The 72,089-nt window shown below is 36.0% G+C and overlaps 3 pseudogenes; all 3 read right to left on the reverse strand.

Moving 5' to 3' along the window:
- Nucleotides 1-15,791: 15,791 nt before the first annotated feature.
- LOC118709813 lies at nt 15,792-16,457 on the reverse strand (annotated as a pseudogene).
- On the reverse strand, nt 16,456-17,044 carry LOC123651032 (annotated as a pseudogene).
- A 22,714-nt stretch (nt 17,045-39,758) lies between these two features.
- LOC118710076 lies at nt 39,759-39,841 on the reverse strand (annotated as a pseudogene).
- Nucleotides 39,842-72,089: the final 32,248 nt, after the last annotated feature.

A 72,089-nucleotide genomic window follows, 5' to 3' on the forward strand; every position in this document is an offset into this window, starting at 1 on the left:
ATTAAATGTGGAAGAAGCCAAGTCTCTCAGAACATAAAGCAAGCACCATCATTATAAGCAGTTATCACTCAAGGAAGCATGTGCTTGAATTATGAATATGGTATTTCAAATTATTATGAGGGGCACTGAAGAGGCCAAGAATATTCATTTTTTATCTTACCCTTTCCTCAGGGGTTATACAAAATTAAGGCGATTTTCTCTACCAAGTATGATGTATCTGTCACTTGAACTATAATGAAATTTTAGGAAATGCCCTAGAAAAGGCAGTAAATTACTTTATGTACCATGTCTATACATTTTCATGTTTAATTAAGATAATAGAATCTGGAAATTGATTATTTAAAGTCATACATGTACTGATCCAAAATTTATTTTTTTCTATAAAATACAATTATTATTTCATTTAGGAAGTTACTAGGCACTGTGTAGAAGCAGGTTTACTATGAAAGATAAGACACAAAATCTGATTTCAAGAAGCTTATGATTTACTGTGAATGTACCCATACATTTATAATATATTTAAAATACAAACATAAAGCAGTCTATTGGTGAGTATTTTAGTTACTTGGGTCAAATCTCTGACCCTATTTTATCTGGCATTTTTATGATGGACTATGGTATGTCAGAACAAAAAAAATGCCCACTCTGCCGTACAATGCATTTTTCTTGGGGCTTTTTTTTTTTTTTTTTTTTGCATTTATATTATTGTAATAACTAAGAAGACAATTGACTCAAAAATAATATTTTAAAATATATGTTATATAAAGTTGAAGTTCATTGCTAACTAATTTTATAATTAAGAATGTGATTATTTCTCAGAAGTGGAAATAATACTTTCACTAAGGAAAATGTGCAAAGAGAAGCTGTGTGGAAAAGTGCTTTGGGAGTGTGTGAGACCGGATAAGACATTTTTCAGTGTGCTACCTCATCAGGTAATTTTGTTCAACTAAAGAGCAAGAGAGAGAATTTGAATTGTCAGATTAAGGAATTGATTCATCATATTAACAGAAAAGAGTTGCCCTTGAAAATCAGCTTGAGTATGCAAGTTTACCAGAAATCAAAACCGCTCATAAGCCTGATTTCAAATGACATAACTCACATCAGAATTTCTCTATAGACATAATTTTCTCCCAGTTTTGCATTGCTTGAGGTCACTTTTAACATTTTTAAAAAACAGTTTGTTTTCTGATTATATTCAAATATTAAAAGATAAATAACGAATACATTAGAGTTGCTTCTTCTCCCTTCCCCTCTTCCTCCCCCCTCCCTCCCCACTAGCTCTTTTTCCTGCCTATCTTTTTCAGTCAATGAAATTGTCTTTACAGGACAACTAGAAACACATTTTTTTTCATAATGTCTTCTATATTTTAAAATAAACAACTTGAAAATTCGAGCATAATGAAACTTCCCCCAGAAGTCTTCTTTTTACATTATCATATTGATGTGTTTTTACTTCCTTTTTTAGTGAATAAAGTTATTTTTATACGACAACTAAAAACACATTATTCAGGACATCTCCTAAAGTTAAAAATCACAAATTTGAAAACTCCAGCCAAATGTCACCTGTCCAACATGTTTGACACAATTTTAGTTGCTGGCCAAAAGAGTGAATTATTTCTAGAGCAGCAAAGAAAATACCAGAAATTGATATAACTTCACAACAGAAGAGCTAACATGAATAAAACTGTGTGACTATAAATATATATTGATTATAAGGATCACTGCTCCTTTTTTTCCCCCACTAGCTCTTGCATGAGCTAGCATGCTTGCATTTATAACCTCTCTTTCTTGCTAGGAAATAGAAAATTGATATAAATGATGCAATTGCCAATGTATCCCCAAGTAATCTTCCCAGTTTATAATAATTGACATGAGCTTCCTATGATTCTTCTCCAAATCCTAAATTCATAAAAAAATGCTGCTATTATTTACTGAAACCACATGCAGAATATAGACATATCCTGTTTGCCAGTTTCATTTGTAGTTTGGTGGCTTGAAAATGCCACTATTAAACCTAACACTAGGCTTAAAACCAAGATAGAGAAAAACAAAGACCCTAATTTGTCAGTCCAATGTTCCTACTAAATTGTGTGGTCTCTTTTTATGGTTGATGCTTCTACTTTAAATAGTTGAATCATGTATACCAGAACTGCTATCTTTCTCAACCTTATATGTGTATTTGATTTCTGTTTAGTTTGTTTGTTAATATACGACACATTCTGATTTCCTGCTATTTGTTTCTTTATATTAATACAACGTCAGTCTTTCTCTTCTTCTAGCATGCATGTCCTCTTCCTCTTCCAGGTCAAAATTATGACAATTTTGGCAATTTCTCTCAAGTATAGAAATTGTTGGTATAGTTTTCCAGGCACTGTACTAGGAATCATGGTCAATTTGGTAGTTATTTACTTAAGTTGTTTTGCTCATTGGATATTTTCTAACTTTTAAAATGGGAGAGACAGGCAATCTCAGGTTGAAAAACTGGTGAAGGTTTAGGGCAAATTCTACCTGCAGACATTTGATATGTTTGTGTTCCTTGTATATTTGTTCTCCGTGAGAATTCACTGCTTTAAAAGGGAAATGTTTTTCTTTAGGTTATTATAGAACCCAACATACTCTGTTCTCTTACCTCAAGTTTAGTTCACACATTTATAGCACTGTAAATGTTTGCAATTCTGACCTAGAAGAAGTCTAAAGTTTCTTAGAGCCATAGGAAAGTAATAAGCTGAAGGATTTTTATTTTACAGTACATTCAATTCTATTACTGATTTGTTATTAAACATTAAACCATGAAACTGAGATATTAGGATATTAAATGTGGACAAATATTATAAGTTCCATTAGCCTATAGAAGCAATGAACACTCTCATTTAATTTGTGGAAAGTTGGATAGCAGAAACTCTGCAAAAGAAATTAAGTTCTATGCCTCATTGAATGAGTTCAGAACTCTCCACGGGGAGATCTGAGTTCCAGCATATAGCAAATGACAGGCAGTGTCTCTAATTTAGCTGTAATTTTGAGATGGTTAGTTGGCAAACGATACTGAGAAGACGGGTGTAAATACTCTAACTCTGCAGGAAGCCAAAAAGAATCCATGTCAATGAAGTATTCAAGGTTTTAAACTGAAATAAAAAGATGCTATTTTTTTGTTGTTGTTGTTGTTGTTGTTGTTATTGTCCATGGATCAAATAATTTCCAATTTTTACACACATTCCCATATCCCCACAAAAGCTGCATCTAAATTTTGGTGAGGTTCTTAACCAGAACTGTCCTTTCAACAGTTTCCATGACCATATTTTACAACCACTTTAATCATTGTTTGATATATTCTACTCTACCATCACTTTGGCACATGTGCTGACTTCTGTGAATCATAAATCCTGGGACACAACAAAGTACCTGCTACTTTCATTATCTTAGAATCTATCTTAAAGCTGTATGCTGGTGAAAGGAAGGTTATGATGTAGAGGTTGGAAGTGGAACAAAGTGAAAGCAGCTCATAGCTCTGCAGGTGATACTTGTAGTACACATCACACATCCTTTGGCATAATTACTCCCTGTCTAATACAACCATTCTCTACAGCAGATGTTCAAACACTTTTATTTTGTATAGACATTTTGTTAAAACCATCCTAAATTTAAAAATATATATTTTTTATTAGTCTAAAATGTAAGACATGGCAACCATCTCAACCCTATAGCAGCCAAGATTTTCTCATTTCTCTTCTTTTATAAATTTGTCAAGAAATCACCTTGTTTTCATCCACCATTCAGATCTGGTGTATTGGATGAAGCACTAACCTTGGAAACAGAAGATTTTATTTTAAATCTTTATATATATATTTAAATATATATTTATGTTGATTTATATATTTATTTATATATATGTTGATTTCAGAGACAGGAAAGGGGAGGGAGAGATAGAAACATCAATAATGAAAGAGAGACATTGACTGGCTGCCTCCTGCATGCCCCTACTGCGGATCAAGCCTGCAACCCAGGCATGTGCCATGACCAGGAGTTAAACCATCACCTCCTGGTTCATAGGTCTATGGTCAACCACTGAGTCATGCCACTGGACCTGATTTTGAATCTTGACTTTGATACTTTTCTAAGACAATGGGACGATACCATCCCATTGTCTTAGAAAAGTCCTTTAACCTGAATGATTGCCCATTTTCACATCAGGTCAGTGGAGATAAAAGGAATTATCCCATCAAGTTGTTAAGATCACTAAATAAAGTAGCAAGTGTGAACTAATTTATAAATGGTTGCCATGATCGATATTGATACTAATAATTTCTGCTAGAAATTAAATTAAGATTTAGCACATGTTTAAATGGCAATTTATTCCATATTAATCGGACTCATTCATATATGTGCTCAAATGTCCTAATTAATTACATAAAGCAGTAAATAAAGTTATTGTGGTAGTTTCAAATAATTACAAGATAAGCTGTCTAGACAGGCTGGTTATGAGACCATTTAAAGCTCATCTAGTGATTTCATTGTGTCTAGCTTCCAAAGAAATGGCTAATGGTCCTCAAGTACACTATTTAAACAAATTGAAGTTTGACAATATTGTGATAAGACTTTCCTGTGTATAATTTTGCAGTAAGCTTTTTAAAAAGATTTATAAAATAACATGTCAACAATATATCATTCAGCCCTCCTAGAAATCCCTAACAGCATCATGTTTTTAGTTAAAATATAATTTGTATCTTGTGTAAGATTTCAATTAGATTTCTTTGGTTTGTTTTGTTTTTGTTAATCCTCATCAGAGGATATTTTTCCATTGATTTCTAGAGAGAGTAGAAGAGAAAGAGGGAGTCAGGGGAGAGGGGACAGACACAGAGAGAAACAATAAATTGGTTGCCTCTCCTACATGCACTGTCCAGGACGGGGATCAAACCTGCAACCCAGGTACATGCCTTTGACCAGGAATCAAAACCACAGCTCTTCAGTCCTTGGCCCAGTGCTCTAATCACTGAGCAACACTGGCCAGGGCCCATTTAAAATTCTTTTCTATAATAAGTGAAGCAGAAGCCATGTTAACACACATACACATACACACACACACACACACGCACACACACACACAAATGGTGCACCTTACTCTAGTCATTCTGAGAAGTATAAATTACAACCATCTACTAAATATTTATTTATATAAAATTTAGGTAAATTATCATATCCTACAATAGCTTAAAATTTAAATTTTTCTCTGATTCTAAATATAGGCAATAGTTACCCTTTTGACAGATAACAAGACACTTAATAATTAATATTGGCCAAACTGTACTTTTTCTCAGAATCATCAAATTATCCCTTTAAGATAAGTGTTACTATCTGTCTTATAAAAAAGAAATTAAAGTCTAGAGTATTTAAGTAACTTAGCGAAAATCACAATGCTAATAAGTGCCAAGTTCAAGAAGTGTTATGTTACACATGATTTAATGAGGTTTCCAAGGCACATTTTGTAGGGCAAATTTTTCCTAACCACATCACCCTCCCAGACCAGGTTGCAATTCCTTATTATGGATCCTCTTATAACTCTGCACGTCTTCAATGCCTCATCACAGTAGTAATACATTGCTTGTCATTGTCTCCCTTTCTCACTGTACTGTACATTTCATGAGAGCAGAACTGTGTATATTTTGCTGCTGCTATATTTCAGCTTGCAGAAAAGTGCATGGCATACTGTAAATTCTCAATATATTTGTTAAATTAAAGCATTGAATAATTATGCAGCAAGTTTCTAATAAGTGGGAAGGTATCCTGTGATGTATCACACTTTTCACAGTTCAAATAATGCTAGGTTACAATTGTACAAACTGAATCTTGCAAAGAAGCATGTATGTGATCACAATAAACCCTCAGTGTATGATTGCACTGTTTCATTGTCACTAACATTTCATCTGAACTTCTTGGGAGATGATGACAGTTGTTATTTACTGCTTAGTGTTTGTAGAACTGAGATGAATGCCTTTAATCGGCACGTTATCACAGGAAATAGTTCTTTAGGTAATTCAAACATGAATAGCCAAATGTTATGTGCCATTATGATGATGTAATAATTACATTACCTAAATGTATGTTATGCCTCTGGTGTGTCTGAAACTTTGCTCAGCATATCTCACTTAATCCAGCAAATGCCAGACTTTTATGATATGTTTTATTATTTCCTCCATTTTTCAGATAAAGACACTATAGCTTTCAGAGGATATGAAAATGATGGTGACTGACAGGCTGTTCTTTAAGTGCAGGCAGCCTGCCTCTAGGGAAGGCTCCTCGCTAACACTGTACCATTATCAACTAGCATAGCATTCCATAGTGCGTTCGATTCTGCAAATTATTTCTCAAGGGTAATGTTGAAAGAAATGGATTGCTTCAAAAGAGAAAAATAATAGTAATAAAATAAAGTGAGAAGAGTAAAAATTTCCCCTTTAGCATACAGAAAGAGACTGGGCTTATGCTGTCTTTCTCTACAAGGTAATGTGAATTATTGCAATAAATAACTTACACATTTTATGTTCTTTGACCTCTAAAGGATCAGAGAGCATTGCTGGCATCTTAGTGATATACAATGAGGAATTACACTGAGAAATAGTGCTGCAAGAAAAGCTCCTTATTTTTAAACTGTAGCTTCCTTTTGAACTTTCCCTGGAGTGATCAATTCCTTTTCTCCACAGAACTCTAAACGTAGCGGTGATGTGATGGATTCATTATTCAGCTTCTCCAATTTCCCAATTTTTAGCATCTGGTGTTAGTGTAGTATATGTGTTATAATTAATGAGTCAATATTAATGGATTATTGTTAATTAATGACCATGGTTTACATTATTGGTCACTCATTGTATTGTACATTCTGTGGTTTTTGACAAATGTATAATAATACACTTCCACCATTATAATATTTTCACTGCCCTAAAAAATTCTCTGTTCTCTACCTTTCCATCTCTTTTTAATGGATTCTTAAAAGAAAAATTGATAGAGAAATATTACAGATAAAAAGATATGATATCCTCTCCCTAGAGGAGAAACAAGAGGTAAACAGGAAACTGGCAGAGGTCAAAGAAACTGAATCAAAGTATTTCCAGTTACCGTTCTTCACTGAGAGAAATGTAAAATGAAAAAACAAACAAACAAACAAACCATTAATGTCTCTTTTTCCCCTTTCATAAGAGAATGGAAAAGTAAGGGTCAAATTACTGAACATCATGCACACTATACTGACTAGGTCAGACTCAAGCAAACAATTTGTTATTCCTTCTAAAGGCTATACTGAGACACAGAAAAGATTTTTAAATGAACAATCAACATTTTAAAAGCCTATTTTCATCAGAGTGTATTGCTGAAATATACTAATATTTTACAAAAACATAAATTAATTAAAATGGTCTTTATTTATTCTGCTGCCTGCTATTTACTCTCTAAAATGCTAGCACAGGTAATTTTCAAAGAGTAGGATATGGGACCAAATAGAATCAGATTTGAATGTGTTAGTTATGGCTTCATAGGATGTTGTGAGAGATGCTAGAACGTCTGTTCCTCTAATTATTTCCTTCCTTGGCTTGTCACACTGTTCTCATACAATCTGAGAGCTGAATTGCTTGGAGTTAACTTGCAAATGTTTAGAGTAAGGTGCTTCTTTATGTGCACTTTAGTACCACTGTTAGTGCCATTGTTTCTTAGCTGAAGACACCGATAGAAGAGGAGAATGGAGAAGAGGGAAGAAAGCATGAAACAGCATACTTTTATTACACTGGGAATGTTTAAGATGTTCAGATTGCTAGAAATATCTTTATGGAAACCTGAACACAGTGGGAAGATGTTAGGTATGCAAGAATAAGGTAAATAGGGTCTTCAGCAGCAGAAAAAAGCCTAAAGGAAGATGACAAAGCAGTAAACCACACCCTGCATCTGTTAGGGGACTGCAGAGATTCTGTCCCAGGTGTATGACTCATATTAGATGCAGTTTTAATTTGCCAAGAAGGAAGACAAAAAAGGTAAGATGGGAACATTTGTCAACAATCTTCCAATGCATGTGATTGTTATTACTCATCTCTTTTCCACCCAACAATTTCTCTTTCCAAATGCATCACATATTTCCAGAAAAATAAGAAAAAGTATGAAGAGCTGATAGAATAGGCTATAATTAAAATGTATTGACAGCAAAGATTTACCATGCCTTGCCCATAACCCTCAGATCTTTCAAGTTGATTGACAACTGTAAGGATCTTAATTTGTCCCCGTGTGTTGTTTTGTTTTTTTGTCCTGAAACTGCAAATATCAAGGAATTAATACTCCTTTCTCTACTCCCTAACACTTTACAACCAATGACTTCCTGGCTCCTTGGATGGGATAATTTTGAGGCAAGTGTTTAGCATATTTCCCAGGATTTTCCCATGGACTTAAGCTCAGGTACACCACTGTAGGCTTAAGCTCAGGTGGCCCAATAGAGTATTTTTATGGACTGCCTTCCCTTCTCAGGACCACAGCCATACCTCCCTCCTAATTAGTTTATTGTTCACTCAAATACATGTCTCCAATTAGCTTACTGTTCATTCAAATACATGTCTTCAATTCTGTTCCTAGAACAGAAGTCAGAGAGTGAACAAGGAAGAAATGATTGAATTGCTAATATGTGGAGATAATTATAGGTTACCTAAAGGTAACCTATAATAAATTTTTCTTGATATCTATTTATTAGGGATCACAGAACCTAAACTTCTTTATCACAGAACCTAAACTTTAATTAGATTCAACAGACATTTAATGAGTGGTTATTACTATAATGGCAGATATTTTACTAGATCTATCAGCACGTTACTTTCTTCTTATAGTTGAATTTCATTAACATCTATAATTTTTAAACATTCAATTTATAATCTTTGTTTCTCTAGGTTTCAACAGTCATAAGAGAAATCACATCACAGCAGCAAATAGACCTTTGTTGTAGTTATGCCTAGATTATTGGGTAGACTTCCAAATCTCTCTTTTGAAAATCCCTACACCAAAGCAAAAGTATCAGGAGAGGGGGTGCCTTCATTGGTTTTATAAATAGAGTCCTCTACTTTACCATGTAGCATCTTCATTTTATATCCCCCGGTACTCTAGCTTTGCTTCCTGAAACACCTACTTGAAACATCTGTTGTCTAGGTTACTGACTGGCTATGAAGCCACTTCAAGGTGATCATTTCTGCAACCATGTATCAGTTAGTAATGCTTTGACTGAAAGAAGTAGAATACTTGGCTCATAATGACTGTAACAATAAAGGCGTTGCTATATCTGATATAACAAGAAATTTGAAAGTGAGTTATTGCAGAATTGGTGCACTAGCTCAATGCTCTCTTTCATTTTATTTATTATTTTCTGCTCTGCCCAACTCAATGTGTTGAAAATATTGCTTCTCATAGTTACAGAATGGCTGCCAGAACATCTCATAGTACCACATTCTAAGTGGTAAGGAAAGGCAGGAGGCACTCAAACAATAAGGAATGTCTCCTTATATTATTAAAGATAATTTTTTGCATAAATCCAAGCAGAGTTCTCTTTACATTACAAGGACTAGAACTGGATCATGTAGTCACATTATTAGAATACTTGCTAACAAAGAAGATGACTGATTGAGGCCAATCCTGATTTGGGCAAATCCCAGCTTGGGCATAGTTCCAAAAAAAAATGCACAGGTGGGCTGCTGACAAGTACAGGGAGGGGTGATAGTTGTAGATGTGAGGAATGGTGCTCGCCATCCTGCAGTGCCTGTTGCTACCCACAAAAGTGCTTCTCTGCAGAAATCCTGCTCTGTTATCTTGGTTAAGGACAATTTCTCTTTCTTTACTTTTAAAAACAATACTTTATTGAGGTCTGATTTACATACAAAATGCTGTACATATGTAATATATACAATTTGATGAACATGGAGATAAGTATACCAATACCATCAATACTCTATGTCATAAACATCCATTACCTACCTCCAAAAATTTGGTCCTGTTTATTATTATTATTATTATTATTATTATTATTATATTGTAATAAAAACATGTAGTATATTTGATTGCCTCTCCTTAAACTCCTACTTTTGGCCAATGAATAGTAGTCCTATCAATATTAATTCCTAATTATGTGTTGGTTCCATATGCCATAAAACTTCAAAGTTTTACTCTAGTTAAAAGTCCCATGCCCCTTCATTTTGAAATTGCTATATCATCTTAAGAGTAATATTTTATATACCAATAAGATCTAATTGCATATCTGCCAACCTATGTTCCATAATACAATCAGAGAGTATTCTAATAAAATGATATCCAGCTTGTTTAAAATTATCAATTCATCCCATTTACTCAATGTTTGGTATACTAACAAGGTCCCTTATTACTTGGCCCTGACAATACTTTACTCTTTTCTTACTTCACACCTTACTCTGATTCTCCAGAAGTCCAAAATACTCAAGATGTTATGAGTTGTCCATGACTTAGTTCCTTTTGCAGGTGTTTTGGCAATAAGACATTCTGTAATTTCTTTTTTCTTTTTCCTCTACCTTCACATTCCCCTTTAATATTAGGTCTAGTAATAATTAATGTCGTTTTCTAATACTTTTTTAAATCGGATTTATTTAAACAATACAACAAAATTTAATCAACAATATAGTTGCCGTTGTTTTCTACTACTTGTGCCCAACGCTCAGGAAGCATTTTAATCCCTCTGTTGTAAAATTCTTGTGATTTTGATGCAAAAAATTCGGTCAATGCATTTTTGAGGCATTCTTCATTATTAAATTTTTTTCCAAGAAGAAAGTTTTGCAAAGAACGAAATAAATGGTAATCGGGAAGGGGCAATATCAGGAGAATATGCAGGTTGAGGGAGAACTTCCCATTCCAACTGGCACAGTTTTCAGCAGTGATTCTTGCAGTATGTGGTCGTGCATTATCGTGATGAAGAATTACGCCCTTCCAATTAATCAGTGCGGGTTTTCTCTTAAAGCTTGGGCTAACCTTTCCAATTGGGCACTATACACTGCACTTGTAATGGTTTGGTTAGATGGTAAAAGTTCATAATGAAGAATTCCTTTAAAATTCCACCAAACACACAACATCACTTTTTTTGCATGCAAGTCAGGTTTTGGCGTGGGCTGCGGAGCCTCATTTTTGTCCAACCATTGAGGCCGCCTTTTCAAATTAACATACAGTACCCATTTTTTATCTCCGGTAACAATTTGCTCTAAAAACGGCAAATGGTCTTGACGAGAGAGGAGCGAACTGCAAATTGTGACTCTGATTACGGTTGTTGTCAGTCAACTCATGAGGAACCCATTTTCCAAACTTTTGGACTTTGCCAAGTGCACGCAATTGATTGGAAATTGTTTTTTTGTGAACAATTTAAAGTTGTCACAAGCTCTTGTTGGGTAATTTGAGGATTTTGCACCAAAAGAGCTTGAAGAGCTTCTTGATCAAAATTGGACACACGGCCTCGACCACTCTTGTCATCTAACGAAAAAATTTCCCTCGCGAAATTTCTCAAACCAACGCTGGCATTTTCTGGCGCTAACTGCATCTTGACCAAGAGCACTACAGATGTTTTTTGCAGCCTCACTTGCTTTTCTTCCTAATTGGAACTCGTAAAGCATGCAGTGCCGAATATGCTCTTCATCCGCCATCTTCTTAGCCCTAGTTTTGCAACAAAAACCAAACCAAACACAAACTTTTTCAAGCAAAACTTGTTAATTGCACTTCACACATTCTGTAGATACCACGTGTTTGAAGGTTATGTCAATACAAGTCAACGCCAAGCAAGATTTTAAACGAATGTTTAAAAATGATATTAATTATTACTAGACCCGATATCTACCATGAGACCTCTAATAAGACTATCTTTCCCTGATCCACCTAAGAAAATTTCATCTCTCCTCATTCCCATCACTGTAATAAGTGCATCCCTTTTTACAGACCTTGATTATATGAGTCTTCTTTCCTTTCAGTCTACCTATTCCCTGGAATAACACACAATGTATTATTTATCTAGGGATGCTCAGGGCTCTAGGCAAAGTCTAGCACAATTGGGACCTCAATAAAATTATTGAATGGATGAATACATATGGGTTTTATTCCCCCCCCCCACCTACCTTTTGTTTCCTGGTTTTGTTCCCAATCATTAAGAATAAGTTTCTACCTCTTCCCAGTTTTATATGATTCAATGTTCATGTTTATCCCAAACAGATTTTGGGGGAAATAACCTTCAAAACAAACCTATAATCTATTTCAAGAAGAAAAAAACAGAAAGAAAAGACAAAAAAATGTGAATGGACAGAAACTTTCTTGGCCCTCTCATATGGTGTTCTTTCCATTCCTATGAAGAAATTAAGCCCATGAGAGAACAGTGACAGTGTGGGTATTTTCTCCCTCAGGTTCATTATCCTGCTTTGTCTCTCTCCTTCTGGAGCCATATTCATTTCATGTGGTCTCTTGGGTGTCTCCTTTCACTTTTCTGAGCACTTCACCACTACCTATAAACTCTTCTATTCGTTTATGAATCCCCATATGTCTTTTTCTGCAGTATTTACTGATATTGCTTTATTCTAAAATAGATAACTTTCCAGGAAATGGAAGGTGTAAATCTGGGTTCATAAACTTGATTCCAAAATGATTATAATCTTTGTGTAAATGACTCCCATAAACATGTTATGTCTCTGTAATGTATGTGCTACTTGAATGTACAACAAACTAGAAAATATGTAACTTGAAGGATATTTAGTAAATTGCTGAGTTTTTCAAACCTCCATCCAGATAATTATAGGCATGATTATGAGCATCTTGATGTTGGGGATGACTGGTGCTGGTGAAGCTGAGATGACAGAGGTGTAGTAGTTTCTGAGAAAATCACCAAACCTCTTCTTAAGGAGCCACTAAAACAACCAATCTTGCTACTTAAAAATGAAATTTCTCTCATAAGTTTTTAAGGTTCAAAATCAGAATTATATATATAAAAAAAGGAGAGCTGAATGGTAATACTTTTTATTAATAAAAAGGTGAATTCAAACTAACTGCCAAAATCGAAAGCCTCAAACAGTTACAGAGAACCAGGATACAAAGCAGAAATATTAAAATCAGGAGGAACAAGATCAAGAACAACTGGGGTCAAGTTAGTCTTAATTTAGGCTAATTGCCTGTAAATAGTTTGTGTCTACAGGTACCAAGAGCATGTCAGTTGTGATATTATATGTGCATAAAACATTCACTCTTAAAAGCCAGATATATGATAAACAGGGATTTGTAATATCTAATTCTTTATTTCTCTTTAGGCCTGGGTCATTGTTAGCACATAGTGCAAAAATATAGCCAGGCCTGGGAGGATAAGTCTCTGTTTGGCCATAATAAAATACAGATGCCTTCCTGCCCAGAGTAGCTCTGAGAAACAAAATGCCAGGATAGTTCATTCTTTTTTTAATTTTTTTTTATTTCTTCTTTTACTTTTATTTATTTGTCATTGTTAATCCTCACCTAAGGATATTTTTTAAGTTGATTTTTAGATAGAGTGGAAGGGAAAGGGGAGGAGAGAAACATTGATGTGAGAGAGAAACATTGATAGGTTGCCTCCCACAAGCACCCTGACCTGGGGATGAGGGCAGGGATTGATCCTGCAACCAAGTTACATACTCTTTGCCAGGAATCAACCCTGAGACCTGTCAGTCTGTGGGTTAATGCTCTAATCATTTCGCTAAACTGGCCAGGGGTAGCTAATACTTTTACCTGGAAACTGTGAGGGTGATTTAAACAAAAAACTTTGCTGGGATACCATTCCAGAATGCCCAGGGCCTTCAGGTAATGTTGAGGAGTGCATGCCATGCTACATGATGTTCAAATCTACACTAGTAAAAGAGAAAATGCTAATTGACCGTATCTTCGTTACGCCCACAGCCAGAGTATGCAAATTAACCCAATAAAGTTGGCGGTTAATTTTCATACACTGAGGGCGGGATGAGTGAAGACTGAAGACAGCATAGAAGAAAGAGAGAGGAAAAGCAGAAAGCAAGGCTGCTGCCAGAGGGAAAGTGCAGGCGGGGCCGGGTGGGCAGCAGGCAGCGCATGGCAGCTTGCAGGAATCTTCCTGCAATGGGCACCTAGTCTATATATTAAATATAAAGAAGGCAAATCCTCCATACAGGCTTCTTTGATTAAAGATGATGCTTTGGACATTCTTCTGGAGCATTCAGTTACAAATATCTGTGTGGTCTTTTGGCTTCTCTACACCTTTATTGTAGCCATTATACCAAGGAGTCGCCACAACCTTCAATGCACATCAGCTGATGACAAAGCATCTGAGGTGGAGTGCTGACAGGAGGACAGGATGAAGGATTCATGGAAGAATTTTTACAATAAAGGCATCTGGTGCACTGATCAGACTTGGAAAGTAGTGTCACTACAAATGATAAATGAAATAGGAAAGAAATACTTCCTGAAATTTTTTGCCAGCATTAAAGGTTTTGAGAAGGTGATGATTCAAAGCAAAGTCTTTCATTTTCCTAAGGAGCCTGGAGTAAGCAAAGTGAACAGTAAAAATGTGGAAGAACTACTAGCATCACTGATGAAGAGCCAAGAACTTACTAAAAAGCTCTTTCAAACTGATGGTCGTTATGGGTCTGAGGCAGGGGAGCTCCATTATTTGAATGCCAAACCTTAAAAATACAACTATAGGCAGAATCTTAGGCTGTCAGGGTCTCTAAGATCATGCATCAAGGGGATGCAAACAAGGGTTTTTGTTTTTTTGTTTTTTGTCTCTGCTTCTTAATCATCTACTCTGGAGCATTTAGTGCCAATGAGGGACTGTCCGCCAGTGTCTCAAATTTGGATAGTGGATGGGTCTCAGACCATTGTTCCCTCACTCCTACACTGGCTCCCTCCTGCTCAGTCTTCCCACCCCTATGCTCTCTGTCCACTTCCCTCCTCTCGCCTCCATATGCCACTCCTCAGGCAACTCTTCACTGGTATGTAACCAATTAAAAAAAGGCTTTGTTTACTGTGTTTACTAAATGTCAGCTGCACTCATGTATCTTCCTTCACACATTATTTCACCACCTATTTTTATTTCAAAGAAGTTAACTGAAGCAAGGTGCAATTTTTATCAATACCGCATAATGTTGTGTATTCTACACAAGTGTGCCTACCAATTAGTTCACTGACAAATAATTAGGTAATTGATGTTTTAAATGCTTTCTATGATATGAAAATCCTTGTTAAATATGAAATGGACTGTTATGTGCTTCAGTAATTGGTTGAAGTTTTTGGACAAGCAGAGGCATGTGATTTTTTCCATTTAGAGTAATGGAACATGGTATCCTGCAACCCCCAGATCTGCTTTCCGGCATTCTTTCAGGAACAGATTGGATGTGGGTAATGAGATGCCGGTGCATAAAGTGCTTTGGGAACTGTTGAGTGTCACATCATGTGACTGACTATCACCATTCAGAGGTTAGATTAGACAAACACAGAGGTTCCCTGTTGCTGGGCTCATTTATCCATACTCCTCACTTGAGCAGATGAGGATGCAGAGTGGGGTCTGGAGGCGAGGAGTTGGGCCAGTCACGATCAGTGCCCACTGAAGACAGAAGCTGATGTCTGGGCACAGGGCTCTCTTCTCCTCCCCTGTGTAATTTCTTTCTTAAAATACTAATAGTTCTCTGGCTTGGGGAGCACCATGCCCTTTAAAACTTTCTGATTAATGGCCAGTTATAATAAAAGGACTCTTCACCTTTTATTTTTTGCCAAATTAGAATTCTGAATTCAAATTGTTAAAGTTCATCTCAGTCACTCCTCTCTTGTGAAGAAACCCAGCAGCTCAGAATCACTTCCTGAACGTTCATTCTCTTCATGCATTCTGGTGATTCCATTTCTTTGTCAGTCATGGTAGAGGGTTTAGTGAGAGAACAGCATGAGTTCCTTGAAGACATTCACTGAGACTCTGCTCAAGGTAGCCAGTGACTTCCAAATGAAAGGTCTTTGAAGAGGCCATCGACTAATTAAATAATTACAGAGTGACTTGCATGGTAAAATAGAGGTCCTTTTGTTGCAGCAGTAAATCTGTTTTGTACTGAAGTCCCACTTTGGGCACCCAGCCCTTGCTTCAGAAGTCATGGTATGCCATATCGGTAGTCCTGAATGTGGGCTGAACAACCGTGAAAACTTTCCAGAGTTTCACAATCGTTAAAGGCTTTTTTTTTCATAGTAAATACTTAGACATCCCAGAGCATAGACAAGGAAGAAGGCTTTCTCACTTGGAGCATCTTCCTTCTCATTCACATCACACATGACTCCCCCCTTCCTCCCCCCCCAAGCAGGTACTCAAAAGCAGGTCCTCCCTCTCTGGCACAGGGGAGACCCACTCGTTGGCTGCTGTCCTGAGTACCACACTGGGAAAGAACATGCATTTTGAACTTAGGACAGAGGTACAGTGACCTCTAATTATTAATAGTGTTTATCCGAGCCGTTTGCAGTGAGTGGGTCATGCCCAAAGCCTTCCTACAGGCAGTCTGATGGCTTGCTGGGAAAAAGTTTCTTTCTATCTGCTGTGGCTTCTATTTTGGAAACCATTTCAGAGTTCAGCTCATCATGCAATGGAACATCTTCATTTTGTTCTATGCAAGGATGTTCAAGCAGTTTTGTGGTTTTGTGTAATCTTCAAGGATTCTGTGTACTCTCATCCTTCCCCTGTCTTCGCATGAGCTTTGTGGCCCATTCTACACTACGATGATGCTTCTGTGATGTGATTATAGGCATATTTGTCTTCAACTCTTTCCATTTAGCAACCAGCTTGGGACCAGAAGTGGTGGTTTGGACAGCGTCTAGACAGGATTTCTTTTCCAAAATAACCTTTCCCATAAAGCGGTTCAATATCTTCTGCATTCCTCACAATTACATTGTTGTTTATCATTTCAGCATGGAATATTTTGAAGTCTTTCTGACCAAAAGGGATCGGAAATGGAGACTCGTAATTCTCTTACACTCTTCTTTTCCTCTTCAGGGCATGGAAAAAGGCTTCTGCCATTTTTTAAGTGTAATTGGAATCAAACGGTGACCTCCTGGTCCATAGGTCAATGCTCAAACACTGAGCCATGCCACCCAGCAGTAATTTTCCAATTTTTAAGGTAAATTGATAAATAAAAATGACAGCAGCAATTACCAAATAAAGGTCCATTATGAACCTCCAATTGGCTAAGATTAGGAACTGTAAAGCCAGAGTGCCAGGAATGGAATCAGCCTTACTACTTCCTAGTCCTGTGACTGTGGGCAAAGGTTACTTAATCTCTCTGCATTTTGGTTTCCTCATCTTTATCCACCTCACATGCTCGCCATTTCCCCAACAATGCCCACCAAGTTCATTCTTATAGTTGCTATTCAAAATTACCTCTACCCAATAATGTCATCCAGGTCCCACTGTTGGAGAGGAGACCTTTAATAATTTTAAATCCTCTAAAATTATTATGGAATTTTTTAGGAGGTCTTAGAAAGTTTTCCTTCTTGTGGACCCTGCATAGAAAGACACCAAGCATTGCCAGGTAAGCATTGAAGACTGTTTATATAAAGAAAACCACTTTGTCCAGTGTTTGGAGCCAGAAATACATGAAGTAAACTGACATCAAGTAGGGTTACATTTCCTATAAGAACAGTTTTGGGGCTTGGTAAATATTAGATAATAGAGCTTTTGAAGCAAGTTAAATCCTTTTAATTTGTGAATTAATGAATTTTATCTAATCTGTGTGCTAAATTTATAAACCATGTTGGCAATGAAACAAAGGGGAGTTCTTGGAATAACAGCACTAGGAGACAAGTGTAGGATTAAAATGAGCCAATACCAGTTTGCCAACAGGGAATTAGCTCTGAAGAAATGCAATTTCATAGGATTTTCAGAAAACCTTTACCATCAGCAATCAAACATCTACTGTGGGAGGAACTTGGTATTTCATATAGTTTGAAATATATTTCATATAGTATAGAATTACTGTGGAAGCAGAGTACATTTATGGAGTTTTCCTTTAGGATGGAAAAAAAGATAAAATACAGATTTTTAAAAAGTAATACAGGCAAACTATAGCTTGGAATCTTGGAGTTGAAAGTATCAATTCATCCAGAAAATAATGTATAATTGGACAAAAAACGGAACTGTTTTGATCTATATCCGCATTAATAAGCCATATAACTGCAGACAAATCTACTGACTGTTCTGTCCCTGCATTCGTGGAGGGGGGGGGGGGTACTTTATATGATTGCTGCACTTCTTTCTTGTTCTCTGATTCAGTGAAATGCTAAGGTATTCAATAAGAAGCTTCAGGATTTCAAACTGCTTCTAACTTTGTGTATATAAACCAGATAAGCCTGGTTGAGATAATATGATAGAGACAACATCCTATCACCATACTTTTTCAGTCTCACCCCTGAGATTGCATATAATCTAAAGTAGGATGTAAATGAATAATAACAGGGTTGATACTCAGTGTTAAGCTGCCAACATGGGCTGCGTATTGGTTGACAAGGTCATCTAATTTCCATTTTGAATGAGAAAATTTCAAAGAATCATAAATCTATTAGAAAGACTGAGTACATTATCACTCTAAATATGACTTAAAGTATGGCCACAAGGATGCTCTTTCTAATATAATGTTAATGTATACCCTAAAACATTTCTGAAAAGATCTATCCCAAACAATTTCCTTCAGGAATAGAGAGCAAGACAGAGAATATGGGTGATGTTCACATATTCTAACTATTTGAATTTTAAAAATTAGTAGGTAATATTCCTAGAGTTCCACATAAACAGTATAAAGATACATATTTAAGAAGAGAGCTGAGGCCCTTATATGTAGCCATAACTTATCAGTATTTGTAATGAATATGCTTGAGATTACCAACTGATGCCTGTTGGTATCAATTCAATGCCAACAGGAATCTTCAATTTGGGTCACAGTAAAGGGGAAGACACTGTTCAGTGCAAAAACCTCAACTGTGATACACCACCACTGAGATACAGCACACCTGTGGAACATTTGAATAGTACTGTAGCTCTATTATGAAACTAAAACAGCATGGATGTGAGGTGGCTATTGGGCAAAGCAATGTGGCTTAGTGTTGTAGCTCTATTCTCGTCTCCTCTGCCCAGACAGCCCTTCTTTGCACTGCTCCACCAGGACATCTTTGGTGTTTCAGCTGCTGTCAGGGAAAACGCAATTATCGGGGGAAGAGAAAGTGTGCTCCACTTAGAAAGAAGTAAAACTGGCTTATATAGAGAGGAGTTTCCACTCCAGGTTCCTGATTGGTCAAACTCATGCAAACAAGGACTCTAAATCCTCATAGTTTGATTGCTCCAAAAAGCACTGTCCTGACCAAGCACCTCTGATTGCTCAGTGAATATGCAAATGAGCATATAGCTGTGCTGCACTAATTAAACAGGAAAGGTATCAGTCCTATTGGTTCAAATATGATTCCAGGAACTCTTTTATAAGGATCAGCTCAGCGAGCAGGAGCACAAGGCAGGTGGTTTACAGCTCAGTATAGCACTTCCCTGGAGTACAGAGAGTATTAGAGACCCCTTTTGAGAAATGGCAACTATACTTTGCTTATAAATTTGATCCCTGTTAGCCAGGAGGAGTCCTTACCAGGCACACTCATTCTTGGGGTCTATTAGATGCAAACTCTAAAAAATATGGGGCCCCTATTTCACTCGCACCTCATATTCTTGGTTACTTTTTAGAACAATCACTAAGTATAGAGTGCTTGTTTAAGCTGGCTATTTCTAATACAAGTTCCCCATTCCTTTAAGATTCACAGGAAAATGTCTTAGGGAAGCTGTGCGTCCATAAAGCAACTAACTTTCAAGGTCAAGACCATGTTGACAACACTCTCAGGTGCTGTGTATTCTACCTCCACAGATTGATTTATTGTAGGGCCTCATGAAATGTTTCTGTTATAAACTAGTAAACCCCACAGTTTTCAGAAGTAGCATTCTCCATGACCGCGATGCACTGGTAGGCTGCGCCTACCTGTGACATATGTTTTTTCAAACCTTCCTTTTTTTACAGTAAGTCAGTAAACCTGATCTGACCCCATAAATGTGGATTCTAATACTAAAAGGAATGATGAGTCCACAATTGTCCTTTGGGCAATTTAGGGAAAGGACAATGCTCCTGCTTCAGTGACCTATCTGCAACAGAAAAATTTTGGGTGAGAACCACTATGGGATGAAAGAAACTTTGGAGTAGATTCATCTTGGTTTATTCATTTCCTAAATATATTGTGCCCTAAACTATGCTTTGGGAAAGTTGGCTGTCTGACAGATTGTGTTTAAAAGCATGTAGGTACCTTAGCAGAAAATAACGGAAAACAAAAGTGTAGTGAAAAGAAGACTTACACACCTGTACAAGTCCCCAAGCTTCGTTAGCATCATTTATCAAAATCAAACAGGTTGCTTCAGTTCACTAAGAAAAATTGAGTGCTGCTTAGGTGCTTTATTCTATCCCCTGGTTGAAAAATATTAGGCTATTTGTGGATACTGTTTCTTTTTGTTAATACAAAACTGCACAAATATGCATCTCTAGGAAGAGGAAATATTTCACGATGGTGAGTGACAAACCTTCCCTGAGTTAGTGTGACAGCTAACACAAAGTAACAGCCGGCCCCACGGAGAACTGCGAAAATGACAAGTTGACTATGAGAAGCAACCAAGGGTGTCTATTTCCTATTTCTTCTCCATTCCCTTACATGGTCCAATGTAAAGGGCCAATGACTCAAGTGCTTTGTGTGGGCTACACAGCTGCCCAAATTGGATGGTTCAGTTATCTGAGGGATTCTGAGTTCACAGTTGGCTAGGTTGAGATAAAGAAAGGAAATGTGGAGTCATCAGATCTTAAAACAAACAAATGACAGTTCCATACAGAAACATTATAATGACTCTCACTGATTAACTTCTGATATCTTTACTTAGTGGGCTACTGAGTTACAAAACAAAACAGAATTTGCAATTTTCAACTCTAATATAAGCGAAGCGATGTTATCAGAATGATTCCTCACAGAGTCTTCGAGTAGATTTCCCTCTCTAATTCAACAGGTTTCAAATGACTGGGCTTGCATTGTATTCCTAGGGCATGATTCCACCAATGCAGAGATCTCATTACAACATCACAAAATGTTTTCTGATATCCAATTCCTCTTTTTTTTAATGGTCCTCGGACTACCTTAAATATGCCTGCTCTCCCACTGGAGTTCAGGTTTCCCTGCAGCCAGGGTAATTCTAAGAGTTACCCGATGCTCTCCTCTATGCCTTCTCCTCCTCCCTGACCTTACCCCTCCCTCTACTCCATTCAGGCTGCACTGACCAAGTCAGACAGACCTTTGTTTTCCTGGGTCCTTTCTTGTTTTACTGTTCCTACTTGTCCCTTCTCCAAGCATATTTTTTCACTCCTTTTTTACACCAACATTAGGGTATCTTTAACCTCCTCTCCCCACTGCTTTTCAAGAGAGATGGGCTTTTCATGAGTTCTTAACTACATACATGCTCTACCATCTGTGAGGAATGATTTATAAAACTTTCACTACAGCGCTGACCATCCCAAACAGTAGTTTTAAACTTTAATCTGTTGATCTTTCCATTTAAAAAGTCTCTAAGAATATCAAGTTTGATCATAATATTTTAGCTTCAAAATATGTAAGGTTAGACATGAGAGATAAAAAGAAAATAGAAAAACACCAGAGTTTTCTATCTAGTTAGGGTTTGCAAGAATATTTCTTGTTCCTTTGTTGGAAAATCAAAAGTACATCTTATGTATCATCTTAAAAAAATTTTTAACAGAATTTTGTAGAACTCTAAGTTATTCTTTCTTATTTTTGATAAAATAGTTCTAATTGGACCTTCGATTTATGGAACTATAGAATGGATTCTCCTTGACACCTTTCTACTTTATATGCTCCCTATTTCTTCCAATGTATAATGATTTTTCCCCCTAACAAACAACTTCATAAATGTGAATAGGTTCCCAGACTGGCTTAGAAAGCTAAATTTACCAGTGATTCCGTGACTTAACAGGATTACTAATTGTATTTCAACTCTTTACTGTGGTTAGAACTCATAAATTGAAGGCCTAGACAGTTCCCAGCTGTTCTTTTGGCACATGTAGATTTAGCAATTATTTCTCAGATCTTAGCAGGATTTAAAATTAATTATACATGTCTTCTTATAATCACAAAAGCTGTAGCTGTCCAGCCTGCCAAGTAGGCCTATGTCACTCCTGGCCACACAGGTCTGAGGGCTTCCCTCATGCTTTTAGCATAATGATAAATCACAGGATCTGTCTACTAGCCAACATTATTCATTGGCATTATCTTCATCGTTACCACTGGTTTAGACAGATGCTATTGAATTTCTACTCTCCACTTTTTAATACTTTTCCCATCCATTTCCTTACAGCAACCAGAAGGATATCAATGAAATATGCATTCCTTCTCTCTCAAAACATCAAATAATTTTTACTTTCAGTGAGGACAACATGTAACATCATTTTACTGTGATCTAGAGAGCCCTTCAGGACTGACCTGCCTCACCATCCTCACCTTGTATTACTCTCTCTTCTTCACAGAACTGAAGCCTTGCTGCATTCCCCTTGCGAGCCTTTTCCTGAATCAGGGGCTTTTGAACCTGTTATTCTCTTTACCTAGGAGTGCTTCTCCCCACTCATTGCCTGGATAATTCCATCTCCACAACAATTCCTCAAAGAAATTCTCCCTGATAACTTAACCAAAATTCCCTCCCCCTTTTATAGTATCTCAGATCACACAGTTATTTTCTTTCCTATTACATACAATAATTGATCATTATTTACATGATTCTAATGGTTTATTTCTGTAAACTCATATGTGTTTTTATTCTTCTCTGTATTTTAGGGATCTATACACAGAAAGGTGTGGCATATGTTACCAAAATTAGCAAGTGATGAGCAAATTAATAGATAGATGAAATAGCTATGCTTCACTAGCCCCTAAAGAGAGTGTTTATTTTAGTGCTATTTATCAAGCTGTTTTGGGGAATTCTGTCTGGTCCTCATCCAAAAGAGTGACTTTCATCTTTAAATAACATGCACTATTCACTCCCTATTTCCCACCGTGGTTTGTGTCTTGAACCCAGTTCCAAAGGACATCCCTTCTTAGCTTATTATTTTGGACCTTCAAACCTAGTTGAGACTAGGTGTCACATTAACCACCCTTTTGAGTTCATGGCCCATTGAATTTTTCACAACTGCCTTTGCCTTTTTTAAACCAAGACCCAGAGCCAGACATTCCTACTCAATGCCAACTTTTGTTACCAGCCTATATTTTGAGTATATGGTATCATACTAATTACCAAGGTCTTCTCCCCTCCCCCACAACTATCCCTTATATCTTTCAATCCTTTTATGTATGCCTTAATAATGTAGAAGTAAAACTACAACAACAACAAACATTTTAGTCCAGCCGGCTTGGCTTAGTGGTTGAGTGTGGACCAATGAACCAGGAAGTTACAGTTCAATTCCCCATCTGGACTCATGCCTAGGATGCTAGCTCAATTCCCCATGTGGGGCCTGCAAGAGGCAGCTGATCAATGATTCTCTCTCATCATTGATGTTTCTATCACTCTCTCCCTTTCCCTTTATTTCTGAAATTAATAAAAATATATTTTTAAAAATTTTGCATTTTGTGTGTGTAATATCATGATGTTTTTAAAGATAAATAAGCATCCTACACAGGCTTCCCACCTCTAAAAAGTATAGTAGCCATGCCATTCTGAAGCGACGATTACTCCATCAAATTTAAAACAGTTTCCTTCAGTGATTCAATTTGAATATCCAAATAGCCTACTGGAATTTCTACACAGAACACTAATAAGAAGAATCAATAAAATATATTTAAAAAAAAGAAATTTAAAAAAAGAAAAAAAAAGAACAAAATGTGAAAATCTACAATTTACCCAGTCTTCATGACAAAAATTAGTAATGATTAAATCTAGCAAATAAGATAGGCTATGCATCCTTAACATAATGCAAATCCATGACCCCTGCCCCCTGAAGAGAGCTTTTATTTTTAAAATCAATGACATTTATAATAAGACGAATAGGCTGTATAATCCAGATTTGAGTTACCCACAAAACCAGAAAAAGCACCCATCTTGCTTAAAAATCACCGAGTCCTTTATTTTGAATTGACTTCAAGGCAGGAAATTTTATATTTTAATTTAAATGAATACTGAGAACCATCTGTTATAGAGGATCAAGGTGACTCGTCCAGATACCTGGCACATCAAGAGAGAAATATATTGAATAGTTTGGAAATATAGATTCATTGACAATAATCCCACCTGTGTTAAACATTTTTCTTAATTGTATATTATATTATAGTCTACATCTCTTTCATTAAATTATTTCTTTCTTTAGATGCTTAACCAGATAACCTTTTATAGCTTCCTTTGGTGTCTGTGTATTTTCTCAAGAAGTTATCGTCTCATGAAAAGTCCATTCTTTCTATTTTCTTATATTGCTTATTTCTTATATTGCTTATTATACACAATACATATTATACACAAAACATTAAAATATAATTTACCAAAAATTTTTTGGAATAATTTCTAATCTTTTACTCTTCCTTTTGTTGCTTTTTTTTTTAACTATTAATATCTTCATGCACATAAATTCTTTCAGAAAATTTAAAAATCAGAACTAGCTTTAAAATCTAGAATTACAGTAGACACTTAAAATAAATGATTTTAACTATGTTTATAACAACAAACTCCTGATTCTGAAGATGATATACATGAACAGGTCAATTGCTTGAAGCATGCATTTGAATTGGATATACTGAGGCCAGGGAGCAAAAGGTCTCAGCTGGTAACTGACACTAGCAGGTTTCATAGCATATCAATTTCAACAGGACTTTGTTGCTCAACATTAGATGTTGCATATCCAGTGAACTCTTTTGAAGTAATAAGTCTGAGTCTCCCCATGAGAAATAGTCCCTAAGATAAATTGGCTAGGTGGCTACTGTGGAAATAAAGAGAAAGCAAAGAGCCCTAATGTAGTATTTGCTCTGAAAATAAAAATTTGAAGGAAGTTAATATTATAATATTAAAATTGTGGCTTTCAATGTACTCAATCTAATTATTTTTTCTTGCATATTAACTCCATGCCAAGTAACTATTAAAATAGAAGATTGAATGTTGACCAGAATAAATGTATAGGCCAATCACAGGGAGCGGAGGGTCTACCAGTAGCAATGAATTGTTTGATTAATCTGTTCTGTATTTGTGTGATTATATATATATAATTTATATATATTAGAGGCCCAGTGCACAAAATTCGTACATGGGGTGGGGTGGGGGTGTCCCTCAGCCCAGCCTGCACCCTTTCCAATCTGGGACCCCTTGAGAGATGTTCATCGGCCTGTTTAGACATCCTTCTCACAATCCAGAACTGCTGGCTCCTAACTGCTCACCTGCCTGCCTTCCTGATAGCCTCTAACCACTTCTACCTGCCAGCCTGATCACCCCCTAACCACTCCCATGCCAGCCTGATGGATGTCTAACTGCTCCCCTGCCAGCCTGTTTGCCCCCAACTTCCCTCCTCTGCCAGCCTGGTCACCCCTAACTGCTCTCCCCTGCAGGGTTGATCGCCTCCAACTGCCCTCCCTTGCAGACCTGGTCCCTCCCAACTTCCCTCCCCTGCTGGCCATCTTGTGGTGTCCATCTTGTGTCCACATGGGGGCAGACACCTTTGACCACATGGGGGCAGACATATTTTGTATTGGAGAGATGGTCAATCTGCATATTACTCTTTTATTAGATAGGATAGAGGCCTGGTGCATGGGTGGGGGCCAGCTGGTTTTCCCTGAAGGGTGTCCTGGATCAGGGTGGGGGTTCTCTAGTGGGGTGGGGTGGCCTGGGTGAGGGACTGTGGTGGTTTGCAGGTCAGCCACACCCCCAGCAACCCAAGCGGAGGCCCTGGTATCTGGAATTTATTTACCTTCTACAATTGAAACTTTGTAACATGGAGCAGAGCCAAGCCCCCTGTTTGCTCCCTGACTGTCGCCATTTCTGTTTGAATTTGTTTACCTTCTATAATTAAAACTTTGTATTATTGAGTGGAGGCCTCAGCCAGCCAGGACAAGGGCAAAACTCGGCTTTCTCTTTTGCCGGGGGGCAACCCTAGCCTGTTCTTTCCAGCTCAATGGCTGCCATTTTTCTTGGGATTTATCTTCTATAATTGAAACTTTGTATCGTTTGAGTGGAGGCCTAGGCTGGCCAGGATGTGTGGAAAGCTTGACTTCCTCTATTGCCAGGGAAACCCAAGCCTCTCAAATGCTCTCTATGGCTGCAGCCTTCTTGGTTGGAATAATTTGCATACTCACTCTGATTGGCTGGTGAGTGTGGCTGGTGGGCATGGCTTGTAGCAGGGTGATAGTTAATTTGCATATTGCTCTTTTCTTAGGTAGGATGTGTTTGGATGTGTATGGGCATTTCCTTATTTCTATCAAGCTGATATCTAAATAATTTTTACTACATGGCATACATTTTCTAAAACTTTAAAATCTTAACTCATTTAACCACTCTTCAACCTCTTGAGGTAAGGAGTTTCATCATATTCATTTTACAGATGATGCAAATGAACAGTTTGTTGAGCAAAATGCTCAAGATCACACAACTATTAAGGAGCAGAGCTGGGCTATGAACTTCAATAGCCTGGATTTAACCATTAACTCTTTTCTCCAGAAAAATATGGGAAAAGATAGAGAACTATTTTGGCAATGGCTCCAGATAGGGAGAGCAAAGGTTTAGTCAAACTGGAAAAGAGAATTAACTTTTTTCATAAAGAACTATATATATATATAAAAAAAGTGATTCAATTCAATATTGCTTCATACAATTATTTTTCACTATAAAACACAAGAAAAGGCAGTTGTTTTAAAACCGATTACCTTTACGGTAAGTAAAGCTTCCTCTGAAAATGTTAAGAACAAGTTTTCTTTCATAAGATGAAGTTTCAGACTGGATCACTTTTGCTGACAATGTTATTGTAGAAACTTTTCCTCTCAAACTAAACAAGAATATGGAGGAGAGCATGTATAAGCTAGATGATTCTTAATGACAGATAAAACAGGCTTAAAAGGGAAGAAAATGCCTTCATAAATATAACTTCCCAAGGAAGAGTCAACAGGAAAGATTAGTGAGCAGGAGCTGATAGACTGTTCTACAGTCAATAAGTAAGCCAGGCTGGCTCTACTAGTTTAAAAACCCTAGAGCAGGAAGAAGCAAGAATCTGAAGGTCTTGTATATATGTTAGCATCCAGTACAAAGTTTGAGTCATTGTTCAACTCACAGGGATGGGGAACTTTTTATCTGCTATGGGCCATTTGGATATCTATAAAATTATATTAGGACCATACAAAATTATCCACTTAAAAATCAGCCTGCTATATTCTGTCAAACATTTAATTAACTCACCCCTAACGTCTTCACAGTGCCAGATCAAATGATTCCATGGGTTTTATATAGCCCGTGGGCTGGATGTTCCCCGCCCCTGCTTTATGGAGTTGAAGAATTTCTTTGAAAGAATACATATCTTCTTTCCCAGAAACTTGAATCATCATGAGTAACATCTTAGACCTTGCATAAAGTCTACTCTTTATGTATCTGAATATTTATGTTATATTAGAGGTCTAGTGCATGAAAATTCCATGCACTGGAGAGATGGTCCTTCAGCCCAGCCTGCCTCCTCTCACAGTGCAGAAATCTTCAGGAGCAGGAGGCGACCCAGCGATCAGGGGAAGGTAATACCGTCCTTCCACCTCTGCTCCTGCCACTGCTGGCAGCACAAGCCTTGGCCGGCCCTGGTTACCTAAGCCTCGGGTGGCCCTGGGTGGCTGGGCAGCTGCCACCTGGGGCCTGCCTGTGCCTCGGGCCTGCCCTGGGTGGCTGGGTGGTTGAGGGGCTGAAAGGACTGGGCACCTCCATCTTGTGGCTGGGGGTGCCGCCATCTTGATGGCATGGCAATCAATTAGCATATTCCCTCTTTATTGGCTGTGGACGCCACCATCTTTGTGGAGGTGTGATGGTCAATTAGCATATTCTCTCCTTATTAGATACAATACCTTCCTCAAATATTGTTGTAGTCCTCATCTTTTCAGTAATGGAGTTATAAACTACTTCATAGTATATGAGATTTATTGTATGTTTACCACTGCCTGAAAAATCAGGATATAGACTTCAATACTGATGTCAGCTCATGCTGGAGAGCATAAAACCTTGATGACTATATGAGAACAAATATGAGGATAAGCGTGGGGAGAAATACTTCCGTAAGAGCACTAAAGAAAGAGAAAGTATATATCTTCTTTAAATGACTTATTTCCACAGCAAACAAAGTGAAGCTTATCATGTTTCATAGACAACAGTTGGCAAACACATATAAATTGATTGATGAGATTTGCAACAATAACAGAACTCTCAATTACTGATTTATATTTGTCTCTCTGACAGGATCAGCCAGAATAACAGAAGCTATTCAACATCTTTTGAGGAGAAAATGTTACTAAAAAGTTTAATTGAAGTATAATATGTGTCTATAAAATACACATATAATTGTACAGCTCAATGAATTTCTTAGTGTAAGCACAAACATGTTGCAGGACCCAGATTTAAAAACAGAAGGTTATCAACCCAGGTTGGTGTGGTTCAGTGGTTGGTCATAGAACTATGAACCAGAAGGTCAAGTTTTTATATTGTCAGGGTACATGCCTGGGCAGCAGGCTCAATTCCCATGAGGGGGCATGCAGGAGGCAGCCAATCAATGATTCTCTCTCATTATTGGTGTTTTCTTTAAATCTCTCTCCCCCTCTCCCTTCCTCTCTTAAATCAATTTTTTTAAAAAAGTATTCTTATCTTTGATCCAGCAATACCAAGCCTATTTAAAACACAAGAGAAATCAAAACATATATTTACAAAATGCAGAAAAATGTTCATTTCAGTTTTACTCAGATGAACCAAACACTGAAAACAACCAAAATATTCACCAGTTGGAGAATAATTAAACAAATGGAGGGCCGAAACCGGTTTGGCTCAGTGGTAGAGCGTTGGTCTGCGAACTGAAAGATTTCAGGTTCGATTCCGGTCAAGGGCATGTACATTGGTTGTGGGCACATCTCCGGTAGGAGGTGTGCAAGAGGCAGCTGGTGGATGTTTCTCTCTCATCGATGTTTCTAGCTCTCTATCTCTCTCCCTTCCTCTCTGTAAAAAATCAATAAAATATATTAAGAAAAAAATGGAGGAATATCTATCTATTCAGCAAATCAATCAATCAATAAATAGTGAACTACTGACATTTTACAATATGGATAAATCTCCAAAAACCCATTATGCTAAATATAAAAAGCATGAACCAAAAGACCAGTGTGTAATTTTATTTATATGAAACTCTGGGAAAGGCAAAACTAATATATAGTCACAGAAAGCAGAGCTGTGTTTGCCTGAGGCCAAGGCAGAGGGTAGAGATGAGGAAGGGGTATTTTGGGGTGATGGAGTGGTGCTTATGTTAATTTTGACTATGATTACAAAGACATATGCATTTATCTAAACTCATTAAATTATGCACTTAAATGTATAGTTTATTGTATACAAAGTGAAACTCAATATAGTTAATTTTTAAAAAGTGGTTCTTGACCACAAGCAATATTAGAGCTGGTGTGATTCAACATGATGATGGACAGGCATTCAGGAAGTCCATAAATATGGTGCCAATAGAAGCATTATGGGAATAAGAAGCAAATCTAGCCGAAACCGGTTTGGCTCAGTGGATAGAGCATCGGCCTGCGGACTGAAAGGTCCCAGGTTCGATTCTGGTCAAGGGCATGTACTTTGGTTGCGGACACATCCCCAGTAGGAGGTGTGCAAGAGGCAGCTGATTGATGATTCTCTCTCATCGATGTTTCTAACTCTCTATCCCTCTCTCTTCCTCTCTGTGAAAAATCAACAAAATATATTTTAGAAGAAGAAGAAGAAGAAGAAGAAGAAGAAGAAGAAGAAGAAGAAGAAGAAGAAGAAGAAGAAGAAGAAGGGCAAATATATATCCAGAACAAGCATCTAGTAGGTTGAGGAAAGAAAGGTAAGTAAAAAGATTCAGAAATACACTTGACTCTGTAAGAACTGAACTCATTCTGTTGCTTAAGAGCAAGCCTGTCATTGACAAATGTACCCTTGCTAAACATCTGAATTTGGTAAGGTTTTTACTGAGGGTCCATAAAAATCATAGAAGGAACTTTATCAATTGTTGTAAACTGATTTCATCCTACTAAAAAGAACATGTCCTCAACGTTCTATATTCATACATACACCACTCATTGTCATACCCTGAGTATATCTTATTGCCCAAAGAGTGTAGCTTCATTTGTTATCATCACCACTTTAATTTGACAGATTCAGTTAAGCTCAGAGTTAATGTTAATAAAGAAAAAAATGATTGTCACATAGTGTGAAACTTTAGTAAAAATTATTTTAATAGCTTCATAAATGCATTTATTACTATGCATAAAAATAAAAGGCAGAAAAATATCACTTAAAATTGTCAAGCATATTTTATTGGATGTTATGGAAAAAGTATGTTAAAATTTCAATGATTTAGAAATTCACAAAGACCACAGCATATTTTGAATATAATGGGTGATCTGTTATACTTTGGCGTTGAGTCTTATTGCAGTGAAAAAATTTAGACAAACATTGCTTTTTGCTCCCATAACTTGAGATTGAGTACATGTAAATGGATTGTGTATTCAGTCCCTTTTAATTCTCACTGACATACCTATAAAATATATATTGTTTTCTTCATTTCTTCATTATACAAAGTTACTTTCTACTAAAGAATCACATGAAGTTTTACTACTTTGTGAATTATGTTTTACACTGTTTATTTTTATGTTGGAATATTGTATCCTATGAAATTATAATAACAAGAGAGTGTCAAAAGGAATTAAAAGGCATGCTTATATATGATGTGCCCAAATTACATTAGCAGATTCAGATAGAAGGTAATTTTTCTCAGACTATTAATAATATCTCTCAAGCAATCCTCCATAATAAAAACCAAATATACTAAGTGTCCGATCGTCCTATGACTGGTCGACTGTTCAACCAATCAAAGCGTAATATGCTAATGATAAGTTAAGGCCACTCAACTACTCTTTATGATGTACATTGATCACAAGGGGGCAGACAATCAACCGGTTGACCAATCTCTATGATCTGCACTGATCACCAGGGAACAGATGCTCTGACCAGGTTAGCTTACTGCTGGGATCTAGCCAATCAGGACTAGCCAACCTCCCAAGTCCCTTCCCAATCAGCTGGCCCCAATTGGCCCCTGATCAAGACTGGGCAAGACAGGGCTGGACATGTCCTTGTACAGTCCCTCCCTTGTCCTGATCATGCACAATGGGGTGCCTTGGTCTGACCTGTGCCCCCTTGCAATCTGGGACACATCAGGGGATGTCCAAGAGTCCGTTTTGGCCCCATCCCACAGGCCATTCCCCTAGGGAGGGTGCCAGACGCAGGGGCTCACGGCTGATGAGCACTGGTGGGGTGGCATGAACCTCTCCTGATCTGGTCTGATTTGGTACAAGCCTCACTGCAGTGAGGCCAGGATGTGTGGGAGCAGCAGGTAGAAGCTGCAGGCTGCGTTGGACTGAAGGTTTTGTCTGGATCCCAAAGGCCACTCAGAGAGAACCTACACGTGCACAAATTCGCGCACCAGGCCTCTAGTTTAGAATATAAAATATTAGCGTTTTGGATTATTTCATAAGTGAACTATTTCATTCTCTCATAAAACAGAGGAATAGATACATTAAACAATCCATAAAAGTTTATTCTAGACCATGGCTGAAAACTTGAATTAATCCAATGCCAGATTTTCCATCACAATTTATATTTAAGTGTATTAGAAGTGAGGAGTAAATACAAAATAAATACATAAAATCTTCCCAACATGTATTATTCTGAATATAAACATGTTTCTTTTTCCATGCATCTTCTGCAATGCTTAAGTGATTTGTTTTTGCCTTTTACTTATCCTTAGCCTCACAATTATCTCTATTTTATTGTAGACTACTCTAGAAGCCTTTTTTAAATGAGACATTTTTTAAGATCAGCTTTACATTTGCCAAACAGTTTTCCTATTTTAGACATGTTATATTAGTATGCTACATTTCTTATAATTAATGAAGCAATAGTGATACATTTTTAACAGAAGTCCATAGTTTATTCAGATTTTCTTAGTTTGTTTTGTTTTGTTTTCTTTTTCCAATCTCCTTTTTCTAGTCCAGGGTTCAATTCAGGACACCACATTAAATTCATGACCCTTGGGATCTTATTGGCTGTGACAGTTTCTCACACTATATTGTTATGGGTGACCTTGACATTTTTTAGGCATACTGGTCAGGTATTTTAGAATGTCCCTCAACTGGAATTCATCTAATGATTTTCCCAATATTACACTGGAGTTATGAGTTTGGAGGTAAGAGATCAGAAAGGTAAAATGACATTTTCATCACATTTTATCAAGAGTACCTGATATCAGTATGATTTATGATTATTTGTGTTGACCCTTACTTGGCTAAGGTAGTGCTTGTCCTTATTCTCCACTTGTAAAATTATTAATTACCCTCTCCCTTTCCATTACTATCCTTTTGGGAAGGAAGTCACATGCCCAGCCCATACTTAAGAAGTAGAGAGTTATGCTCCCCTTCTTTTAGGGCAAATTCTACATAAATTTGTTGAAATTCTTCATGAATAACTTTTCTTTTCCATCTGTTACTTTATTCAATAATTTATTAAGTATGGACTCATGGACATTCATTTTACGCCTTGAACTATATATAATTCAACATTATTTTGTTGCTCACACTGATTCAGATCTGGCCATTGACAACATTTTCAGTTGGCTCTTGTGCCTCTCTGACACACTTCCAGAATTGAGTTTTGTTTTTGTTTTTTCTTTGGCACATCCTCACCTCATGTTGATTTGTAAGATGCTACAAGTTCACTGTATAATTTTCCTTTCCCATTTTTGTTGTCAGCCTATTCTCCAAGAAGCTCTGGTCCCTTTTCTGGGATAATGGTATTAGAAACCAAGATCTGGGGGCCAGTAGATCCCAAAGGCCTACTTGAAATTAGGGGACAAGTGTATTTTGTTATGCCACAAAGATATTTGTAAAACAGCACAAGTATATTATCAATAACAATCATTAGTGGTTTTATCCCAATGGAATAATTTCTCTTGTATTTTCTAAGTAGAGAGATGATACCTGCGACCATATTTTGTATGGAAGCTGTGTGTTATATGTATCAAAGTAATGTTGTGCCCTGGCATGGTGACTGGGTTGGCTAAAAGGTTTTATGTTTGACTCCAGACCAGGTGTGTTCAGGAGGCAACTAATAGATGTTTCTCTCACATTTACTTTCTCTTACTCTCTCTCCCTCCCTCCATCCATCCTTCCCTCTCTCCTTCTCTAAAAACAAACAAACAAACAAACAAGTAAGTAAGTAAATAGTGATTCCCCAGTGATCAGTGATTTACTCTATTTGCTTTGTCTTGATAATAAACCTTTGTTGACTTTAGGCACTCAAACTCTCCCTTCACTACTAGGCCCCAGAGAGTTCATAAATAGAATGTGTGGAAATGTCTAAGAGCCTCTTATCCAAGCTCAAGCCCTTGGGCATTTTTTTCAATTGAAACAAATCACCAATTTTTAATCTTATTTCTTCTGCTAGGTATTACAGAATAATTTTACCTGAAAAATGAATTTTTGTATTTTGTAAAGTTGCCCCTCCTCAGAAAGATTTTAAGAAAGAGAAATATTTCTTTTAGGAGATGAGAGAGAAGCTGGAAAAATATCTCACTAAGCCAAATCTAATTGTGTGTATGTGTATGTGTGGTTTTTTTTTTTTTTTGGGGGGGGGGGAGTTTGGGGGAAGCCACCTTTATCTTTATTTTGTGCAGAGTCAATGTTCTATTTAACTGCCAAATTAGAACAGAACTTTCTGTTCCCAGACGTGAGCTACAGAAATTTCCTCTGTGGTGACAGACTATAGGTTTTCTCCAAAGAGATGTCCTACTTGGAGAACAGAAATAAAAAAAACAATTTCTAAGAGGACTTACCACTGACTCACAACACTGGGGCAACAAATATTTTCAACTTTACTATAAAAAAAGGTGAATAGTATTCAATGTAATTCTTTCTTCATATTTATGTAAAATTATTCATGTTTGTAATAAATTCAGTGTATGAATCCGGCCTTTTATGCCTTTTACATGCTAAATCTATTCATTAAAACTTAAATCAAATGAGAAAGATGAGTTACGAAAAAAGAATTTCAACAGAGATGTGTCAATTTTCTTCTTTTGAGCTTATAAAAAGGACACTAAAATAAAGTTTTATTTTTAATTTAAGTAATTTATAATTAATATTTTATTTTAAGGTGATATTTTCTAAATGCCACTTTAAATGTTGTAAGTTACTTCTAGCAAAAGACAAATTTCATTTTCAAGGTATTTCTTTTCTAAATAGAAATAAAATCCATGGTATTAGTGTTAACTTAATTCTGTGTATTATATATATATGTATATGGATAAATATATATGTATGTATATGTCTATCTATATATCCATCCATTTACCATCTATTAATTAACTACATTTTTATTGAAAAAATATATATAAACACGCATTTCAAATTGAATTATCTTTTAAACCATGCCCCAAAATACAATTGACTATATTATGTTATATTTTACTAATTCTGATTGAACTTTGAAATATAATGTGTACTAGTTCTGACCTTGTTAATATGTACCTGGTTGTCCATAGTCAGTAACTAAGTGTAATTTTATCTTAATAGTCTCAGTTCTGGTGTACTTGATCCTGTTATCAGAAAATTGGTCTAAGTCTGTGATTAGCAAACTGCGGCTTGCGAGTCACATACTCTTTGTATGTGACCCCTTGAGTGTGGCTTTTCCACAAAATACCACAACTTTGGCAAGTCTATTTTGAAGAAGTAGCATTAGAATAGTTTAAGTTTAAAAAATTTGGCTCTCAAAAGAAATTTCAACCATTGTACTGTTGATATTTGGTTCTGTTGACTAATGAGTTTGCTGACCACTGGCTAGGTGATTTTATGTTTCTTATAGCACTAGTATTCTATGATCAGTTTTGATTTTTTTTTATTCATCTGACAACATAATCAATGAACAGAAAAAGAAATGACCCCTTCGTAATAATTCTTCCATGTTACTCCTCATTCATGCATTGTTTCAATTGCAGTTTTCTTCACAGATGGGAAGATATGCCCAAGAATAAGAACCAACTGAAAAATCATGTCATTCACATGAAAGGTTTAGGTCTTTCCCTCAGTGCATGCAAGTGTTTAGGAGACATTTATCATCTTTGCCTGAAAAAAGAAAAGATTGTATCCTTTGTCTCACTTGGTTCCATTTATTTATTCTGGGAATAGGGTTCCTTAATATTTTATTTTAATATTTTAGAAGCAATCCATAGCAGATGATATCTCTTAGCTATTTACTCAAGAGAGCCAACTTTATCTTCATTTTATGCGAGTCAATGTTCTATTTAACTATAAATTATTTATTATGTACCATTTGGGATACAGGGGAAGCCATGTTTTAGAAAATGAAGGCTATGTAAAATAAATTAATTCTAAATTATTATTCATGTTACTTCTCACCTAGGCCTGCATTTACTTTGAAGTACCACTGAGCAGCAAATAAGAACCAAGTGCTTTTTCTGGAATAAAACTTCTAAGTAGATGTTTGAACCTAAGAGACAGAATGTGACTGTGGTTGTGGACACTTCTACAATCCAAGAAGTAATTTGTGTCTGATCAGGGTAGCACAGACCATTGAACATGTTTTAATTGTAATCATGAAAATCTACCATGGTGCTTGGAGCAGAGTAAACACTCAACACATTTTTGTTGAGTAAATGAATGCACACAAAATAAATAAATGATTAAATAACTCTATTTACCCTCGTTGGTTAGAAATTGCTTTGCAATGCTATTGCTCTTGATAGATTAAAAAAGACATATTAATATCTATATGATATCCAAAGCTTCATTAATGTTATTACTATTTTATTTGGTAGTAGTCATGTTCTTAACTACATTGGCAAAATGCTTTGAACTTCTGCAAGAAAGCCATCATTTTAGCAAAATAGACTATTATGAATTGTATTAAAATTTCTCTAAAAACCTCTCTATAAACTCCCTCTAGAATTTTCTTTCTATATTCTATAAACAAAGTTATATAAATAATGTATGCCAGAGGAAGTTAAAATTAGAACTCTGTTTTTCCAAGTCACCTAATGGGTTGTGTAGCCTGCTGGCTGTTTGTTGCAAGAAGAAAGTTTTCTCTGCTGGATGTCGGAATTAAAAGTTCAAATTCTCCCAGTGATCTGTACATTTCTTTATTGAATGTGAGGGTTAGGGGTTGGCCTTTATTCTTGAATATCTATTGAAGTGACTAAATTATTTCCTTATGTGCAGCTACTTATTGTTTTGTTATCACTGAATTAGAACCCATTTATTTTTCATGTGTTATTTTGTTAACATGAAACTACACTACCTAGAAACCTTACTTTGTTTTGCTCCCTTACAACTTTAATGCCCATCTAAACTTCAAACCTAGAAGATCATAAACACCAAATGAGTTGCATTCAGCTAGGAAATATGCAATTTATGAGGAAGATAACTTTATTTAACAGTACTGTATTCCCATAGTTATGAGTCCCATGTGATTATAAATTTGATCCCTATACTATATTAGATGTATAATAATGAAATTATCTTTATTACAAATTTCAAAAAATTGTTCTGATTTACTGAAACCTCATGAAAAGAGGATTTATGTTCTGAACAGTTCGATGACTAAAACATTAATTTATATATAAACATGAAGATTGTCTATGTTAAGAAATTATGAATATGTAATTAAGTGTCAATCAATAGAGTCTGATTCGATTTAAGATAAAAAATGGAAGATTTCCAGGCTCTGAAATTCTCTGGTGAGCCATTTAAAATTGAAGTATAAAACCATTTTGGATATATAGGGAGAGAACAGTAAAAAATAAAATTAAAATATAAACAAAAAATATCCTTCATAGTTACCATTGCACAAAATGTATATATTTTTTAATTATATTAAATTAGCATAAATAATTTAAATAATGTACATGTAACTGCAATCTCTTATCACCATTTATATGTTCTTTTTTCTCAGTGATGACTGATCAACTTCTCCTATAGCAACATTTGTTTTTATATATCTGATATCAATGTTCCTTTACTAAGAAAGAAAAATAAATATATTTATACCTCCTATTAGTTTTGGTGACAAATGGAGGTCAGAGAATAAGTATCTATTCTAATTATTTTAAAGGGCAAAATGAATTAATTCTACTTATAGAAAAGGAAATGATGTTATGTCTACTTAGTTGAATATAGCCACATAGACCACTATTAATACATTCCCCCTCAGACACTCCTTTTAGTATTTTTGGATAATGGATTACTTATAATATAACACTTTAAATATAGCAGACCCCAGAGAAAAGAAAAAGACAAACTTGGGCTCAGGTGGCAAGATGTAAAGGAAGGGTTGTTGTAGTGGGTCAGGGAGACCAAACAACATTGTTTTGTCTATTTAGCTCAAACAATGTGACCATTATATAGGAAGCCAATCTAGATAATTCTGTTATTAGCTAATAATGAAAATGTAGTCCTATGATCAGACTAATTAGTTCATTTGAAGAAATGGAATAAAATGTTGACAAAAAGAGCTCATTCAATAAATTTGCTTCATACTTAATTTATTAAGAAGCTTCTCTCTTTTTCTAACAACTTTTTTTTTTTCTTTCTGAAGAATAAATGCTTGAGGCAGTACAGTGTCCTAGAAAGTGTATGTGATAGGAGCCAAGGGGCCAGAATTCTACTTCTTCCTAATTAGTGTTTGACCTTGGGCAAGCCACTTCACCCTTTATTCATTTATGTATGATGGACAAAGGACTGTTTGGAAATGTCTAGCATCACTTCTAACATTTCATAGGCCTATATTACTTATTCTACATTTGGCAGTTATTTTTACATATCATGTCCCTTCTAGTTTAGAATTTATAGCAAATATAGCAACATCTCTGTAGTATTAAAACAGACACCACACACACACACACACACACACACACACACACACACACACACATACACACACGTGATTATATCAGCATAAACAAATGACAGGAAAATATTAGAATTCACCCAAATTCATAGGGGCTTCCTAATATATATAAAAACCCAGCGTTGGTAATGACTGAATGATCGACGGAACACCAGAAGTCAGTCCTGCAGTCAGTGCTGGGTTGCCATCACTGTAGGTATAGTGACCCAGCACTGATTGCCAAGGGGGCTGCAGATCAAGCCCAGAGAGAAGCCCGGAGAGAGAGGCAGGGTCTGATCGAAGGTCTTACGGCAGTTGCTGATCAGCCCTTGCCTCTTTCTCTCTGGGCTTCTGCAGGGACTGCTGATCAGCCCCACTTCTCTTATCAGGCCTGGAGATACGCTCATTGATGTTGACTGGCATAGAAACTGACCAATCTAAACCAAATGTGAGTAAACTGTGAGGAACCAATGGTTTCCGAGGAGGCAGAGCTTCTGACACTGACTGACATAGAAACTGACCAATCAGAACTTAATCTAGGTGAACTGCGAAGTCAGAACTTAAGGTGCGGGCTGAGGAGGGGTTTTAAGGGAAATAGCTGTTTGGTGTAAGGTGTAGAAAAACAGTTTAATTTTTTAATGACCACTTTGACAGTATAGTGCATATGTCTGGCTATCAGTGCAGTTTATAGGGATTATGTATTTTTGTCTGCCAAGAGCATCCCTTACTGCTGAAAAAGACTCCACCCACCCCCATTTAAGCAACCCTATCCTATATAATCTATCTATACTACTCAAAGGGTAATATGCTAATTAGACTAGGTCGACCAGCCATCTTCCGGATGTCCAACTTCCTTACAGACAAAGCCATGTGGTGGGAGCCAAGGCAGATTCAGTTAGGAACAATCAGGCTGGCAGGAGAGGGCAGATGGGGGTGAGATCAGGCCAGCAAAGGAGAGCAGTTAGGGGCAAGATCAAGCTCACAGGGGAGGGCCATTGGGGGCAAGATCAGGCCAGCAGGGGAAGGCAGTTAGGGGCAATCAGGCAGACAGGCAGAAATAGTTCAGGGTGATTAGGTTGGCAGGCAGAGAGGTTAGGTGCCATCAGGCAGGCCAGAAGAGGGATTATAGGGGCAATCAGACAGGCAGGCAAAGGCAGTTAGGGGCGATTAGGCAGGCAGGCAGGTGAGCAGTTAGTAGCCAGCAATCTCAGGTTGCAAGAGGGATGTCCCTGATTGGAGAGAGTGCAGGCTGGGCTGAGAAAACCCCCCGCCCCTTGTGAACAAATTTCGTACACTGGGCCACTAGTATCATATAATGCAATGCAGAGAACTTTTCTCTATATCTACAGTTGACAGAGAACAAATATGCCTACTTTCCAGGAAGACATATATAGGTCTCTTATGAAGAAAAGTGCACTGAATTCAAGGCCACATATATAGGCAACATGATTCATTTTATCAGTAGAAGCTAAGGAGCCCTTTTATTAAGTCAGCAATTTGGAACCTATGAGTTTCTAGTAGTATCAGATACTACACTTGATCTTAGCCAGAAGGCCGAGAAGCAATTTTAGTAGTATCAGAAGACACAGCTGAAGAATAGAAAACTATCCTTCTAGAATGTATTAGACAGAAGCTCTCCAGAAACTAGTGGAACAGACTAGATAATGTCTCAACAAAGTGAACGAATTGGGGCCCTCCTTTCTATGTGTGTGGGGGTTTGATAAGAACTGGCAGATATATAATTTCAATCTTCTTCATCCTACCAGTTGGTATGATTCCAGCCATGTGAAACTCAACCATGTTTCTGAGTCTTTAGCTATTTGCATATTTTGAATGTTGCCTTAGAGATACCAAGCACTGTAAATTATTGTTTCTTAGACTTCTGTAAGTACTTGAAGTCTACTGATAAGGAAGAATTAATAATCCAAGACAATAAAGAGTGCATTGGCTTCCAAAGGAAGTTTCTTTGTTTTATTGGGGGGTGGGAGGAAGACAAGAAACAAAAAGCTCAATTTTTCTGGCTGACTTGTAAAATACCTTTAGTGGCAGTTATATATTAATATCTAGATTTTCCTGGCCTAGTAGCTTCTATTTTATGGTTAATTTCCTAATTATTCTCATCATTAGGTTTTAGAAATTTGAGAGTACACAAAAATTAGCAGGGATAAATTATAAAGTAAAGAGAGGAGATAGGATAATAGATGTAAACTAGGAAAACACTGACAGAGGCAAGTGGTGAGAGTGATGTATATACTCAAGAAAGAGATTAAGATTAATTAAAGCACAGTAATTGCAAGGGAGTGCACCTGTAAAAGAATAGCAACTACTAGCATGTACTGACACGTGGTCATTTTCAGGATCCTAATATTTACACCTCACTTGGCTCCAGCCAGTCCAAGATCATGGCTAGTCTAGATGGACGTGGATGCCACTAGAATATAGGTTTACATGTTGTAAGTAAGCCAGATACTACTGAAGTAGGTCACAATGAAAGACAGTCTATATGTATTATAGGGTTCTAAACTTACAGAGAATTTCCTTTAGTTAGAACTTCTGGATATTAAGAATAGAATATCACAGAACTTAATCATTCTGAATTATGTTATAATTCAGTGCCAATATAGTAGAGTGGTAGGTACTAAATTTCTTGAAAATCAGTACCCTCTTAAGGGCATATACAAAGGCTTTGTAGAAATCACAGTGTGATGGTTAAATTTATGTGCCAATTTGTCTGGGCCACAGAGTTCCCAGATATTTGATCAAGCATTATTCTGGGTGTTTCTATGAGAGTGTTTTTTATTAGCTTAGCATTTAAATTGATAGATTGAATAAAGGAAGATTGCTCTCCATAATATGGGTGGGCCCCATCCAATAAGTTAAAAGCCTGAATAGGACAAGAAGGCTGACCTTCCCTCACATAAGAGAGAATTCCTCATATCTGACTGCCTTCAAAATAAGACATGGTTTCTTTCTGCCTTCACATTCAAAGCAAAATGTAGGCTCTTTCTGGGTATCGAGCCTGTTGGCCTTTGGGTTAGAACTACACCATCTATATTCCTGAATCTCCAGCAAGCCAACTGTAGATCTTGGGACTTGTCATCCTCTTTCTCTTTATATGTAAATCTCTTTCTCTTTATATATAAGTAGATGCCCAATGCATGAGGATTCGTGCAGAATGGGCCTTCCTTACCCTGGCTGCCAGCACAGCCTTTGTTCCAGCCCAGAGCTGCCTTTCTGCCTTCCCACACTGCCCAGAGACTTGGCTGGTGCAATGTGAAAGACCTGCATTGTCGCCATGGCAATGATGCAAGTGTCCTGCCCTGGCTACTGGGCACCTGCATATGCAAATTAACCTGTCATTTTTGTTGGGTTAATTTGCATACTCACTCCTGACTGGGTGGTGGGCATCACAAAGGAATGGTCAATTTGCATATTTCTCTTTTATTAATGTAGATTCTACTGATTTTGTTTCTCTGGAGAAACCTGACCAATACACAGGGTTATTTAACCAAAATAGATGGCCATGCTATTGATGTGCTAATTTTAAGGGAAGATAAAAGTTATAACCAATTCTTGAAAATATAGTGGCTCCTTTGGTTGTGACATTTCTCAGATGTTTTTCATAATTTTGATGACCTTGACAGTTTTGAAGAGTTTTGGTCAGGTATGTAATAGAATGCTTCTATACTGGAATTTGTTAGATACATTTCTTTTCATAAGATGGGGTATATGTTTGAGAGATGAAAATCACAGTAGCAAAGTAGCATTCTCATGACATTATATCAAGGCTACATACTATCAATAAAATTGGACTATTGATATTGACCTTGGTTAAGGTAGTGTTTGTCACAATTTTTCCACTGTAAAGTTACTCTTTATCCTCTTTTTTCACACAGTTCTCTGAGGAAAGAAGACACAATTTATAGTCCACACATAAATAGTGGGAGTTATACTCCCATTCCTTCAAGGTAGAGTATCTACATACATTTTTGAAATTTTCTGAATGGAATATTTGTCTTCTCCCCCATTTAGTTATTAGTCAGTTATTTATTTACATTAGTATATGATCATTGATATTTATTTTACACTTTGGATAATAATCCAATACTGCCTTACCTATTTTGCTATTTGTGGAAGTTTTTGTTTTGTTTCCCTTAATTTCTAGTACTATACAATGCTCTGAGTCAACTTGTATATTTCCTGCCTCATCACCAAGCAGCCTTTAAATATTATTTTATTAATATTTTGATGTTAAAATTATTCCTCCCAGTTGAATTTTCTGTGGCTAGGGTACAGAGGCATGGGATTTTATTGGTAACATTAATTTTTTTTATTTTTTTAAGTTTTACCTTTTATGGGTATCTAGTAAAAATAACACATATATTTGTTTTATTTGATGATGACCTTGATAATAACAACCACAAATCCTATTCAAACCATTACTTGAGAAACCAGTATAAGTTAGGGAAGGAGGAAATATTTAAAGCATATACACATACACGTAAGTATATATAAATATAAAAAAGTAAGCCCATTAGAAAGATACAAGCAGTTTGAATAAAAATACCACATATTACTAAAAAGTGAAATAAGAATATATTTTCCTAAATATAATAACCAAAACTATTATCCATTCTACTTTCTTTATCCTAATATCTATCATTCTACTAAAGAAATGAGTAGGTATGATTCTAATTAATTTTTGAAGGGAAAGTAAAGTAGGTTTTAAGAGAACTTATACTATTTCTACAAATATGGAAGACATTTAGTTGTGCAAAATGAAGAAAATGTGTACCCCTAACAGAGGCAGATTTGAAATTCTTCCCTTTTGATAAACACAGGAGCCTGATGGCCTATTACCAGGTCTTTGGAAATAATGAAAGAAATGTGAGAAAAATAAAACTACTGAGGTGAAACAAAAATGTATGGGAATCAATGGACCTGCCAACCAGCTTTAAATGTTGAGCTTAGTGAACAACTTGATTATTGACCAAGTTTAGCAGAAATTAAAAAGTGTTTTTGAAGACTTAAGCCAGGAAGACATATATGTCATACCCATAGGGCACACAAGCACTATTTTCTTGTGGAACAAGAGAGCCATCTCTAAAGAGAACACTGGGTTTATTCAGAGGTACATAATCCAACTGCTGAGCCCTAAAGAGCAGGAAATAGAATTGAGAAAATTTCCCTTCCATTGTTTTTACAAGACATCAATTTAAATCTCATAGTAATAAAAAAAAAAAAGCTTTAATTTTAAAATAAGTTAGGAACCAAAACAAAACAAAACAAAAAGAAGAAAAAAAACCACAATAAACCTTTTTTAACAATATCTTTTGTGACACACAGACTTTAAATGGTCCCCAACTCCTTGTGACCACACTTGGTGTAATTCCCTCCCTGTGTGTCTGAGCAATACCTGTGACTTGCTTCTAATCAAATGGACCCAGAAAGGTAAATAGGGTATGCATGATTAAGTGTGTGTGATTACACAACAGTGTTGTATATGTCTCATCAGTGTTTTTCTCTTTATTACTAGCTTGGAAGAAACATCATATGGCTGCAAGGAAATGAAACCTGTCAACAACTTGAGAGAGTTTGGGAGCAGATCTGACCCCGTTTGAGTCTCCAGATGAGAACCCAGCCCTGGCCAGCACCTTAATTTCAGCCTTTCAGAGGCTCTCACTAAGCCATTCTAGGACTCCTGACCCATAACCACAGGATATAAGTATGTGGCATTTAAAGCAGGCAAGTTTGTTATTTGGTAATAGAACACGATACATTCACTGATTACAAACTTAAATGTTGTGGCAATGTCCAGTCACTATACCAGTAAACATCTGTAAAAGCTTACTCTCAATCTCTATAGTTATGTGGGACAGTAACAGTCCACTGAGGGGCACCGGTTTCATCTGCTATTCAGATGTACGTGGTGGTTGTGAAACCTTGCTTCCAGTGATCACTTGATTCCTGTCCTTAAAGAAATTAAAAATTAAACTAATGAATATAGTTACAACAAAAACAATCAAAATTGCAGCAACAATACCATCAGTTATCACTCTGCTTAGGAAAATAACAACATAGAAATTTTCTCATTTATTTATTTTTTTTTAATCTCAGTTTTAAGACTCAAGTGAATTGAAGTTTTCAACCATTTTCTAGGTAATAATAACACCAATATCTATCAGGAAAGGACATTTGTCAATCAATAATCCTTCCCTATGCAGATAATATTCCTTTAGCTGCTTTTGTAAACTTCATATTTCTTTTCACACTTGTGGAACATTTTCAGACCTACACTGTGCTGCTTCTGAATCAAACATGATCAGTAAAGATGTTTTCAAAGCCTATGCCTACTGAATTTGAGTCAGCCTCCTGTCACCCAGTGTCATTCTAAAGGTTAAGCTGCTACAGGTTTCAAAAAGATGTGGAGGAAAAAGCTAGACAAGAAGGATACTTATATGTGCAGTGCAGTTACTGCTGGTCGAATACCAGAACTGCTACTGAACACCAGAAGCACTTGGACTTGAGCAGAGAGGCAGTATTGTTCTTACTTGCAGGGAAGCAGCTATCAATTGCTGGCAGAACTTCTTATAAGTCATGCCATTTTTACTTTTGCCATTACTTTCCAAATATAAGAGGTCTTTTATAGATGTTCTTCATTTGTCTCCGATCAACAAACAAACACAAAGAAAACACAATGACACATCTGCTTTGAACCCTGATCTTCACAACACCAAATCAGAGCCTTTCAGATAACTAACTGACCTTGGAAACATCAAGCCTTCTGGATTAAGAAGCAAGAATCCTAGAAATTCCCTAAGAATCCTAGAACTTCTCCTCCAGAACATGCAAAACAGCTTCTGGTGGAAAATAACAACATGACAACCCTATATCAAGTAAAGATTCCCTAAACTGGGGAAGGGTAGCAGTAGGGCTGAACTATAAATGTAAAGTGATTAAATATATTCTTACATCATGAACCAATGACCATTAATTTGGCTTTTTACACAGTTTAATAGAGTAGAATTTGATCTTGAAAAAAAGCAAATTATGCTACAAATCAACTAAAAATTATATCTCAAGCATCATCATCATCGTCGTCATAATCACCCTAAGTCAGTGCATAATAAGCTTTTACCAATTATTGTTCAAAGTATTTTAAATTTAACTCATCTTATCTTCCTAATAAACTCATGATATGGGTAGGTATAGGCACAATTATCACATATATCATAATCACACACATCTATCATATTAAAAAGAATGACTATTGCTAAGGATTGTATTGATTTCTCTGTGGGTGGGGAGAGATTAACCAATTAACTTATAAGTGTATATGCATAACCCATGGACATAGACAATAATGTGGTGAAGGCCTGGGTAGGGACAAAGGGTGGAAGGTGTCAACGGGGAATAAAGAAGGGGACATCTGTAATACTTCCAACAATAAAGATAAATTTTAAAAAGAAGCAAAAGAAACTGCAAAGATTACCAGAAAACCTCCAGATGCTAGGAGGGAGGAAAAAACAAAAACAAAAAACTACTTAGACAATTACATTATTCAGCATTAAAACAAGAAATACCTTATATTGAGGGAACTTAAGAAAAAGAAGACCATCTTTTAAGCCCATCCTGTAGTGTAAGATGAACCATACTGGTGGCATTTGCTTTGAGCTTCAACACTGGCCAGACAGTAATGTATGAAGAATTTTGTTTAAATCCTGCACATACAATCATAGGTTTTCTAAGGAAAAATATTAAGCTGAATGCTGTGAACTTCTCACTATAACTTTCAGTATGCTTAGAAATATTTAACAAACCATTGTTTTGAATATTTTTTAAGTTATTATCCCTGTAGTTGAAAAATATGACACACAGAGTTAACAAAAGTCTGGATATAGCATGATGTCCATTTCAGACCATGAGAGTGAGAAGAGAGGAATTCATTTGAGCATACCCACAGACACAACTTGTTCTTAGAGCATGCCTAATAAAAGCCATGTAGAGTCCATAGAGCATGGCTGTATTAATCTAAAAATTTTATACATACACATGTTTTATATACCTAAATATATTTCAGTAAAGATACAAAAAATTAAAATTCCAAACTCTATTAATCACAGGGATAGAAAGATAGATTTTCAATTTTATATTCTTCTGCACTATTCTATTTTGTTGGGATGTTCATATATTGCTTTTATAACTAAAATTTTCATGTAAAGTTAGATACTAACATTTACACAACAAAAATATGCAGATTTTAAAGGTCACATGTTGCACATTTAAAGTGTTGGTTGAAATCATTTTAAGTTAATTTCCAGTAAAATTTGAAAATGATCTTAGTTGTGAGAATTCTGAAATGCTCTAGTTTAGAGTATTTCTTGTCTTGTTTAATTCTTCCATTTCTGGGAACATTTGCCACATGTCTGAGACTCACAGAAATGCGACTTCCAGACTTCAGCAGGAAGGAATGATTCTCATTTGCTCTCTCTTAATGTGTATGAAGTTTGTGGAGACCTTCAAAGTGAGAAAGAAGGGGAAATACTCTGTTTGACAGGAATTAGCAGTAATAAGCTGTCATCCTTTAAAAGAAATCCAATCTATATTTCTTTAAAACAGCTTTTCTAATAACTTGCATAGTAGTCGAAAGCCGCAATTTACTGCTACCTTTCAACTGGTAACAAAAGGTCTGACAGTTAAAGATAGGTCTTCCCCACTGGCCAGAGAATTCAAGAAATTGTCCATTGATTTCTTCTATTCTGGTCTACAAAAGGCTTCAACTCCCTGACTATTCTATTTATATATTGTGTGTCATCTGCAGACCACACAATGGTCAAAGGCATTTGGGTGCATATTCAGTGCATAACTATTACCAAGCTTTCAAATATCCCTTTCATCTTCTTCCTCTGCCATATTGGGCAATGGGAATATTTGAGGTCAGAGCAAGAGATACATTTATGGGACTGATTAGTAGCCAGAGAGTGGGACATATTTCATTAAAGTCAAACTCAAGGAGAAGAGTTAAAAATGTAAAAATTGAAATGAATGATGTAAATTATTTATAAGTTTCAGTTGGACTTACATGCAAGAACAGCAAAAACTAGTAGGAAGTATGAATTATTTTCCCCCAGTTTTCATTAGAAAATAAAGACAGACCTGTAGACATTTAAATCCCTTGTCTCAATTAGAAGGGATTAGAATAAAAATAATGCTATATACATATCCTGTCAAATATAAATAAGGAAGTGATTCTCCTGCCTCTAATTATTGGTTGGAATAATTGACACTATATAGAGGACCATAGTGAATTATTCTATTACATACATTCAGCATCACTCTTGTCTTCAGATGTCACTTGTTTGGCAGACTTTGTATTTGTCATCGATGAGATAGAGGAAGAGGATTAAAAGCATTTTGAAATACCACAAGATTGAATGGTTTCCACATAAAAAATGGGCAGTTGTCATTACTGAGATGCCGAAAGTTGCAGTTGAAGAGAAAAATGTACTAGTCCTGAAAAAGGAAAGTAATGACAAAAGTAATCAGTAAAGTTCCTTTACCAGCAATGATACCTCATTGAACAATCAACTATGTGTATGTTCAATAATCTGTTCTTCTATGACTTGTAGTTGTTGTTTTTAAATCGAAGATATCATAATTTGTAAAACCTATATGAATCAGCTTTTTCTTCTTACATCAAAGACTACTTTTAAAAACATAATTAAACATTTAAAAAAATAATTAATGTGTTCTAGATAATGCTGATCATTTAAAATTATCCATCAGCCAAGTATTGGTGATTACAATATATGAAACTGTGTCAAGTTGATGAGTGTCAAAAATAACATAAACTGTGTTGAATATGCTCTCAAAGAAAAGAAATGAGCCTAATGGTTGAGCCAATTCAGCTGTTAGACATACATTTATTTTTGCCTGCATTGCTGTTACTTACAATACATGCAAATAACTCACACTTTAAAAAGTAACATGTCTTTCTGGTTTTACTTGTGACATAAGCTAAAATATATTTGAACACATTTCTTTTCTCTAGATAAAAAATTTATTTGAGCGACCTTCTAATAACTCAAAGTGGTTAATTTTACTTAAACTTGCAAAAGAAATAAAATACCCTTTTCATAGATGCCCAGCATAGAAAGATTTTGCTCAAAAAATATTTTTTCTTTAACATTGCAGGGTAGAATCAGTAGTTTTAAGTAGTAATAACTTTCTGATGCTATCTTTTGGATAAATACGTACTACTTCCCTATTTATTTGACAGGAACTTTATAGATAGATATAGATATCAGTCATTTAGAAGGAGCCAGTTCAGATGAGTACACTTGCATCCCAGGCAGTTCAGTTTGGAATTTTAAAAATGTTAACATTTAAAAAAAACACTACACACACACACACACACACACACACACACACACAAAAAAAAAAAAAAAAAAAAATTGAAACCTGTAAAGAATTTTTGTGAGTTTGAGCCAAACTGTTGACATATGCCAGAATGATTTCAGATAATGCTCCAGAGAATGGTGGGTTACATCTGTATTTATATATTGCAATAAAAGGAAAAGGAGGTAGGTGGGTTATGTGAAATCCATTGGTGATAGACTAGAGAGGCAGGAGAAAGCAAAGCAGGGAAACCCCTGGGATTCGATAAAAAAGTAAAATGATAGACACATATTTAAGTGGGTACAGGAATGCTTTGACATGATAATGAAAGAATTTTTGGTATCTTCCTGGTGCCCAATACATTAGGTTGTGCCCCAAAGGGTCCAGAAAAAGGGAAGTTACAAGTTACCCAGAAATTTCTAAGAGTATCCTATCTAATAAAGAGTGAATATGCTAATTGATCCTCACATTGTCACAAAGATGGTGGCACCCACAGCCAATAAGGAGGGAATATGCTAATTGACTGCCATACCCTCAAAGATGGCAGTACCCACTGCCAAAAAGGAGGGAATATGCTAATTGACTGCCATGTCCTCAAAGATGTCAGCGCCCACAGTCACAAGATGGCAGCACATGGCATTGCAACTGGTTGTTTCACTGTTTGGTAGATTTGCATATTAGCCTTTTATTATAATATATAGGATGTTTTTAGGTGGACAAAGGTGAAGTTAGTCCTTTTTTCCAAATTGTTTTGACTATTCTGGGTCCCCTACAATTTCATAAGATTTTTAGACTCAGCTTGTCAATTTTTGCATAAAAGCCTGACAGAGGTTATGTTGAATCCATAGATCACTTTGCGGGGGACTGCCATCAAAACAATAGTAAATTTTCTGGTCTATAAACATAAAATCTTTTTTATGTGGATCTTCTCTAGTTTCAGCAATTTTTTAGTTTTCAAAGTATAAGATTTACACTTATTTTGTTAACTTATTCCTACATATTCTTTCTTATGCTATCATAAAAAAATTGTTTTACAATTTCATTTTCAAATTACTTTTTGCCTGTGTATTGAAATACAAGTAATTTTTTGGATCTTGATCATGATCCCTGAAGCCTTGATGAATAAATGTATCCATTTGAATAGTCTTTTAGTGTAGTCTATAGAATTTTTAATTTACAAGATCATGTCAATTCTGAATAGAAATAGCTTTAGTTCTTTTCCAACCTGAATGATTTTTATTTCTTTTTCTTGCCTAATTGCCTAAAACCTCTAGTACGATGCGATGTTTGCATATCTTTTCCATAATTTTGCTTTGAAACTGTTGTGTCTTTGAATCAAAAACAGTGTTTCCTGAAGAAAGCATACAGTTAGACCTTGATTTTCTCCATTTTGACAATCTCTATTTTGGGATAGCTTTATTAAATTCATTCATTTTTAATGTTATTATTGATATACTAGTAGATGGATCTGTGTGCCATTTTGTTTCCTTTTTTCCGTATTTCTCCTGTATTTTTCCCTCTATTCCTCTTTTACCATTTTTTCTTTTGCAGTATTTTCTATTGTACCATTTTAATTTATTTAATGATTTTATACTATGTCTTTTTCAATTATTTCCTTAATTGATAGTCTAAGACTTACCATATATACCTTAACTTATTAGGAACTGCTTCATATATACTAATTTAATTTCAGTAATATATGTTATTCTCTTCCCCACCCCCATTTTTGAAATTATTATTATTACATATAAATCTATAACTGCTATAAAACTAACAACCCAGTGCTATGATTAAAGTTTTGTGTCTTTTAAAAAGCTAAAACAAGCTGACCATTATACTAACTTTATTACGCATTATTCTATTGCTCTTCATTTGTTGCTATGGAGTTTAGAGTCATTTCCTCAGCCAAAGACAGCACTGCTCCCAGCCACCTCCTTTGTGCTATTTATAGGCAAATATATTACTTTCCTATGTTATAGACCCAACTATATATAGTTTTATATTGCTTTTTAAAACAAGAGAGGAAGAAGAAGACAATATATGTATATATATATATATATATATATATATATATATATATATATATATTTATAATGCATATTACTGGTATTCTTTTTTTTTTTTTAATCTTCATGCCAATTACTCTCTGAGGTCACTTGCTTTTAGCCTGAAGAACTTCTTTTTTATATGATGAGTCTCCAACCAATAAATTATTTCAGTTTTTGTTTATCTATAAATATCTTTAGTTCATCTTCAATTTGAAGGATATCCTTGATGGACTAAGGTACTTTGTTGTTAGTTTTTTCCTTTGAGATCTTTGAATGTGTTAACCCATTACATTCTGGCTTCCATGGTGTCTGTATAGACATCAGCTGTTAATGTATAGAGCTACCTTTTAAGTGGTAAGTTGTTTTTCTCTTGCTGCTTTCAAGTTCTTCCTAACTTTCACTTTCAGCAGTTTGACTATAGTATGTCTATTTTTTTTAATCTCTTTGAATTTATTGTGCTTTGAGTCACTGAGTTTCCTGAATATGTAAATCATTGTTTTTCAGTATACTTGGTAAGGTTTCAGCTCTTATTTTTTCAACTATATTTTTCTGTTCTTTCATTCTCTCTTCCTGACACTTGCATTATACATACGCAAATAACATCGTACGTTTAATAGTGTTTCACCTTTCTCTCTAGATATTTTCATTTTTCTTCATTCTTTTTCTTCTTTTCTTCACCATACATCAGCTCTGTCATTCTTTTAGTTTTCTTTATCTTTTTTGTAAATATGGTGGGGTTTTTTTTTAACTTTTTTAGAGAAAAAGAGAAAAAACATTGATAAGAGAGAATCATGAATCAACTGCCTCCTGCAGGCCTGCTACTGGGGAACAAGCAAGCAACGCCTGGCATGTGCCCTGATCAGGACTCGAAACAGTGACCTCTTCAAGCATGAGATGACGCTCAATTACTGAGTGAGCCACACCAGACTGGCTCTCAAGTTTTCAAAGTTTGCTAAATCTTTCTTTTGTTTACTCAAATTTATGATTGGGGTTCTCTAGTGATTTTTTCATTTAACTTGTTGAACTTTTTAACCAGTATTTTCATTTATTTCTTGTTCTTTTTTATAGTTTCTATATTCTTATTGATATTTTCTACTTTACATGGTATTGTCATCATACTTTATTTCTTAATTATGGTTTCCTTTAGTTCTTTAAAGTATTTGGGTCTTTTTTGGTTAATTTAATATCTGTTTGTTCTCACAGGAAGTTATTGTTGCTTGCTTTTTCCTCAGTGTATGGGTCATACCCTCCTGTGTGTATGTTTTCTAAATCTGTTGTTGAAACTGGAATGTTAAATCACATATTTTTACAAGTCTGAGTCCTGGTTCCCCCCACCATGAAACTTATTATTTATTGTTATTTACTTAATTATTTAATGACTAGTTTGATTACTATAGTTTATTTCCCCCATGATGTGGGCAATAGTGTGAAGCCCCTAATGATACTTCTCAGGTAATGCAGCCTTCAATATACTCAATCACCCTGGGATTAAAATAGCTATGGTAGGGCTCTCTTTGTCTCAGGTCCCTGACCACACCCAACTGTTAAACTCCACTAATCGTTGATTATTCTATTGTTTTCAAAAATGCCCTAGGGCAAAACTTGCTTTATAGATTTATCCAGCCAAATTCATACTCCATTGATGAGATAGTTCCCCAAATCAGTGACTTAGATTTTGTTCTGACCCCTGAAGAGTTCTCCCCAACTGTGTCTCTCTTTCTGGGAAACTACCTGTTCCATAGTATTTGATCGCTCCAACATCAATGTCCTTCCAATGGCCTCTCACCACAGTTTCCATTTTTTGAGACTGTCTTTGAGCTTGAACTTGTCCACACTAAGTTGTAAAGGAAGTAAGTTTGTTTCCTTAGGAAGGAATTTGGAGCTCTCAATTGGACGGTGTGCTTCTCTTCCCAAGCCGAATCTCTGAGTCAAGGCTTTTGTGCTGGGGAAGAGATAATGGTATACTTCTCTCTGAGTGCACCCCTCCTTTAGAAACTGAATGTTTGGTGCATGGGGGAACTCCAGGCTTCCTCATCTTGTTTTTCTTAGCACTGAGCATCCTCCTCAAGAGTTGGAGCCACAGTGATTGGCGCCCAGTATTCTCAATGGTGCCAGGTCTGAGGTACAGTCTCTGTCTTTTTAGTGTAGGAGAAAGGAGCTCCATCTCTCAGTTGCACTCACCTGGAATTTAGCCTCAGCAACAGGTAGCATGGGAAGATAACTACTGATGTTCTGCACCTCCTGGGAACATGCCCTCTGAGTGAAAGCTGGTGGGAGAGTGAGCCCTATATTTTTACTATACCAGTCTGGAGTGATAGCTATGCTGGGAGAGAGAAGGCTTGGTTCAAATACCATGGACTTGCCATCCCAGTAATCGCACTCCTAGGAATGTGCTGCCATTCGCCCAATTCTTACTGTGTTATAGTAGATCCTCAGTTGGTTTGTGCTCTTAAGGTCATTTCCAGATATTTTAAATAGTTTGGCTTTTTTTTTTTTCCTTTTTTAGATCAGTCTCACTGGGAAGCTGGTCCGTGGAGCACCTCAGTGTCAGGCTGGTAGTGAAACTCTGTATACCCTTTATTTTTACCATGTAACAAAGAACTCTTTCAACTCAGGCGGGGGAGGGAAAAAAGTACATTATGGAGGTCATTTCTTCACTTACCACAAGCAAAGGAGTTAAAGATTCAATATTTTCAACATAATAGAGATTTTGTTGTTGTTATTTTCTGGTAGCGGCAGTTCTTTCTATAACTAAATACACTTTGCATTTCCCTTCTTGGCTCTAGCGGGGGACACAGCTGATAAGGCAATAGTGATTAGGAAACCAGTGAGAACCAACACTGTACTTCCCCTTGCTTCATAATTTTTTAAGTAACAAAATAACATTTCCGTGAAATATTTATATATATTTTTACATTAGGCACATCAAGACATGGTGTCAGTTCCCATTTTTAATTACTCTTCTAATTGCTTTTCGTTTTAATCCCACCATAACTTCCTTTATACCACTTGTTTATTCATAGTAGAATGGGGAGGGAAAGAGAACAGAAATTATGGCTTAAATAAATTATTTGTACTCTTATGCATTCAAGAATATGCTACATACAAGAATATTGCTTCCACTACCCTAGATCATAAAGTAATACAATCAGCATGAACTCTTTTTGTGTTTTACATAGAAACTAGATGAATAAGCATAAATTTTCCTAATATGTGTCTCCGTCACATTCAAAAACCATAGATTCAGGTCTATTATTTTTTAAGCCACTAAAAGTTTGGGGTACACTTTTTAAAATCAGAATTTCACATAGTGAGATTTTCTGCCTACTTGAAACATAATACCCAGAAGTGTTGATTTAAAATGCCAATTCTAGTTCCTAGTCAAGTCATTATCTATAGGGACTGAGGACATATGATGCATTTTTAATAATCCCTCCAGGTGATTTCCATGAACTCTAATGCTAGAGAACCAGTCACTCTGCACTTGGCTTTGTGTGAGGGGCTATTGGCACGCTCTTAGGGAGGAGTTAATGCTGTGTGACAGGATGCTGTGTGACAGAATGCTGGGCGGGACGTCAGGAAGAGGCTGAGGCTGCTCTGCCAGTCAGGGCCTGGTGATGGCTGAGCTGTTGTTCTTTCTGAACACTGGTATCTTCATTTATAAAACGGAAGTAGCATTTCAGTTCACTTCTTAGGTCTGATGTGAATAACAAAGGAAATAGGTAATTTAAAAAAACCACTTTGCAAAATATGACACTACCCCTTGCAAACAGGAAACTTTATCTAAAGGTTTTATTCTATCTTTACAATAACTAAGATATATTTTCCACCTTTATTGATATAAAAATTAAAAGAATATTCTAGAAAATTATAATTATAGCATAAAACCAATGAGGTATTGAGAAAGATGACTCAGGTGTAAGAAAATGTAAATACATCAAAATTGTTCCAAAGCTTACACTCTGATGGGTATCTTAAATAAATTTAGTGAGTTATAAGTTATAGGTGACTTGTAATGATTGAAAATATGGATATTAATAATATATTCTTAAATTGTAGTACTTATATTTAGTCCCACAAGGTAGGATGATTGTCATAGCCAGCAATATTTATCAAAGTGACACCAAAGTCATAATAGATGAATTTATTCTTCACCTGATATTTGCAGACTTTGATTAAAGTCATATGATACTACATGCAGGATGTCCGAGTACTACTATGTATCAAAAAGACAACTCTGCTGATGGGTTCCCCTTGAAACATCTGCAGGTTGCCAAATTCCAGAGAGCATATGTTTGGAAGTGGAATGTAATCTGCCAAAGTCCTCCACTGTTCTACTAACATTTTCTTGCCATTAGTTACTTTATTCAAGGATAAAGGGACATTTATATCAGCTAGAGTTTTTCCTGTGCAATGCCTAAAGCCTATGTAAGAATTATTAATGTAGAAATTTACAGGAAAAACTACATTCATGATGACAACTGGGTGGGGAAGAAGGAGGCTAATGCATATCCTTAGTAATATAGATAGGGCAAGTGTCAAGTTTCAGGCAACCAGAATCTTGTTTCTTTCTTGTATATTTCTTGATGTGTTCAATTTAATCCCATTAACATATGTGTGACATTTAAAATAAAATTCTAGCCTAGAAAGAGACCACTGAAATGAGCTATTTACAAGAGACAAACTCAAGTATCTTCAGGGTAATCAGCTAAGGTAAGTAGTGAGTGGTGTCTGCAGGGAAGAGGCATTTGGATCTATATAGTGGAAAGTGTGGGAAGCCGTGTTCCGTGGGGCCCGAGGGCAAGGATGGAGCATAGGGTAGGGACGCCTACCTGCTCTCCTACAGGGGATTGAGCATAGGGTAGGGACACCTACCTGCTCTCCCTTAAGCCTTCAGGGTCAACCAAGGACAGGGCAGACCATAGCCCTATTGTTAGAGAGTGCACGTGATGCACGACTTATCTGGATGTTCTCAGCTAGGCTGTTCTCAATGGTTTCTAACCAGACGCTTGCTCTATGTATCTTTTCCAAGAATGACTTGAGGAGCTGACGGGCGGCCTTGTCCTGGGAAAGGGGCACTTGGAGAAATGCCCAGAAAAGCCTCATAAATGTACACTTGCAACCAATAAAGTTGCTGCAGTCTCATCATGGACTAGCAGTTCTCCTGAAGTCCCGCTTTCTCTTGTCTTTATTTATCTTAAAACCTCCTAGCCCTACCTCCAGGACCTGTGATGCCGGCTGGATCCGGTAGGAAAGACAGAGACCATTATGTGAACTCTCTTCTTCGCCCAGTCCTCTTATGTCTGGATGAGGAAAAAAACTAAGACCTACAAAAACCATGCCGTTTCTTAGTTGCCCCGCTAAGCTTACAACCCAATTCTATTAATGTATTCAATCTCCGTTTGATTTATATTCAAAGCTAAGGATATTGTAGCACTTCTAAAATAATTTACAAATTTCCTAAACCCCAATTTGCAAGATAGGAGATTTATACATTTTATTTTAAAGTATACAATTTATGACTTTCATTCATTTAAAGATCTTGGCAGAATAATTACTGAACATTCTAAAGTTCTTTGAATACTTGATTTACACCACTAATTTTTACAATATTTTATTTTCCTGATTTTCCCGACTGTGCTGACGTGCCACATTTTATGTCTATGAGTATACTCCCTTTTAATAAGAAGCATATATCTACATACTTGGGTAGACACTTAAATTGTTTTCTGAAATATCTAGGGCCTAGATAGCCAACAGATAAGTTTTATATACAGCCTACTTCTCTAAAAAGTTAGTTGGTGAAATTATTTTTTCAGTATCATGGTGCTTAATGCATTATTAACCAACTAAGTTGTGGAATTTTATTTAAATGAATCCTTCAACAGCAATAGAATTCCAGATGGCTGGTATATCTAATAGGCAGGATGGGAAAATGTAGTAGGTGAGGATAGCTGCCTCAAAAAATATTAAACAACTTCTAAAGCTTTTTGACATCCTGACAATATTGCTCAAATATTGCACGATGCTTTGATATGTTAACTACCACTAACAAATGGGAGAAACTCATAAGCATATGTTCTCACCTTTAAATAGGGGACACAGCACACATATCTATGGTCCTAAATAAATTATAAATTTACAGCCAGATGCTGTAAAGGTAGATTAAAATATGCTCTAAGAAACTAATAGCCAGCTCATTAAGGACACAGTCACCTTCTGCTCTTCTAATAGTTACATCATAAAGGATCACATTGGGAACAGCTGCAACTTAATAGAGGAAAATTAACAAAAGGAAGTGGATAATTTGAGTACTATTCTCAATGACTTTAGTCTATGTGTTACATGCCAAAGAGTCAAATGCCTATTAAACCGTGATCAAAGCCAGGATTTTATTTAATAAAATGAAGAAGTCACAGTATCTTCCTTTCAGAAACACTTCATTGCAATTAATATTTAGTCTTTAATAAAAAAAAAAGTATATTTATTTGGAGTACACATGCCTTTTAAAAGTTTACATTTCTAGGGAAGAATTAACCTTAATGAGTAATAAAATAAAGGGAAGAAAGGAACAGATGTTGAGTGTCAAGTGCCAGTGGGAATGTTGGGCCTTTGGTTGGAGTTCAAGAATACATAATTTGGAGAGGAGCTATGGTTAAAGATTAAATTTGTAAAATAACTGATGAGAATAATAGCTAAAATCATGAGGGTGAATAGGAGGTCCTATAGAGGGCAATTGTTTATTGATGATGGCATTATCTTTGTGAATGACTTTCAAAATATTCTCAGCATATAAAAAGTCTTATCTTTAATATTTGCGCACATTCATTTGATCTGTAGAATTTGCCATTCCAGATATCATTATAGCTATTCTTCTATTTTCATTAAATTCTCATAATTATAGCAAACTTCAAAGATAAAATGTTGCTATTAATCACTAAAACATTCTTGAAACTAGCTTTGATCTTAATATTAACTGGAAAAAGCCAACAGACACAAATTATGAGCTATAACCATGCCAACAAAACCACCCGTGAAAACTAGGAAAAGGCATCTTATTAGGCAAGAGAGTCCTGTTTCTGCTCTCTTTATATGGTGACTACATTTATAATTTAAAAGAGAGATCCTGAAAATAAACATCAATTAAAATTAAGTGTTTGGATAATATTAATAAAATAACAGTATTATTTTGGCCAAAATATTAGAAGAGCTAAAGAGAGAACCAAATCATGCTACAAAGAAGATAAAATATTTATGAATTTATATGTACTAATACATTTTCTAGAAAGAGATATACCCTATACTGATGGAGTAATAAAAAGGAACAAAACTATTCTCTTAGTGGACAAATGTAATACTTTTATCGGGAACTGAGAAACTGTCATAGTAATATGAATAGAAATGCAAACAACTATGAATTAACAGTTTACCCTTATATATATTTACTAGGGGCCCAGTGCATGAATTTGTGCATCTTGAAAGGAACTGTGGGCCAAGAGACTGCGATAGGCACAGGGGCAGGTCTTGGCCCATCATCCACGTCCCCGCCCAGCCCCTCCTGCTGCACTTCCCCTTCCCTGTCTGTCAGCAGCCCCACTCCTGCCCCTGCCACTACAACACACTGATGGCACCAAGCCCCACTCACACCTGATGACCCGCTTAGTGGTCAGCACAAGTCATAGCGACTGGTTGTTTGGTTGTTCTGCCATTAGGTCTATTTGCATATTAGCTTTATATTATATAAGATAGATTCCTATGCCCAAAATAGTATAAATAGCATGAAACATTTACAAAATTGTATAAGGTAATAGTCCTCAAAAAATTTTTAAAGATTCTGTGACCCAACTGAAATGTAATTTTCTTAAAGCTATTATTGATTTATGGGACTTGCTTCTTGCCAATAAGACGGAGTGTAAGTGATGAGTGCAAATTCTGTGTTACTTGTTTTAAGTCTGAATTATGCCTTAAATTTGCTTGCTTTCTTTTGTTCTGTAAGCTAGTCTTCAGATAGTCATTAACTAGCTTTCATGCTGCAGACATTTCAAGCACCTAGAAGAGATCAGAACTACTAAGATGGAAGGAGCTTGGTTACTTGAACAAACTTGTGGAGCAAAGCTGCCCCCTTAGCCAGGACCAGGCAGACTATTATATGAGAGGGAAATGCACCTTTTTTCTAACTACACCCCTTCTTGTTACATCAATTGATGTGTAAAATATTTTTCAAGGATTTAAAACCTCTCTGAAGATATAGATCTCTTTCTAGTTAATGCAGAGATGTCTATATAGGATTTCAATCACTTTGGTGCTATAAAACATCCCATGCTTTCTCACTCACACAAACACCCTATTGCCAGCATGTCAGGACTATCTAAATCCTTTCATCTACACTACATTATTCTCTACTTTTAGTTCTTCCTTGATTCAAGATTGCACTCAAATGTTTAATGAGAAAACTGCTGTTTCAAACAAAGGCTACCATTTTGCATATCATAAAAATTATGAGTGTATGCAATAAAACTGCCAAAAGGATAAAAGATTCTACAAAGCATTAAGATTAGTAGAGAATTTTTATGTATTTCCACCTTAAAGTGATTTAAAAGTTTTCTTCTAAATAGAGAGATAATGGACTGCAACTTAGGCTTATAAAAGTATTTGCTAACGTCATGGGGATGTAACATACAGCATGACAACTATAGTTAATGACACTGTATTGCACGTTTGAAAGTTACTAAGATTGATCTTAGATATCCTATTCACAAGAAAGAAGTGTTTGTGACTATGTATGGTGACAGATATTAACTAGGTTTACTGTGGTGATTTCACAACCTATATTTATAAAAGCCTAAGTGACCATTATGACTGAATGATCAGAATGAAAGGTCAGCCAGTCGCTATGATGTGCAGTGACCACCAGGGGGAAGGTGCTCATCACAGGAGCTTCCCTCTGGTGGTCAGTAAACTGCCACAGCCAATTTCCTACGGCCAGCTAACCTCCCCCAGTCCCTCCTCCTGGCTGGCAATCTCTCATGGTCCCTCCTCCTGTTCAGCAGCTGGCAGGCCCCAGCCAGCAGCCGGTAGGCCCCCAGGCCCAGACTGGCAGCCCTGGTAAGCTCAGCCCCAATTGGGCCTGGATGAGACAGGCCTGATAGGCCCTGGTCACTGGCCAGGCTAGGGACCCCACCTGTGCATGGATTTCATGCACCACACCTCTAGTATATATGTAAATATTGAATCAGTATGTTGTACTCCTGACACTAATATAATGTTATATGTCAATTACAACTCAATTTTTAAAAAGTAAACATACACTTCAACAAAAATGCACAGAGTTCTGAGTGGCAACTATGTGCTTGGCAGGGTGCTTTGCATCAGTGTGCCTGCATATATCCAATAATCTCCATGTGTTTGTTGAGTTGACTTTGTATATTTCATTTTACCTTTAAAACATTTTTTTCATTGATTTTTAGAGAGAGGAAAGGAGAGGGTGAGGCAGTGAGAAATACCAATGTGAGAGATAAGCATCAATCAGCTGCCTCCTACATGCCCCCTAGAGGAGATGGAGCCCACAACCCTGGGCATGTACCCTGACTAGGATTTGAACTGGCAATCTTTCAGTGCCTGGGATGATGCTCAAGAAATTGAGTAACTTCCAAAGATAAAAAATATATTTTTAAATCCTCAAACTTTTTTTTAGTGTAAAAATTATGACATAAGCTTTTCATTTTTCCAGATATTGGGGTATAGATATCCCATTCATGAACATTTTAAAATGCATGAGTCACCTTTCCAGCTTTGCTGTTGACTAGTGGTGTGTTTTATTATATGTAAATTAAAACTACTCATTTTTAGTATATTTACATTTTAAAAGTGGTCACTTTCAAAAATTTAGCAGTACATATTTTAATAAAAATTCAGCAAACAGTTTTATTAAATTAGGGCAACAAATTGTAATCTATCAATCTTTATTACCCCCTTCTCTCCTTTTTTTTCTTCTGACATTACCACATTTCTTTCCCCTGACCTTTTAAAATAAATATTTTTCTATTGAAATAAAACTAAATCATTGTGGAAAATTTGTTCAACAATTATTTATAAACCAGACATTTGTGCACTGGGCTGGGGGATCCCTCAGCCCTGCCTATGCCCTCTCACAGTCAGGATCCCCTTAGGCGATATCTGCCCACCATGGAGGTGAGAGAGGCACTCATCACCACCACCACCACCACCACCACCACCGCTGCACTCGCCAGCAATGAGCCCAGTTTCTGGCTGAGTAGTGCTCCCCCTGTGGGAGCACACTCACCACCAGGGAGCAGCTCCTTCGCTGAGCATCTACCCCCTGGTGGTCAGTGCAGTCACAGTTGCTGGTCATTCTACAATTCAGTCAATTTGTATATTTGGGTTTTTATTATACAGGATTATTATATAGGATAATACGTTTTTTACAACAGTGGTGTTAGGAATAGAGTCAGAGAAAAGAGAATGAAAAGGATTAATTATCCATAAGAAGTCTCAAACCTTATTTGGGAAGAAAAAATAAAAAATAAGAAATAATACAGTATATAAGAGCTGTCAAATTGGGGAGCAGAATATGTAAAGCAAATATAAATTCAGAGAAAGGGCTTATTAGTGAAGGTTGGAAGTCTTCTATGAATTGGGAGGGACTGTAGAGAATGGATCATTGCCATCTTATTTATTTGTCTCCTTTAAAAGAAGTTTCCATTAAGGAAATTTGTATTCTAAGAGCAGCATTCAATATCAAAACACATTTCAAAACAATCAACCTATAATAAAAGTTCATCAAACCTATCTTTTGGTCTGATGTAATATTTTATTATGGACTTGTAATCCTCTCCATGTAAATTCTCCTTTATTGCACTGTGTACTAGTCACAGTCAAGGTAGGAAAATAGAAACCAAAGTAGTTATTTTAAAAAATATTATATACAGGGAATTTGTTAAGTTGATTATAAAATCAAGGGGGAGTGGGGAAACAGCAATATGAGATGCCAAGAGATAATTATAAAACTCAGGGACCAAGACTTTAGGTTATCAGCACTCACAGTTTGGAGGAAGATCCCTACAGATCTAGAACCAAGGACTCTGAGGAATAGACACTATAGGGCTAATGTTAATATCCTGAAATCTGAAAGAGGATCCTTGGGTAGCTGGCCTAGACATTGAGGGAGCCATGCTAGCTGGTTGGTGCTGGCATTCCTGCCAAGGCTGCTTCTGAGGGTGGTGACGAAGCTAGAAACTAGATGCAATGGCTACAGCCCAAGGTGAAGGGCCAATGCTGGAGCAATGCCAACAAGAACAGGAAACAACAGTAAGGGAGATCCCTTTCTCTCCCTCCTTCTCCGGCACTTGTTCTAATGTCTCTACTGGCAGAACCGAATGAGGAACCAGCTGGCAAAGAAAAAAATGTGGTTGTCAGACTACCATCCCTGGCATAAAAAATGTATGGCCCAACCAGTGTGGCTCAGTGGTTGAGTGTGGACACATGAACCAAGAGATCATAGCTTCAATTCCCCAGTCGGCCGCATGCAGGAGCAGCCAATTGACTGTTTCTCTCTCGTTGATGTTTCTATCTCTCTGTGTTTCTTCCTTCCCCTCTCTCTAAAAATCAATAAAATATATTTTTAAAAATTTTAATATGGACAGTGAATTTGTAGCTGAGAAAAAAATAACTTAATAACCAACACAGTTATGTTTTAAAATGAGAACAAATATGCAAACATTTCATAATAAATTTATCATTTTATTATGAAATTGAAATCCTATTCCTCATAATTTTATTGTACTGCATTTAGCTTTTGTTATTGCTAAATGTGCATCACTCAGCATGAAAAAAAAGAAAGAAAAAATATTGAAAGTTAAGTGAATGTACTATAATAATCACCACTATTTAAAGTCTATCACTGAAAGAAAATATTTTACTTTCATTATATTTGTGTCTAGTGCAAGCAAAATTTTAACAGATAGATAATGTAGATGAGAAGGAATTAGAGACTATGTGTGCTAATGAATAACCACTACATACCAAATGAGAAAAAGTAGGGGAGACTAAGTGGTGAATGATGACACTAATCAGCGGCAGCTCTGTAACATTTTTCATGATTTTCCTAGTTTTGTACACGAAGCAGAAAATCCCTGATGACAATCAAGGTGTTGTCTGCAGTGTGGTCATCCTAAGGCTGCTGAAAGGATCTCTTTTCTAGCCTAGCCGTGTGTTAGGGAGGGCTCAGATCCTTGGTGGCCACTGGCCAGAGACCCAAGTTCCAGGCTACTTGGGCATTATTTAGAGTAATAGTAAAATAATAAGAATCCTGATTTAATGATTAGCTGTGCCTACATGATAATACCTCATAATAATCCTAAAGGTATGGGTTCTAGGAGCTTCCAGGTTGGCAAACCCATGCAGGTACCAGGAGTTTATGCACCCCAACTCCACAAGAGCAGAGGTTCTGCACTAGGGACCCTTCCAGAACTTGTGCTATGTATCTCTGGGTCTGGCTGCTCATCTGTATCCTTTACCCTAACCTTTATCTTACTAATAAAAGCCTAGGTGATCCTCATGCCATCATACTGTGATGCCCTTATGCTGTCACAATCCATCACCAGGAGGCAGGGACCGGTGGCTCTGCACAGCCCAGAGATGGTGCACTGGGGTGGCATTCTGGGACTCTGGGCTGTCCCATGGTGCACCGGGACTCTGGGACTTGGAGCTGTCCCATAGCGTGGGCAAGGTCCCAGGTCTCACGCAATTTTGTGCACTGGGTCACTAGTTACATAATAAACTGTTAAATGTAAATTTTTTCCCTGAGATTTATGAACTGTTCTAGCAAATGATCAAATCCAAATAGGGAATCATGGGAACCTCTGATTTTTAGCCAAGTCAGACAGAAGTTGTGGGTAACCTGGGGCCTATTACTTTTGATTGGTATGTGAAGTTGGCAAAGGGTTGGGGGGAGGGAGGGAAGTCGTGTGGAACTGAGTCCTTAACCTTAGGGTCTGCATTAACTTCAGTTAGTGTCAGAATTGAATTGAGTTGATTACACCCAACTGGTATCACAGAGAATTGTTGATGTCAAAAAAAAAACACTCCTCTCCCCCAACACATCAGAAATGGTGTAAATAAGGTAGTAGAGTGAGAGTTAAGAAGAAACACACAGGGAGTGTTTCTCCTACATAACAGCTCACAGCATAGCACAGGGAGTGGGCAATAGAGTCAGAGAGATAATCCAAGCCCCATGCCACAGTCTTTGTCACCTGATTTCAGAAATGATAGCCCATCAGCTCTACTGCATTCCATCATGTGGAAGCAAGTCGGTAAATCCAGTCCACTCTCAAAGGGAAGAGATTATACATGGGCATAAACATCAGGAGGCAGGGGTCACAGACGCTTAAATAATGAAAACAACAGGGTGGTCTGTGATCTGTGCTCTAATAGAATCACACAAAAAGGTTTAGCATCACATTTTTGAAGATCATGGAATTCACAGAAATATTTGAAATATTTCTGTAATAGGCCTGCCAGTATTACATGCTTAAATAAGGTAATGCATCAAATCAGGAAGAAGTCATTTTCTGTTCCATAATGATTTTCCCCCCAAAGCTATAATTTCCTAGACACATAGTGATTGAGTCAGTAAATCAGTAATGGTATCTGTGATAATAATCACCATTTTGATATTTTTAGAATTTATTTAGAGTGCAATTTGACTGCCAGGCATCATGCCTTGGTTCAAGGTGGGAAGAAAGAAGAGGTGGCACGAGCAAGCACCTTCTTTCTTGAGAGCAGGAAATCTCAGAAGTTCTCTGGCTAAAACTATTTATATTACAACTAGAGGCCCAGTGCACAATATTGGTGCACTCAGTGGGTGGGGGAGGGGCACTCAGGGAAGGGCCTAACCTGTCAGTAAGGACATCCCTAAGCACTGCTTTGGAGGTGGGGGAGGCTCCCACCATAGCCACTGCACTCGCCAGTCTTGAGCTTACTCAGGGCTTCTGGCTGAGTGGCACTCCTCCTGTGTGAGCACACTGACCACCAGGTGGCAGCTCCTGCATTGAACGTCTGCCCCCTGTTGGTCAGTGTGCATTATAGCAACCAGTTGTTCCCCTAATTGGTTGATTTGCATATTAGCCTTTTATTATATAAGATGGTTCTCCCCGGGCCCAAGAAAGCCATTGAGTTGACATTGATAGGTTTAGACTGATCATGATTAGACTCAAAGAAATAGGAGTGCATCTCCATCTATAGAAAAATCAGGTCTTAGCAGATAAATGGAAAGGTTTTTGGATATATATGAACAAATCTATAACACTTACAACCAAAGTTCTCAATGACAGAAAGTCTCTCCCTCCTTTCATATTTTAAATTAATTTATTATGATCTTCTATTTTATCATATTAAATTATTAGCTGCAAAAATAAATGAATCCAGATGATATTAGATGAATCGGGGCTTTAGGCAATACATTTTATCTTTAATTTCTGAGTTAACTTGACTTATTTTTAGATAAAAATATATTAAAACACAAAATAAATTATATGAAACTATAGACTTTAAACATGAGATGTTTATAAGCAAATTTCTTTTTAGAAAATAAAAATCTTTACTTACTAGGAAGCCTGTTATCTGGCATATTGTTCCAGTTCTTTTCTTTTATTAAAAAGCTTGCACCCAAATTTTAAAGTCTAATTTAATTACAGATGATGAGACAAATATAAAGTTGTTGTTGTTGTTATTTTAATATGGGCTTTAAACTTTTGCTTTGTTGCTTAAGGTTACTTGATCTATAATGAATGGAAATTTAAGCTTTTTATAGACAGATTATTGAAATAGATTCTTAAATTCAAAAATAGCAAAAACTATATTCAGAAACTGATAATATAATAAAGATTATATTTTAAACTTATGGCTTAAAATTAATTTTAATAAATGGTACTAGGATAATTTAATAGTCATATTTTATACAAAAAAAGAAATATGGAGATATAAAATAAAAACAACATAAGAAAACATGGGAGTCTGGCTGATCTATGAAGCAGGAAATCACGTTCACCTCCTAGTCAAGGCACCTGCCAGGATTTCTGATAGGGTCCCCATTAAGAGGTGTGATTCTCTCTCATCATTGATGTTTTTGTCTCTCTCTCCCTCTCCATTCCCCTCTGAAATCAATCAATATAATACAATAAAAATGGGAGTACTTCTTTAAACCATGAAATGAAAAAACTTTTCTAAGACTAGAAATGAAAGATCAGTAAATCCAAAAAAATATAAATTGAGCCTTCCTCATTGCAAACCACCCATATATACACATAAAAAAAGAAATTATTGGTAATTACATAACCACAGACTAATTTATTTAGTATAGAAAATATTCCTAACAATAAAAAAATACAGACCAAGAAAAATACAGAGGACATGAGACTAACCTAAAGAAAAATAAAATAAAGTAGCTTGCAAATATCCAAAAAATAATAAAAATTAGAATATATTTTCCTTTCCAAATTAGCAAATAAAAATAATTTTTAAATGCACACAGATGCATTTATGCCTGTACATCATTAATAACTCTCAAAAAACACTTAAGAAACTGATAATGAATGTATCTAGAGAGGAGAGTAGAATGACTATTAGGAAATATTTAGTTCCAAATCCTTTTATGTTGCTTGTCATTTGAACTGTGATAATCTATTCCTCTTTAAAAAAAATATAGTACTTTAAAATTAAAGAGGACTCTAAAACTCAGTGACCAATTGCTATCTAATTGAAATCCTATCACTATCATACAATTACACAAAATATTACTTAACATCTTTGTTTCTCATTCACATCAGACCAAATACCAGCTTCAAACTACCTGAGAATTTCTCTGAATATTGCCGCCTGCTTTGTCTGCCTGTGTGGTAACCTGCAAACTAGTGCCCAATAGCAACAGCCCCTAAACAGTGACTAACAGGGGTTGATTTGTTAATAAGTTTGAGTATCCACTGGATGGCATATCTCTGAGACATGTGTCCTACATTGGCTCACAGTTTTCTCAATGGGTTTAAATTCAAATTGCATAACGACAGTTATCTGGGACTGGGCTCAAGCAGATACAACGTGCACTAGTAAGTTTCAACAACGGAGTGGCAAAGAAAATCAAAGTGACATATATCTGTTGCACTGTGTATCCACAGATCTCCTTCAGGTCGCACCTAAGGCCTGTTGGGGAATTCCTTACGCCCAGCTGACCAAAGAATAAATTTACCCAGGTCTTATTCAGGATGGGCTGCCTTCTGACATTGGAGAGAATAAAAAATACTGTTGAACTCCAGCTATATTCAGGAATAGTCCTGAGATGAAACAATTAAGACCAGTATTCCCGTTAGTCAGATATGTGAGCTTTATGCCTGTTGACTCGGTATAGCGGGATTATAGGATGGAATTGTGAGCAACATTAAATGACTTGATTAGTTGGGAAGGGGTCTGGGAAGTGTAAGATTGGAAAGCCAGAGAAAATGTTTTTGGAACTAAGCATATGGGTGGATTTATGAGAGTGGGCATAAGTGTGCAAATCTTACTACTTAGTGCCCACATGAGACATCTCCTTCCAACACAGAGGAAGGAAATGCAAGCCAATGAGAAAGAGGGCCCTTGGAGAGCAACCTGTCTCTCCCTCAGCCCTCCATCCCTGAGGTTGGTGATAGGCCTGTGAGTGGTCCATGAGCGGAGCAGTATCAAGGGGAGGAATGGACACACTGGATGGTCCCCAAACCTGGGCTTCTTCTCAACTGCAACACTCTGGGACTTGATACAGGAATCTTTGTCAGATAGAACTCCATATATCAACAAAGTTTCTTTTATACAGCCTCTATTCTGCAACTCTTAATATCGCTCACTAGGCTATCACTTCCCAATTTCTGTTGATTCCTCTTAATTCTTTCAGTTATTTTGGTAAAATATAGGGTAGCTCAAAAATATATATACACACTTTGAATAATTATAAAGGCAATGCTTATTAAAAATACATTTCATTTTTAAAATTTAGCTATCAGATGTTAAAGTATGTATACATTTTGGGGGGACACTCTATACAAACAAGCATTTATTCCTATAGCAAGAAGAGTAATTTCTGCCAGTGACATGCTGATACTTTGACCTAAATTATTGATTTTAAAAGAGTAAAAAAAAAATAATCTTCTGGCCAAAGAAAAATTCATCAGAAATCAGGCAATATTCTGTAGAAATAATAATGAAAACACAAATAGAAAAATGTGTTGAATGCAGTCAAAACAGAAAAAAGTTACAACTGTCAATGTTTATATTAAATGAAAGAAATATTTACAATAGATGATCAAAATTTACAACTAAGAAGCTAAATAAAGAAAAATAAACCTAATAAGTAGGAGAAATCAGTGAAATGCAAAGCAAATAGTAGAATCAACAAAGTCAATATCTGGTTCCCTGGAAAAATTAATAAAATTGATAAGCAACTAGCAAAGCATGTTAGGAAATAAGATAAATAACACAAAATACCAATAACAAGAATGAAGAATGATGTCACTACAGAACGGCAATCATTAAAAGGAAATATTATTAATAGCATTATGCTAAAACACTCGAAAAGGACAATTCCTGAAAAAAGTTATCAAAACTACTCAGAATGAGTCAAAATAGCATTCTATCTATTAAAGTAATCAAATTCATAATTAAAAATCCAACCCCAAAAATAGATCTAGAAGCAGAGATTTGCATTGGTTAATTTGCCAGACATTTAAGGAAGAAAATATTCCAATCTTATAAATAAATAAATAAATAAATAAATAAATAAATAAATAAATAAATACAAACACCTAGAACACAGGCAAGAGGAGTGTTTTCCAGTTTGTTATGTGATGCCAGCACAGTCCTGACTCCAAAATCTGATCAAGGCATTACAAGAAAATGACAGACCAATGGTCCTCATAAACACAGACACAAAAATCCTTAGCAAAATATCAGAACATCGAATACAGAGCTGTATAAAGGGAAATGCACTGTGATCAACCAGGAATTAGTTCAGGAATGCAAACTTAGTTCAATAAGTGAAAATCAATAATGTAAATTCAACACATTAACAGAATAAAGGGGAAACGCATGATCAGCTCAATAGATACAGAGATACTTTGACAAAATACAACAACCTGCATTAAAAAAAGTTCTCAGCACACCAGGATGATAATTTCCTTAATTTGATAGAAGGCATCTACACAAAACCTACAGCTGATACTATTCTTGGTAGTAAAACATTGATTATTCTCTAAAATCAAGAGTTATGCAAAGCTGTCCACTCCAATTCTTACAGATACTGTACTAAGGATTTTAGGCAGTGAAATATAGCAATACTACTGGGAGAGAAAGAATATATCTGTCTTCTTCACAGAGAACACGCTTGCTCACACAGAAAGTCTCAAAGATTCTACAAAAAACACAATCCTAGAATTAATAAGTAAAATTAGCATAATCACATGATATAAAGTCAACAGACAATAATTAATTGCATTTCTTTATATGAGAAACTGAAATGTTAAAATAATACTCTTATAACATCATAAACTATGACATTTCTAGGAATAGATTTAATAAGAGACATTCAAGATCTTGATTCTAAAACCCATGAAATATTACTGAGAGAAATTAAGGACAATTTACATAAATATATAACTATACCACATTCATAAATGGGAAGATTCAACATTATTAAGAAATTAGCTCTTTCCAAATTGAACTTTAGACACATTGAAATACCAATGAAGATTCCACTAGGCATTTTTGTGCAAATTGCTAAGCTGATTTGAAAGTGCACATGAAAATCCAAAGAACAGCTTAAACAAGTTGTATTTTTAAATTATTTTTAATGTAACTTCTAAATTTAAAGATGTTTATAGACATATGTGTCCTATTGGTGAAGTTCACCTGTGTATAAATGGAGAACGATATATAGAGCAGGTATTTCCAATATTGTTTTTGTGGAACACCATGCCTTGAAAATGTCAATATGAGTTCTGTGACATAATAAAACTGGTAAAATATTGCAAGCAAAATGTTCATCTTGAAATTTTATAGGCTGTGAGTGATTCTAAAACAAGTATAGCTATTTAGTTTTACTTATTATATTGTCTCCCGTTCTCTTTGAACTATTTTTCTCTCTAAAAATCCCTACCCTTCAATTAAATATATTTTAATATATTTCTCTCTGTGTGGCACTATATGGGAACACACATGAGCATTTTATCCTGAGCACCCTTTGAAATAGAGGAATAAAAGTGGATGCATTGATATCAGAAAAGGAGACAGGAAATTATATCATCATAGCAAATAAGCCCAGAACATTTAGAAAGTATGTCCTATTTTATGTTTTTTCATCTACATAATTACATTAAACATATTTGCCATTTCACTACTACAATTAGCTAGAAATTATTTTAGGTGAATGAGATTATACCAATAATTCAGAATAACACACATAATTCACAGAGTTTCTGCAAAATCAATGTGTATTGATAAGTTTGAAATTTGTGTTAATTTTATGGTCATATTTAATCATAGATCCCTTATGGGCCCAGAATATATCTCTTATTTCTTTTGTATTTTCTCACTACATGTAAAAGTGCTGCATATATAGTCATTGGAAATTCAATAAATGTTTTAAATCAATATTTCATGGAAAGTATTTAGATTAAATATCTCCAGAGGTCTCATTTTTTTTAAACCAGGATTTGATTATATTAATCTGTCTATTTGTTACTTAATATATTTAATTTAAAATATACATATATCTAAATCTAAGTGTAAGTTTTTGAGACTATTAGCCAATTGCTGATATTGTTAGATGTTATATTGCTACTTAACAATTATCCTGATTGTTTTATTTGATTATATTAATCTTTACATTTTCAATGTATTATTTGTTTATGTGTACCAATAAGATGTCTTTATTCAGGTAAATGTATTGAATTAAATACTTTTTAACAAAATGGATTACAATCTTAGCTAGAAGAACATGCTCTACAGTTCAACATTTAAAGTAGTACATCATAACCTTCACACTTCAAATCCATTTAAATATTCTCACTCAAGTGATTGAAGTAAATAACTTAGAATGAAAACACAATATTAGATCAATAAAGTAGGCTATATCTATAAAAATGGACAACATTCATGAAATAATGGAATATTCATATTTTTAAAGTGTAAAAATATCATTGATCAAAATCAGAAATATTATACAAAAATGTGGTGAGGTTCCTGAACAATTTATGGACTTAATATGCATTCCAATATCCCAAAATATTTTCTCTAAAAAGCTGTCAAAATCTATTATTGCAAGAGTGCCAAATTTTCAATGACATAATCTAACTTATGCTAAACAGGAGACTGGTTAAATAAAGGCTATAGAATTCTATATAATAGAAACCTAATATACTAAGTGTTTGACCATTCGAGCATTTGACCATTTCACCGGTCATCATGATACGCATTGACCACCAGGGGGAAGATGCTCCAACTAGTTAGCTTGCTGCTGGGGTCCGGCCTATCGGGACTGGGTGAGACAGGCTGAACACGCCCTGGAGCCCTCCCACGGTCCCACCTTGGCCCCGATTGTGCACTGGTGGGGTCCCTTAGCCTGGCCTGTACCCTCTCGCAATCTGGGATCCCTCAGTGCATGTGGGAGAGCTGGCTTCAGCCTGATCCCTGCAGTGCATGAATCTGTGCACTGGGCCTCTAGTAGATATATAAACATTTATAACATCTACATTTTATACATACAAGCTTTAGTAAAGATATGGATAATAAAACATGTCTTTTTTAAAAGAGTAGGTATTAGATCAAATAATTAAGCTAGATCAATATGTATCAATATAGGTGCATTTCCAAAGCATAAAAGTGGAGAAAAAACAAGGATAGGCTTTTTGAATAAGGATAGGTTATTAATATGTACAAAAATTACCATCCACCTTTCTCTGATGCTAAACCAGAAAAAAGAGGGAGGAATTATTGTATATAATGGGAAATGGGTTTAATCTACCTGTAATATCTACTGTATTTGAAAGATATAGGAGGAAGAGAGAGTCAACATAAAAGCAAACAATAAGATAATGCTTAATATTCACAATCACATAATCCGTAATTACAGAATATATTGTTCATATGTCTTTTGAGATCCACAGCGATGCTCTAATTGCCACCTCAGTGCCCCAGCACTAACACGCAAAAGAACATCCTTGGTAATGCTCCCCTGTGAGAAACACTTGAATAACAGACTTAGGAATTTTTGTTTTTCCCTTTACTGCATGCTGTATGGCCAGTTTGAGTTAATTAATTTGGAGTAAAAT

Source organism: Pipistrellus kuhlii, unplaced genomic scaffold, assembly GCF_014108245.1.
Source record: "Pipistrellus kuhlii isolate mPipKuh1 unplaced genomic scaffold, mPipKuh1.p scaffold_m20_p_7, whole genome shotgun sequence".
Taxonomy (NCBI): Eukaryota; Metazoa; Chordata; class Mammalia; order Chiroptera; family Vespertilionidae; genus Pipistrellus; species Pipistrellus kuhlii.